The sequence below is a fragment of the Sphaeramia orbicularis genome, chromosome 21 (genome assembly GCF_902148855.1).
Source record: "Sphaeramia orbicularis chromosome 21, fSphaOr1.1, whole genome shotgun sequence".
Lineage (NCBI taxonomy): Eukaryota > Metazoa > Chordata > Actinopteri > Kurtiformes > Apogonidae > Sphaeramia > Sphaeramia orbicularis.
Window position 1 is genome coordinate 25,183,115 of NC_043977.1, and position 53,583 is coordinate 25,236,697.

At 37.8% G+C, this 53,583-nt stretch overlaps 3 protein-coding genes across 5 annotated transcripts; 1 reads left to right on the top strand and 2 right to left on the bottom strand.

The window, feature by feature from the left end:
- Positions 1 to 4,304: 4,304 nt before the first annotated feature.
- On the bottom strand, positions 4,305 to 18,679 carry LOC115411814 (uncharacterized). Of its 3 annotated transcripts, XM_030124016.1 has the most exons (10): positions 18,266 to 18,678; positions 11,294 to 11,587; positions 9,439 to 9,708; positions 8,985 to 9,089; positions 8,677 to 8,724; positions 8,110 to 8,241; positions 6,915 to 6,947; positions 6,754 to 6,828; positions 6,022 to 6,240; positions 4,305 to 5,841 (listed from the first exon to the last, which is right to left on the bottom strand). In XM_030124016.1, exons 1-10 carry the CDS (start codon positions 18,309 to 18,311, stop codon positions 5,249 to 5,251), a joined length of 1,815 nt encoding a protein of 604 aa, XP_029979876.1. In that variant the 5' UTR covers positions 18,312 to 18,678; the 3' UTR covers positions 4,305 to 5,248. The 3 variants fall into 3 exon arrangements, with proteins under 3 accessions (XP_029979876.1, XP_029979877.1, XP_029979878.1); XM_030124017.1 differs by lacking the exon at positions 6,915 to 6,947 and having other exon boundaries at positions 18,266 to 18,679; XM_030124018.1 differs by lacking the exons at positions 6,754 to 6,828; positions 6,915 to 6,947 and having other exon boundaries at positions 18,266 to 18,676.
- Positions 18,680 to 19,299: 620 nt separating this feature from the next.
- On the bottom strand, positions 19,300 to 25,882 carry klhl6 (kelch-like family member 6). The gene is made up of 7 exons (XM_030123999.1): positions 25,462 to 25,882; positions 25,210 to 25,375; positions 23,388 to 23,837; positions 23,009 to 23,246; positions 21,683 to 21,885; positions 21,396 to 21,609; positions 19,300 to 20,303 (listed from the first exon to the last, which is right to left on the bottom strand). Exons 1-7 carry the CDS (start codon positions 25,716 to 25,718, stop codon positions 20,005 to 20,007), a joined length of 1,827 nt encoding a protein of 608 aa, XP_029979859.1. The 5' UTR covers positions 25,719 to 25,882; the 3' UTR covers positions 19,300 to 20,004.
- A 2,280-nt stretch (positions 25,883 to 28,162) lies between these two features.
- LOC115412335 (immunoglobulin superfamily member 2-like) lies at positions 28,163 to 35,660 on the top strand. The gene is made up of 10 exons (XM_030124770.1): positions 28,163 to 28,484; positions 29,188 to 29,562; positions 29,663 to 30,079; positions 30,240 to 30,644; positions 30,833 to 31,207; positions 32,205 to 32,576; positions 32,695 to 33,087; positions 33,217 to 33,630; positions 34,255 to 34,647; positions 34,733 to 35,660. Exons 1-10 carry the CDS (start codon positions 28,415 to 28,417, stop codon positions 34,936 to 34,938), a joined length of 3,420 nt encoding a protein of 1,139 aa, XP_029980630.1. The 5' UTR covers positions 28,163 to 28,414; the 3' UTR covers positions 34,939 to 35,660.
- Positions 35,661 to 53,583: the final 17,923 nt, after the last annotated feature.

A 53,583-nucleotide genomic window follows, 5' to 3' on the forward strand; every position in this document is an offset into this window, starting at 1 on the left:
TTATCTTCCCTACCCCGACTGTCAACACTGCTGAAGTCAATTAAAGGTGGTTAAATTTAAAGTCTGAGACGAAAAGGTGTAAAATGCATCTCACTGCGTTGTCGTATGTAAATGCGGTGAAATCATCGTGATTTCTGATTGCAATGGAGCGATGAAAGGTCAGTGCGAGCCATGTGGAATCGCCTGAAAGCACAGGGCGGACTCAGGAATGCGAAGACAGACAGAAGACGAGAGCTGGAGACTGAGATCAATGATAATGCGATCTGATGACATAGCTGAGCAGGCCGTTCCCCTCGGTGGTCTCACAATAGACCAAGTCAAAATTGAAGACAGTGAATTTTGTTTGGATTGGCTTTAATCTTCCCATCAGACAATATGAGGCAGGCAGTGCGCTGCAAGTGTTTTCCATTTTGCCACAAGAGAGTTGTGTCAGGTTCGGCAAGTGCACATGCACAGATACGTCAGTGTGGCACATTGACAGGCAGCTTGTTCAAATAAAGACCTCACAAACCTCTGAGCGCGCAACTCGACCATTGTGAAAAGTATTTACAGAAACATATGCGCATGACAACACAAAACAAAAACAGTGATTCCCTGTGCTAGTTCCTAGAGTCTGTCTGTCCGTGGTGCTGGGGGGGTTTCAGTTGTCAAAAAAAGGGCATTGCAGACATTTTTGCTTCAAAGCTAATTAAAAATGGTTACGGAGAAGTTTTAAGATGACAGAAAATTGAAAACACCAGCTTTTGTGACAGCTCTGAGCACGCGTAGTTTTCCACGAGGCTTATCTTTGACAAATAGCATCATGTGGGGCTGGTTGTTTTAAAAGAAAAGAGTGTGAAGCCAGATGATGAGTGGTGCTTGTTGAAGGGAACAAATATGCAATATGTTTCTCAAGAGATGTTAATGCTACCCAGGACCACAATCAATTTTAAATGACTGATTTTCCAGATGAAAAACAATGCAATAATCGAGTCAAACAAGTGTTTTCTAATGCTTGACAAAAGACACTGGTCCTCCATTACACTAAGTAGTGCTTGGCTGCATTTCAGGCTTTAGCTGTTTGCCCATGCTGCTTAGATAAAAAACACAAATTAGGCCAGGTTGTGTGTCCCCACCACAAAGATGAAAGCTGTCTCCAAAGCAAAAACCCCAGAGAAACCATAATGAAAACATGCAAATACAGGACTTTGTTTTCTCGCTCTAAAGAAGAAAAACTGCTCTTATTGACTTGTCATTTGCCAACGTATTGTTTGTCAGAGAGTGTGTGTAGTACAGGCTCAAAGATGTGACTGCGCTCCAAACGCAAACCAGGCCACAAAGAGATGTCTGAGACGCTGTAATTACTTTTAAGCTGTTGTGATGTTAAGGAATCCACCACGAGACTCACGCAAACATGGCTGCCACCATACACACCTTCATTCAGCCCGGAGGTCTAATAAGCAGTGTTTATATTGTGGTCACAAAATATGAACATGGCAACAGTACTGAGTTTAATAGACCTTGTGTTGTTGAAACATTACTGAACAGTAGATAACATCCTGAAATGAAGTTCCCTATTAGCGGAGTAATAAAAACAATATAGTCGTATAAATCACAGGGGTTTTGATCTGGTTTTAAAGCCTCATTCATTAACATCACAAAGGAACAGGGAAATATTTGTAGCCACTTCAATTATTCCCAACTACTGAGATCATTTTTGGTTCATTGAAGGCAGTCAAATAATGTTCAATCATCTACCACCTATTTTATATGTCCCATTTGTAGTATTTATAGGTATATAAGTAGTATATTAATAAGTGTTTCCACAGAACTGGTTGCCTCCATGGGTATAATAATATTATGCCTCAGGCCCATTGAATTTTACATGATGACCGAATGTTAGCATGAAAAAAAAAAAAAAAATAGGAGCATTCAGGTTGAGTTGGAACTACACGCACAGTCATAAAAATCCACACACAAGAGGAAAATGTAGTATAATAAAGTATAATAATCACAATGACAAACAATGATCTACCATTACTCCTCATAAAAGCAGTGTCCAAAGACAAATCAGATCTTAATGGAGGTCTTTTATAGAGATAGGAAGGGGATATTATTCCATTATAGTGTCGAAAGCACACTTAACAATTTATCCACGTAATTACACTGGGCGCCCAGGTTGCACTGTCACAGTAAAGTATGTCCCAGAAAGAGCCAAGAACTTTTATTGAGCTGATATTAATTGATTTGTCCTGACCTACCCAGACCTGGCCTCCTGGGCTCAGCTTCCTCTGTGGAGCGGTGCCAAGGCTCTGTCCTAACTCTGCATAAAAATAAATGAGAAGCTATGGGGCTACTCTCTAAAGCCAAGGGATATTGTTCGATTTCACGTCAGCCCTCCAGGAGGCAATTTAAACAACCCAGCATGCTAATCAACTTGGTATAAAGGCAGCGCTTTTCCTTTCACTCCTATTGCAACAAGGCCAAAAGGACATACACAATTTGAGGGGGAAAAGTGTAATTGAGGCTGTTTTTGAAGGAACATTACACTCGGGTGTAATGTAACTGGGATGTGGAAAAGGAAACAACCTTACTTGCATTAAAAGGCATGTCCTGACCAGTTCATGCAGTATATGGGGGCTGGCGTGCCATTGTCACATTTTTCAAAATCCTGGAAAAACTCAAAAGTCATCTCGCTGTAACAATCACACAAGGGTAAGTATGTTTATGTAAAAATATGTTGGCATGGAAAACAAAGGGTTGCTCCAGTGGAAGAATCAGAGCCAGGATGTGAGCTCTCCTGCTGCCATCAACACATCAACAATATCTCAGTGGAACCACATTGTGACCCTTGTCTGAAGAGGCAGGGCCCTGATCCCCACAAATAATTCAATACTCTTAATATCCCTTTGGTATTTTTTTGCAACCACAGAAATATGATAGTGTTCATTCCCTGCTTGTGCCCTGAACCTACAGGTCAGATAGTAGCAGATCACAGACTCTGCAGTGACTCGGAGGTTAAACTAATCTTGTGTGACTTTTTCACATGGTCCGAGCACTACCTCTACAAACCTCCACTAGCCTGTCATCCATTTGGTGAACCTGCTGTACCTACATTCACATCACTGAGCGCTTTAATTTGACTGCTTTTGCTTTACAATGTCAGCTCTATAACTCACTATCTATTATAAAAGCCTTCACTAATGTGTGCCAGACCTGAGAGCAGAATTAAATGCATCTGTCTGTCTATTAAGCAAGCACATTACTTTCAACGTGCCAAGATTCAGACCTCCTCTGAATGACATCCTTGAACACAGCTCAGACTCCCACGTTTTTTACAAAACACATTTCCACAACACCCTGACCTGAACTTAAATTTAACAAATCTGGTTTCAGAAATATCTGCACTTTATTTGTGTAAAGCAATATTTCGCAAATTTTTCACTTTCATTTTTTTTTCTTTCAACACTGCATTTATTTGCATTTCCTTACAGCCAAGGGTGTCCTTCAACCGTTGCAGTGTTAATGAATAACAACCAATTTCTCACATCTAAGCTGAGACAAGTCCTTTCCAGTGGTAACGGCTGATAAACACTGCCCCCTACTGACGACAAAATGCTCTTACACTTACTTTACCCACTGCTGTGGGATTGAATTACAGTTTTGATGAAGAAATAACATGGAAAGCGCTACACCAGATTACAAAATATGTTTTAAAAAGCAAATAGAAAGGACAGAGATGGGTCAAATCCAAAAACAGTAACTGCCAAATTTCTGATTAATAAAAGCTGCGTTGAATAACAGTAAGTAGGAATCCAAGGCACTGACAGTTAAATTAAACATCCTCTATAAGTCAAGTTTTGAATGTACATCGGGGTATGATAAAGAAATTCCATTAATAATAAGCTGGACACTGTTCTGTGTTATTAATTAGGCACCATCTCATAAAAACTATAGTCTATTTTGTCTAACACTAAACTAACAATACACTATATTATTATATTTTATGCAAAAGCAAAAAAAAAAAAAAGCAAAAATCCTGCAACTAAAATGCATAAAGTACTGTATAGTGTTTAAAACATGTACTCCGTGAACTAACTCTACATCTGCTTGCAAAGAAAATGCATTGTTTATGAATTCAGTAAAAAAAAAAATAAAAAAAAAACAAAAAAAAAAAATTGGCTGTCAAATAGAATAGCTTCATTGTTATTTTCATGTTCTAATCAAACTATTCTGCAACTGCCCTCAAATCAACTACTTAAATACAGCCTTTACTGAATGTCAGAGACAAACAGCTGACTATAAAAAACAAAAGTACTCATGAATCATACACTCAGCATGTCTTTTACTGACAAAAAAGAGCACAAGTGTCAACCACAAAACACATTTACAAGATATAAAAACAAAACCCAAATAAAATAGCTGTAGTTTGAGGCATTTAAATCACAGACACTGAATGGATTAATGTGAAGAAACCCTGAGCTATACTGCTGTTTTTTTTTCCTGGCAAATACAATCAACCAAATATTTTCAAATATTCGGATTTGCATTTTACACCAGTACTTTACCTTAGATTGAGGTTAAACATAGTATATGGTACATATGGTATAATACATGATATGATGTTTAGAGGACTAGTAGTTATTTCTCATACTGTAGTGAGATGAAAGGTCAGTGATCATAGTACATTCATTAGGTTAGTGCTTCTGAAATCACATGCAGCTTTTGTTAACCCTTCTAAATATATTAAAACATAATATTTGCACTGGTAAAAAATAAAAATAAAAAATACCTATTCTATCAAGCTTATAAAAGCTAATAACAAAAGCAGAACTCTTCATTCCTCCTTCGCATTAAGAGCTACTTCTAATCAAACTCATTAAGTTTTTTTTTTATAACAAGTGATTTACTAATTTATTTACTTATTTTTGTTCAGATATGATGGTACCATTTGTAGTATAACTGCCTTTAAGTAGATTAATCAATTTTTTTGCTCAATATACAGTAAACAACACTCACTGTACTTCTACTCCAATTCGAAGTCTATTTTCTGCTCTCTATTAGTTTCCATGTTACTGTTTCTAAATTAGTTTTTGATAAAAGCTGGACATTTGAGGGAAATATCCCTCTGTAAAATCTGTTACTCTGTGCATTCTCTTTGCTGTCAAAGCTCTGTGACATTCCATCTTTACTTTAAACATTTTTATTACATGATCGATAACTACTGTCACAAATACTGTCCCTTTTCCCCGTCTTCTTGAGTGAAAGCCTAGGAAACAGCATCAGCCTTTTGCTCTTTTTCATCCTGACTCGGATGATCATTACCTGGCTCTTCGTCGGCTGAACCACATTCGACATCATTTTTCTCTTCCCCTTGATTGTTATTTTTATCATCCTTTGCTGCGCTGTTATCTGACTGCCCTTTAGACTCTTGACGCACCTTGTTGCTCTCTTGATCTAGATCTAGACCTGAGCGGGTGGTGTCTAAAGATGGATTCGTCACCTTGGCAATTTCACTTTCACTGCCGCATTCGTTTTCTGCGGGTGATTTTTCATCTTTTTGTGACAGTATTTCTGAACCTTTGTGCTCAGGAATGGTGGATTGTTTTTTCTCACCGGGCTCTCCTGATTCATTTATTTCCCCTGCGCCTGATGAGTCAGATTCTCTGATATTTTTCTCTTCAGTCTGTTCGCTGACCTCATCTGAGCTGCCGTCGTTTTTGTGTTCATCATCAGTGTCCTTGGTTTCTTTAATTTGAGCGCTTTGGCTCAGCGGGGAATGTGGTGAAGCTGTATGAGAAGAGACAGCACTGGACGGGTGGGACGCTATTTCCTCATTCTCATCTTCCTCTTTCTCTGACCCTGAAACAGACAGTATATACAAAAAGTAAATAGCAGAAAATCAGTTTATAAATGTGTCTGCTATGAAACTGCAGCTGCATTAAACCACTCAGTGGCACTTTGGGTTAAAATTCAATCAGTCTTAATCCATGACAGTTTCAAAACCTCTGAAGCCATTTTAGACTGCTATATTTTACAAACCTGGTTGTTCAGAAGCAGCAGGCGACAGTAGTTCAGACTGTTCATCCTCAGAAGACTGCACTGCATCATCAGCTGGTTCTGATTCTTTTACATTAGGGGCTAAATTCTCAACCTGTGGGTCTTTGTCTTCATCAGCATTCAGATCTTGATGACGAGGCAACTGATTGGTCAGCAGAGCAGGTGACGACATGGGTTCCTGACATTTTTTGGTGTCATTTTCTGAAAGCAAATCATCAGGTGAAGAGACCGACCTATAAATAAACTTTAGAAGTTTGAGTAATACTGTAAGAGGAAAAATGACAAACACCTACAGTTTTTTCCAAAATTTAACTTGATATATTTTCTCTTTTAAAAGGTTGTTTGCTGAACTTTAAGCTTTTCGGGGGTTTATCAAAAAAGAGGAGCCAACATTTTGTCAAATTTGACCTGGGAACAGCTTCATATTTGAGAATATTTTCGACAGAAGATGTGTCAATTCAAAACAAATAAACCATGGATATGAGCTCTATGAACTTCTAATTCTACTGAATGCAATAAATATTCCTGTTTTTAACACACAATAAATAAAACTAAGCTGTCCAATGGCCCAATCTGAGACACAGGGATTGACACTGAACTTTGTTTGACAGCAGTGATTCAGTACAGGGTGTGTCAGAATATTGGACTGATATTATGTCATATGAATATACTTTATTGATTTATTACTTTCTTACAACAAGAAACGAAAGCTACCTCTCCGTGGTGCTGGTCGTGAAGGTGTGGCCTGTCCATAGGATTCAAAAAACTCTCGTTTTTTTTTGACAGACCCTGTAAAGAATCACAAAGAGTTAAGTTAAAAAGCTGCACTCTTTATACCACATATCTGTAATGATGATGTTTGTGTGTATGTTTACGTTGTTCCCGAAGTTCATCTAGACTCTTAATTTCTGTGAAAAAATTAAAGATGTAGGAGGATTAATAAAGCGCTCAACATTTTCTACCTGTTTCAGTTCAAAATAGTTTGATTATTTTTCAGATTTTTGTCACTTGCAATTTTCTAATGTGATTTCAGTTTTACCAATCTTCTGTCTGATACATGACATGGCCAGTATGTGAGGTCACAGACTGGAAAAAGAACTAATTCCAAATAAAGTTGTATGGTAGTATTACATTTTATAAAGTTACGTCCATGGCTTTTTAAGAAGTTATAGTACAACATCCATGCTCACTCAAGTACTTGTACTTCTGTTAATTAGTGCATAAACTAAATATTAAAAGTTATATTTGTCTCATTGTCAGTTATTTTCATATTCACTTCAAGTACTTAGAAAAACTATTTTGATAATAAGCTATTTTCAATGGATTGTAATTATATTGATCCAGAATTATGCCAAAATGTGTTGTTTTTAGTCAAATACAGACACACACAGTCCCTATTTTTTTCCATTTCACTTCAGTGTCTTTTGTCTGAGATATGAACTAATCAGACATAGAAAAGTGACAGGGATGTAGCCCAAGTCTAGAGGCACACATTCAATGAAGAGAATGTTTTAAATCTCAGCTTTAAAATGTGGATTTATACTGAATTTATGCATGAGGATAATAAGAAAAAACATAGTTGATTCATTTGTTAATCCCAATGTAAAGTAATTCATTTCATTCAAATGTTTGACTTTAAACCCACCTTTATGATTTTGTGTGATTTTTTTGATCATGGCATTGTGTTGCCTTTATTCACACTTAATCTGAGTATTTGGAAAATAAATGGAAACTATTTCTAGCTCATCTTTAATTACACCGATCCAACATAACATTCTGAGCACTGACAGACAAAGTGGTGTTAATGTTGATTATCTCATTCCAATGGGACCTGTCAGTGGGCAGGATATATTAGGCAGCAAAAGAGCATTTAGACCTCAAACTTGATGTGTTATTAACAGCTGAATGGGCAAGAGTAGGAATCTGAGCAACTTTGACAACAGAGAAATTGTGATGGTCGAATCACTGGGTCAGACTATTTCCAAATCGATCTTCTATCTAGAAGCTGTTTGGAAAGAGTGAAAAAAGACAAACCTGCCTATGACCTAATGCAGGTTGAGCAGCTTTTACCTTTAGGAGGGTCTTGATCGGAGTCATTTTGAGGACTTTGGGGAAAATTACGCAGTGGTTGCTTGGAAGGCAGTGTGGACTTCCTGTGTACAAGAGGACTGCGTTCCTCATGGGTCGCTGTCTCATTTAATTCTGGAACAGATTGAAATATTAAATTTAAAGAGACTCATCAGTAAGAAGGAAGGAGATCAAAGAGATGAAATGGCATAACCTTTGAATAAAACAGTCCATTAAAGTGGAACATGTAATGTTATGCATGAAAATGAACAGAAGGCATCAGTATTAGTAATGTAACAGAGGATGCTTTGGGCTTTGGTCCGTCATCCGGACATTTAATACTTTGAACATTTTCTCACAAACTTCTGCTTCTACTCTCTTCATCTGCATCTCGTGACCTACTATCATTGGATCCTCAGGCAAGTCAAACATTTTTAAATTGTAAAAATGTTGTTTTATGAGCATGCATGCCTAGATCTGATGAAAAATTATATGAAAAACTCTTTCATAGCCAACAACTTTTGACATCCATTTAAAGGAGGACTGTTGAAAAGACCAAAAATGTCAAACCTCCTTTCTGCTTTTCAACATCATCACTCCGCCCTCTTCGTAGACATGCTGGAAAATAAAGTTTGAGGACGAAGCAGCATATTTTAGTTATCAGATAATACATTAAATGAGATAAAACCTTTAAAAACAGTCTCTTTAAAACTTTCGCACATGATGTTGTTACTCCTGAAATCCCTAAATTACTTCATTATTAAGAACAACTGTTAGAAATGTCACATAAATATAATACAGCACTGACATGGCTCAGTTATATTCTTCTCTTTAATTTCTCTTGTTAGGCCATGTGCTGTTTTTTTTTTTTTTTGTACCTTGAAGTAGTCGTTCACGGAAGTAGAAAAGAGCAGCGCAGATGGCAAACACCAACAGTAAAACCAATGCCACCACTAAACTGACAGTCAGTGCTGAAGATTCTTCTGCACAGGAACACAAAAATCACACACAAACATAAATACACGCAGCCTTTTGTTATTGTTGATAATGTCAAGTGAACCCACTGCGACAACCCCATGAGTGTGTTAATTTTGCTGCTGATTAAGGTTATCACTTGAAAAAACAGCAGCAAAATTAATGTCGGTGCAGACTGAAAGTTTTTCAATTCAACTTCTAAATTATAAGACTGTTTGGAATTGCATATATCGGTGTAAAATGGCAGAAACATAAACATGCAGTGCACCTGATACTAGGATGGTAAAACCTATACAGTAATTTTGTGACTGGTGATTATGGACAAAAACAAAGACAATCAATGAGGTAACATCCGACCTGGGTAGCACTCCTTTGTGGTGAATGTAGTTGTTTCAGTATGCACGACGTTGCTCACTGTACAGCTGTGTTCGTCATCATCATGTTTATCTCCCACACTTATTGTCAGTTCTTGGCCAGGTTGCTCTTTTCCATTCGAGTGCCATTTGAACTTCAGATCTTGAGGTTGTTCGGATCCTGAAGAGCACATCAATCTGGCCTGTGGTCCAGACGTGTTATGGAGGCTTTCATCCATCAACTTACAGGATACGACGGGTTTGGTAACTTTGTCTATATGATGATATATAGTAAATAGAAAAATATTAATGCAGGCATAAATGAATAAATAAATGGTTCTATTATATTGTATGGATAAGGGCTGGAAGGTGCTGATGAAAACACTCAATAATAAAAATCTTAATCAATAATTATCTGGATAAATGTCTTTTTTTTTTTTTTTTTTTTTAAAAGGTATTTGTGTTTTTAAATCATTTGTAAAAGACACAGCATGACTAAAATTATTTAAAGGATGGAACCAAAGGAAAATTATGTAAAATTTATTAATAACAAAATGCCACAAATTGCACCGGTCTACAGTTTCTTTTGGAAATTATCAGCTTCAGTAATAAGGGTTAAATCTTACATACTATGATGAGATGAAATGGAAAGTAAATGACATAAACGCTGGCTGGCTAATGTTTATAATGCATATGATGAATGTTTTGACATTTAAACATATTGTGAGTTTGTGCATATGTATAATAGATTTATCTAAGACTCAATGGATTTTAAGGAGAGTGTTGTAACTCAAGAGACAAATTCTCCCTCTGACTAAAACCCATTGTCTCTCTTAATTCATAGAGTTTCACATTTTGACCCAATACTGTATCTTGGAAACAAAAGCCAACTAACACTTTAGATGAAATTTTTCTTTATAAGTGACTGAAATTTGGCTACTTTTATTGAATTTGGTTATAGACCAGTGTTATTTATAACAGATGCAAATATGAGAAAATGACATAAAACACACTTATTTATGAGCATTCAAAACATTAAATCTTTTCCGACATCATAATAAGTATGAATAAAATTAAGTCCAATGACAAAACAACAGAACATTTTGTGTTGCAGGTGACAATGTAAATAAAAACATAACATTGCCTGAACTTGAAAACCCTCGGCCTTCAGTCCACGCCAAAGTTTTTACACATACGGACAGACATATAGGCAGTTGATGAACTGATGACAATACTCTGCGGCGAGGGCCGAGGTTAAAAAGCAAAAGATAAAAGAAAAATGCAGGTCATAATGACATTTAAGCCAATATAAAATGATATTATGATGCATATCTTTTTTCAAATTTTATTTTACCAGGTATGTTAGTTGAGAACTGCTTCTCATTTTCAATAACGACCTGGACAAATAGAGACGAACAACCCATTACTCACACATTCTCACCTCTGGGAAATTTAGATTAACTAATAAACCTACTAGTGCATGTCTTTGGATGGTGGGAGGAAGCCGGAATATCAGGAAAGAACCCCTGCAAACACATGGAGAACATGCAAACTCCACACAGAGAGCTTCCTGGTGTTGGAATTGAACTCAGGACCTTCTTGCTGTGAGGCAACAGTGAATTCCACTGCACCACCATGCCATCATCATTGATTCATGGCTCACCTCTATCATGGATGTATGACTGTAATTTGTTATTGGTATAAAATTAATTTAATAAAGCTTTTATAACATTACAACAGTAATACACCGACTTTCAGCAGTGAATTCAGTTATAAGCATAAATTAACGTTAAAGAAAACCATGTGTACTGCAACTGATAGAATAATGCATTAAATACATAATCATCAATCCAACTGACCTATGACCGTCAGCCTGAAGTCGAAATGATGCAGTTTTCCTTTGATGAATGCGTCCAGTTCATATAGCCCGCTGTCTTCATATCTGACGTCTGCGATAATGAGCTCGGCAGAATCCCACAACAGAGTGACCCTGTTTTCATACTGTCCAAACACCTTCTCCTCACTGCCGTCGAACTCAATCACTTTGTCTCCATCGTGTTTCCATAGAATTTCTTCCGGTTGACTGACGGTTTTACTTGGTAACAATTTGGCTTCTGTCCCCTTGAGTACATACTGTGAAGTCTGTCCAGCAACTAGACACAAATCATACAAAGGAAAAGTTGATTACACTTAATTACTACATTATCAACATTTACAGTCAACAACTCAAGGCTTTGGCAAACCACACCAGAAGTTCAGTAACAATAAAACAAATATTCACACACCCAAAAATACAACACAAATACACACATCAGCACATAAGTATATGTGTAATAATCAGTGCCACTTAGAGCAGGGGTGTCAAACTCATTTTAGTTCAGAGGCCAGATTCAGCTAAATTAGATCTGAGGTGGGCCGAACCAGAAAAATAATAACATAATAATATATAAATAATGTCAACTCCAAACTTTTCTCTATGTTTTAGAGTAAAAAACAGGAAATTTACATTATGAAAAGGTTTACATCTGCAAAGTGTCTTTTCAAAAGATGTGAATAACATGAACAAACTGAAAAAATAACTAATTTTAACAATATTCTGCCTCAGTTTATAATTTACACATGTACGTTATAACTTACATATCATAGTGGATCTACAACAGGGATTAAAGCAAAAATTTTTCATCTGATTGAAAATTTTCTTCTGGTCAAAATCATTGGCCACTATTAAAAATGATGCAATACAATACTACTATAGCATACAAGTTTATATAGTCAAATTTGGTAATACTGTAAAACACACTGAATGGGAGAGTGTACAGGTGTAGAAGATTAGTAACATGGATAGAAAAAATGTCATGAGTGGTATTGGTGGGGGGTCTGGGGGTCCTCTCCCAGAAAATTTTTAAAGCTTCAGGTCAATTTTGGTGCTCTCTGGTTAATTTTAAAGGGTATGAAAACCTTTGAAGCAAGTGAAAATTATAACTAGAGAAAACCTTACTGCAAAAAATGAGTGAAAAACTTTTTATTTAACAATTTAGGAACTCCTAAAACATAACTCCAACTCCAACAGCACATGAATTTTGGGGAAAATGTCTGTGTAAATGTAACCCTAACCAACTAATCTTTTATTTTTTCTGCTTTTTGGCACTGAAACCAAAAGTTTCAAGCTTGGTCATTCCGGATGTATGCTCCTGTTTTTTTCCAGAGACACATGACACATTAGTAGAACTTTCACTTTAGCAGTAGAGGTGGAGGTTGTTTCAGGGAGCTTGGAGCAGAGGAGGTGGAGGCTCTGCCTGGAGCACAGGCCATGCCCACCTCCATCTATTTTTCACACATCTCTCAATAGTTACCACTTCAGCACCTTCCTCTACAAACGTGTCCATGATGTCGTATATGCTAGCCAAAATAATATCATGTTCTCTTTTGATCGGAAGAAATTACGTCAACTGAAACAGAAATTATATTCCGTTACAGATACTCTCTGAGGGTATTTAAAATGCAGTGGCTTTGCAAATACTAAGGGTGTTGCTCATTCATTCATTTTTATCTTCGTACTGTACCACACAGATAGAAATAAGATGCTAAATGGGTCAAAATAAAGCACTTATGCAGTCAGGCGCGTAACCGCGTAAGGCCACAGCGCGCACAGCCGCACGCACGGGAAGGGCACAAACACACAAACACAAACACACATACCAGTCATATACTGGCAAGAGGAGATAAGATATGAACCCAAACATGAAGGTACATGTAGATCAGTTCTGTCTTCTTCCCTTTTCGCTGTGGTTCTTTCATAATGAAAGCTACTTTTAGCACTAAATTAAAGTTAGGCTGGAGGCTGAACTTCGGTAAAGCTGAACTTGTCCATGTGTTTCTGAGGCACATAATGAGCAGCGTTTCCTTCCAAAGATAAATTGTCATCAATCTCTCCTCCCGACATAAAAATAAAGAAGTCATCTTATTATCATCACTGTTAAACCTATCAGCCCCGTGCGTGGCGTGCCTGCAGATTCAGGACAGCAGACCCAGGACAGGATCGCGGTGCCGACTGGACTCCACGAAACACATGGGGAAGTTACTTCAATATGATCCCTCCACCCCCCCCCCCAATTTTTCCATTTGACGGAAATCTGTCGTGGTGACGGAGAACTTTAATCCCTGATCTACAAACACACAAAACATTTAATAACTGGCAGAATATTGTTAAAATTGTACTTACTTCTCTTAAGACATTTCAGGTTGTTCATATTTTTTGCAAAATTATACTTTGTTTTAGTGTAAATACCTGAAAATATTTACATTTACAAAGAGAAACATTTGGAGTTGTCATCATTTATATGTTACTACGGTAGTATTTTACTGAATCTTGCCCACTTGAGATTGAATTGTTCTGAATATGGAACCTGAACTAAAAGGATTCTTAATACTTTAGTGTAATTTTTGCATTTCACAAATTCATCCCAAGGGCCAGACTAGAGCCTTTGGCGGGCCGGATTTGGCCCGCGGGCCGCATGTTTGATACCTGGCTCTCAGAGGCTTTAATCTGACTGCAGTTGTCAATCAGACCATGTTTTTATGTAAAACATCTGCAAAACAACTGGTTGTCTCTGGTTTGGATTATTGTTAAGTGAATATCTTCAGAATTTAAACAGAATCAGAGCCCCCTTTATTGCCTTTGCATACTAAAAAAATTAAAAATAAAACACTTCAGTGGAATTTCAAGGAAAGTGCTGCTCCATTTAGAAACAACATCTGATCCTGGGTTTTAGAATGTTTTCAATGAGCATCTCCTTATATACAGCACAGTTCAGCAGTATAGGCACTGTGTCTATGTAGAAAATAAATTAACTACATGTGTATTAATATCTCATCAAAAAAGAGTCTTTTGCTTCAAAAGGAGCTTTAATCACACAACAGAAGCAGAAAATATGGTTGGCTTTTAGCGACATGCAGTCGAACATATGACTTTTTCATCAATGTCAAGGCTCTTACTCTCTTTTTTTACTGCTACTGAAAAGAAAACACCCCTAAAGTTGAATGAAGTTGCACTTTTTTTAAAATCTTGATTTCGTGTTGTGAAAATCAGCTATATACCAACCACAACCTTTTTAATAGAGCACTGTGTCTCACACGTTTAATCGGAAAAAACCCAGACTAAGATTAACTTTATTAATCAATAAGAGAAATCCATGACTCTAAATACAGTGCGATTATGAACTACACAGTTCTGGGCTGGGCAAATGTTCTCTGCTTACAGTAAACAAAACCAAAAGTAAACATTATGCATGCACTATCCTTATCTTACAGAAGGCCATCAGGGTGCATCACCAGGAAAACACATTGTTTCACCAAACGAGACTTAAACTCAAGGCAGTAATAAATTATTTTCCTTAACTTTTATTTGTTATTTTTGTTATTGTTTGATGAAAAACTGCATTTTTGCACAATTTTGGACCTCCATTCACAAGCTACTTTATCAGGTACACCTGTTCAACTACACATTGATACAGATATCTCATCAAGGTCAACAACATGGCAGCAACCCAGTGTATTTTGGCCTGTAGTCATGATCAAGACTATCTACTGAAATCCACGTCATAATACATCAAAATGAAGAAAAAAGATGAGTTTGAGCGACTTTGAACGTGGCATGGACGTTGCTTCGTAAACTGCTGATCTATGGGGATTTTTATGCACAACCATGTTTAGGGTTTACAGAGAATGGTACAAAAAAAAAAAAAGAAAATATTGAGAGTGCAGCTGTTGTCTTGCTGGTAGAAAAGCAAGGATAACTCAAGTAAGTGGTGACAAGTGCAGTATGGAAAAGAGCATCTCTGAATGCAAAACACGTCAAACCTTCAAACAGACGGACTACCGCAGCAGAACACCACACTGGGTTGGACCAAAACTGAACAATATCACATCAGAAAAACATTGCCTGGTCTGATGAGCCATGATTTCTACCGGAACATTCTGATAGTAGTGGATAAACAACATGTAAGCATGGATCCATTTAGCCTTGTATCTGCAGTTCAGGCTGACAGTGGTGGTATAATGATATGAGGGATTTTTTGGGCACACTTTGGCCCCCTTATAACCAACTGAGTTTCATTTAAATCCCACAGCCTACATGCGTACTATTGCTGATAGAGGTCAGCCAATGTGGGTTTTTCTAAGGCCAATGCCAATTTTTAAAAATTTTATCAGCTGAGGGCCAACCGATATCTACAGGTGATATTTGAGGCCGATATTTAAGGCTGATTTTTTTTTTTTTTTTTTAAAGGCACATTGACCATAAAATACAATTGAAACCCTCAGATAATTAAGAAATCAAATGCTGCCCACACAGGTGCCTGATCAAATATCTTATCAAATATCAGCATTCAAAAAAAAAAATTAAGGCCAGTGGCCAATATTAAAAAAAAACCCAATAAATAAATCAATATATTGGCCCAATATATATATACCTCTAGTTGCTGACCATGACCATCTCTTTATGGACCGTCCTCTGATCCCTACTTCCAGCAGAATAATGACTCAAACATCACATCATCACAAACTGATTTCTTGATGACAGTGAGCTCACTGCACTCAAATTACCCCCAGATCTCAATCCAATGGAGCACCTTTGGGATGTAGTGGAATGGGAGATTTGCGTCATTGTTGAGCACATTACAAACTGGCAGTAAGTGGTAATGGGGCCCCTTCTTTGTTTACATTAAAGAGAAAATCCAGTTTCCAGCAGCTCTCTTAATTATCTCTGAAAAAAATATGATTTTGATCAATTTATGATTATAACACTACAGCAATTCTGTGTGCATACATGAGAATATTTTTTCTGTTTTCCACTATTGTGTGATGATGTTACAAGACTTGGTAAAAAGAAAAGAGAGGAGAGGGAAGAGAAGGAAGGCTCACCCTCACTCTTTTTGGGCTTAATGAATTCGGTCTTCTCACTTCAATGATTTTGCCTTCATTTGACTACTTGTTAGCTCTGTCTACTATGAAATTATGCATTTACATTAAACAGTTCTATTATGCAATTTTTTTTTTCTTATATTGTTTTTTCTTTTCCTTTCTCTGTAACTCTATGTAAGTTTCCTATCGTTATGACAATTTAAATAAAAGTACAGAAAACCTAACATTTAGCAGTAACTGTGTGATGTTATGTAAGCATAGACCAGAACCTCTAAGCAATGTTTCCAGCACCTTGTTGAGTCAATAAGAATAAATAATGCAGTTCTGAAGACAAAAGGGGCCCAACCTGGTACTAGCATGGTGTACCTAATAAAGTGGCCGCTGAGTGTGTATTAACCCTTTCATGCATGAAGTATAAGAGCCTTAATCAAGATTTTTTTTCCTGAATGTTTTTATTCCTCTAGGCCTTAAAAAAACAATGCGATTGAAATTGTTTTTATGAACCCATTTTGCATGGAGTTGCAAAAATGTCCACTCAGCTGGACACCATGCATTAAATTTTTGAAGCAAAGAAATGTATTTACTGATAAACTGTGTGAAAACTATGAAATAAAAACATTTTTAATGCAGCTAATATGATATTTTCTCACATTTTAACATACACTAATACTAGTCATTACTCACTTCATGGAGATAATATACAAAAAAAAAACAAAAAAAAAACTGTTATTTACAGTTTAATAACAATAACAAGCAACTGATTTACACTCAAACATGTTAGTGCAGATCAAGTTTATCAAGAACAGTAAAGTTACAGTAACAGTATGAATTGCAATGTATGGGATGGTGCATGCACTGCAAAAATCTAAATCTTACCAACAGTATTTTTCTCATTTCTAGTCAAAATATCTCATCACACTTAAAATAAGACACAATCACCTAAAGAGTAAATTTTTTTTGCTTAATTCAAGCAAAAAAATCTGCCAATGGAATAAGTGAAAATTATCTTGGTAAGATTTCTGGAAATCAGATTTTCCAGATCTACTGCCTACAAATCAGTTCTTATATCTCACTGAAAAGTTACTTGTTAGGTGATTATGTCTTATTTTAAGTGTGATGAGATATCTGGACTAGAAATGAGAAAAATACACTTGGTAAAATTTAGATTTTTGCAGTGTGAGCATCCACTGTGTTCGCTGATATGGAACTAAAACAACAAAATCCATGAATATACAAAAGAATAGCTGTCCACTGTAGTGACCACTAAACATGAAAGAGTTAAAACAACAAAAAGCAACAAAACAAATGTGCCGCTTAAAGACATTTAAAGAAACTTATGCCTGTTTAGGGTCATGCACAATGTTTTTTTCTCCAGACACATCAGCAGAGTTTTTAAGTTTTGCTTTTGTTTTACCTAAACTGTGCTGCATTTGAGTTTTAGGGAAAATCCTGTTGTGTTCAGTAAATTATTAACTTGTTGCCAGTGACGGTGGGTCAGTAATGAAAGAAACTGTCTGCAATCTGAAAAACATATGTCCCACTTAAAACACATAAAAACAAGCTCACCTGGGTCTAGTGTGTTAACGTGTGTCTACTTTAAAATCACAGCAAAAAGTGGGAAAGTGGGGTTTTTTCCCCTTTAAGTCATTTCTTGTTTACTATCACTTTTCCTTTGCCACATGAAGTTACTCATTATAAAAAACAAAACCAAAAAAATGTCTTTGTCGTGATTAAAAGGGGATTTTTTTTTCAAAGCTGGATAGAAAACATTTAAATATTCTAATTTGAGGGAAAGTTTTCTCAGTCGCTCTACATGGACTTTTGACCGCATGTCTACTGTTTATTTCCCCGTGGTCATTTTCAACATGTGTGTGAAATGAAGTGAAATAAAAATTCGGACACAAACTCACCCAGACAGAAGTTGAGTATGAGAAGTATGAAGTTTCTGTGTGCCATGACAGGACGGCGAAAAAACGCGGAGGTTCCTCTGCTTTCACTTTGTCGCCATTACAGGTGTTTCACGGAAATATTTCAACTTTTTCTTCTCTCTCTCTCTCAACGAAGCAAAATCCCTTATGAGTCCACGAACAAGATGGAACAAGCCCAAGAAAACAACTCCCACAGGTAAACAGACAGGTGTGTTAAACAGAGCAGAAATTACTTGTCAAATCTGCGCGAGCGAAACATTACACCTGAGGCACCTGTCACTTCCGGTGTCTTTATTTCCGATCAAGGTCAAATCTACCTGCAATGTTTTTATTTATTTATTTATTAGTTTTTAGTTTTTCTGAGTTTTTTTTTTTTTTTTTTTGAGTGTTTACATTAGCGAGTGATTTCAGTAATTTTTGAAACCTTATGAAAAAAGTAATATTTAATAAATGTAAACAACTAAAATATTTTTTGGTTGTTTCATATATACTAGGTGTGTCAGTTAAGGAGCCACATAAAGCCCAGTGGGATCTCAGTAACATAATAATCTGCAAATAATTTCAAATCCAGACTTTTCTCTTTGTTTTAGGGTGAAAAAAGTATGAAATTATTTACATGTACAAACTATCCTTTAAAAAATGTGAATAACACGAGCATCCATGAACAACCTGAAATTTCTTGAGAAAAATAAATGCAGTCTTGACAATATTTTGCCTCAGCTTATCGTTTATACATGTGCATTCCAACTTACTCATTACTGTGGCTCTGGAAAGGCATAAAACATTTAGTAATAGGGATAACATTGTTAAGCCTATATTATTTTGAAAGTACAAGCCCAGCGTTTTCTGAGCAATTTATTTTTTTCATATTTCCAGAGTAGGTGTTGTACGGTAAAATATTTGTCATTTTCCAATCCAACAAGGAATGTAATGCAAGTGACACTTCATTATATTTCATATATACCTCTTGATGGTAGTATTTAAAAGAACATGAACACAAAACACTGCTCCTGCTATTTAACATATTTACATATTTATTCAGTTCACTCAAATATTGCACCATTTCCACAGAAAATGTCATTGTGCAAAATATTTTGAAACTATAACGGCCTAAAACAGTTGTGCTGCTTCCGCTATTATTATAAATTCCATGTTGTTAATTTATATGCTATAGGGACGGTTGCACTGATGAAAAAACAGGAGGCAGAGCTGAAGATGTTGAGATGTTTTTTGGGGGGATGGACAGGATGAGGAAGGACACAGCAGAGGGACAGTTCAGGTTGGACGTTTTGGGAACAAAGTGAGCCAGGTTAGATTGAAAGGAGGGATCATAAATATATTAGTAGAAGGATGATGAAGATGGAGCTCCCAGGCAGGAGGCAAAGAGGAAGACCAAAGAGGAGATTTATGGAAGAGGTGAAGGAGGACATGCAGGTAGAAGATGCAGGAGACAGGGTCAGATGGAAGCAGATGATTTCCTGTGGTGACCCGTAAAAGCAGCTGTTGCATAGTATTTGTTTTCTTTTACCAAATACATATTTTCAATAACTGCTGCTGTGTCATTGTGCTATATTTTACAACAATATTACCCATCCCGACTATTTCACCAGCCAAATTGCGATTGCGAATGAGCACTGCCACGCATTCAGATTTTTTGCTTCATTTTGTACATCATTTCAGTACCACAGTCAGGCTAAATAAGTCCTATTCACAGAAAACTGTCATTGTTCATCCGAAGCAGGTGCTATTTTGTGTATATGTGTGTAGGACTTCATGAGTGTCACACTACCGTGGTGCGACACTCCCATGGGTAAAACACATTCCTCAGTCAGCACCTCTCTGGCAACGTCCCAACACATCACTGTGGATATGACTTGGTTCTTGTTGTCCCGTCCTCCAGTGATGAAGAGTTTATTGTTGCATGCAGCAATGGCACAGCTTGCTCTCTCCCCCAGACGAGTCACCAGCGACCAGGAGTCTGACAGAGGAGAGTAACAGTACATAGCATGCATGGCACCACCTGAGAGGGAGCAGACAATGAGAAAATTAGATTTTTTATCCTGACTTGTGTACAAAATGATGAGGCTTAGAATTGGACGACGTCCAGGGAGAGATTCTCTTAAAAATATTCAAAACTTTCCTTTTCCCTGCTGTTACTCTGAGACTGTTTTTATCCAGTTCATCAAATTTGCTATAAATATAGCTGCTTTAGTTTCAGATCAGGTTAGTATATCAAAGCCTGGTGATTTCCAGAATGTGATCTATGAGCCTCAAAGTGACAGGAGTTTCATTCACTTGTTCTGTTAAACTTCATAATAAATCAGAGTAGACATTTGTGTTAAAACCAAAATCTACAAATACTTTATACCAACACATTCAGCCATGTCTCCCCTTTGAGTTTTAGTGATAAACGGCACTTCTTGCAAATGAGAAACCTCTATTTGCAGACATTTACAATCCAGATTTCAGTCACTGTTAGCGTAGATGAACTGAAATGAACAATCCAGTGCATCTGGAGTTTTGTTTCACTTTATGCGTTTACACTCTCAGGCAAAAATCATTCTTAACAGTTCTTCTGAGACAGGTACTGTTCAGTGTATGTGAGTGTAACACTTAATGAGTGTTTGCTGCACTACGAAACAAACTGGATAAGAGTTTGTTAAATTGAATGAATATATCAAAGACTTACTGCAGGATAGAAGCTGCTACAAGAAGTCGGTACATTCACAATTTCTGGTTTCTTTTACTAGTCAAGGTTCAAAGTTAACCTATTGCTCTTTATTGTGAAGAAAGGAAATGGAAAACAATTCTCAGATAAATCCTTGTTATGAATCTGCTCCAACATTTAAGGGCTACACCCTTGAACTATGCCCCTACCTTCCCTTAATATTGCATAATCCTACTGACAGACAGACAAGAACTAGTCATCATATAACCTCAATGACGGATGTAAAAACTCATAAATATTTCTGTGATTCTATATTTGTAGCAAGTAATCAACTTTTAGGAAGTTCTTTTTTTTTATCTGCAGAACATTGCCCTGCACTGAAATATATTATTTTATTTTAGAAATAAAGTCAGACACAGATAAGTTTAAAATCCATGCACTTACCAACTATATAGATGCAGTTCTTGAATGTGACTGCATTAGTGCATTTAGTTTCAACTGGAATGGGTGCCCGTAGTTCCCAGTTATCTGTCCCAGGTTCCCAACACTGAACCTTATCAGTGGCCAGTTTTCCATTAGGCCCTCCACCAATTACATATATCCATCTGTCAAAGCTTGCAGCAGCAAAGGAGCTCACACCTACTGCAAGAGGTGCCACCTGCACAAATAAAGCCAAGGTAAGAATGCATTTTTTACATGTAAAAATTAGCTTTTCATTCCTAAGGGCTCACCTGTGTCCAGCGATTGTGAAAGGGATCATAGGCCTCCACATTAGCCAGTCTCTGAACTCCATCAAATCCACCCAGAACATACACTTTTCCCCTCAGGACCGCCATCTTGTGCCTCCAACGCCCAGTTGTCAGCGGCTCTATCTGTATCCACTTGTCCAATGCACCGTTATATTTCCAGACTTCATGCTGTGTCTCTTTACCACCTACAGTTACAAGCACATTAGTGAAAAGTGTTACCTAAAACTGTACAACTTTTATGCCAAAACACAGAAGGGAACATTTAATAATACAAAGCAGTATAATGTATCAATGCTCTGTGCTGAGTTCTACACATATCATTCTGCTGTGACTCTCCCTGAACTCAACTGTATGTGTTGTTAAGCAGCTAAAGGAACCAACACTGAAGGCCTAGTTCCTGAGTTGGGAAACACTTTAACCACAGTAACTGTAGATGATGTCACATGCCCCTGAACTTGCAGTTTAGAAGAAGACGCCTATGCACAAGTGCAAGTAAAAAAAAGTACCTTAGATTTGATGAGAGGATGATATATATATATAAAGAAAAGAACCCTAATGCACAGATGTCAAACATGTGGCCCGGGGGCCAAATCCGGCCCTCCAAAAGGTCCAGTCCGGCCCTTGGGATGAATTTGTGAAATGCAAAAATTACACTGAAGATATTAACAATCCTTTTAGTTCAGGTTCCACATTGAGACCAGTTCAATCTCAAGTGGGCAGGACCGGTAAAATATTATCATAATGACATAAATAATGACAATTCCAAATTTTTCTCTTTGAAAATATAAATATTTTCATGTATTTACACTAAAACAAAGTATAATTTCACAAAAAAAATGTGAATAACCTGAACAAATAGGAACCTGAAATGTCTTACAAGAAGTAAGTACAATTTTAACAATATTCTGTCTGTTATTAAATGTTTTGTGTTTGTAGATCCACTGTGATCTGTAAGCTATAATGTACATGTGGAAATGATAAACTGAGGCAGAATAGTGTTAAAATTACACTTATTTTTTCAGTTTGTTCATGTTATTCTCATCTTTTGAAAGGATAGTTTGTAGATGTAAACCTTTTCATAATGTAAATTAACTTTTTTCGCTCTAAAACGGAGAAAAGTTTGGAGTTGGTATATTTATATATTATTATGTTATTATTTTACTAGTTCGGCCCACTTCAGATCAAATTTAGCTGAATGTGGCCCCTGAACTAAAATGAGTTTGACACCTGTGCCCTAATGCATAATCAGTACGTGTGCATGACATACAACCGTGCCTCTACGAAAGGTCAGGAAATGTCATCTCTTACCAGATATATACACTTCATTGCGGAAAGTGACACAGGCAAACTCCACCCATTTTCTGTTTTGAGATTCATCCTCCATTTCTGTGATGGGCAGGCGGGCTACCTCCAGTCTGCTGCGTCTGAGAGGGTCCAAACATGTGACTGTGGGAATGAAGCGTTCATCCTTGGTGCAGCCTCCAATAATTAGAAAAACCTCTGACAAAGTGTGACGCAAACGGGGTTTTGTTCGTTCAGACACCACCTATAGACATGTTGGACAGACGAGAGCACATGAAATTGTATAACATACATCATCATCAAGGTATATTCTGCATAAGGTGGAATAAAATATGATTAGATGTGTTTAAACGCAGAGATAGTGTTTCAGATTGTAAATACTGACCTCCCTTCCAGAGAGGTGATAGTTGCGGGTCTCTTGCAACAAAGGAAAAGCTGCCCTGCATTGGTTTACAAGTTCATCAGACTCCACGTTTTCTACAAAGTACGCTGGCTCCAACAGTGGCAGTCGAACATGTGAAAGCATCCTGGCCACTAAAGGACGGCGTTCATCTTGCCGGGCTCTTACCCAGCGCATTAGTGCCTCAAAGACAAACTCCTCACATGTCACATCCAGGTCATCCCTTTGCAGGACAGTTTCCAGAGAGTCTGCTGGCAGCTCCAAGAAGTCCTGCTGCTGGACTACCTGGGAGAACTGGAAGGTGATGTAGTCCTCAGCCTTGGCCTTCAGATCCGGCAGGGCATGACTTTCAGCCAGGTTCAAGATCCCGATACAACTCTCCAGATGCAAAGATTTGCTCAGAAACCCAGAACAGGCATCCACAACACGCAGAAACTGAAATAAGCAAGGTGAACGTGTGAACTTTCACTTTTAGGTTATATTTGGGTAAGTTCTCTGTTTTATACATTTAGTGCAAGTTTCTCAAAGGCCCCAGATCCCATGTGCTTTATGAGATGATAAAGGTACATGACAGTCTGTACAAAAAAAGGAAAAAAAGAAAGAGGAAAAAAACAAGTATTTGGCAAATGAGCATATGCATATCATTTTCATCTTCAACGTAAGCTGTTTTTGAAAAACTATAAGTGTAGGAGCACAAACACCTGCCTCATCCGTTCAGTTGCACAGCTGTGTAGTTAATTTAAGCCTTTATGGAAAACTAATCCTGACAGTAAACAAGTGGGCAACTTTCACTTCCCCTTCAGAGCGAATCGTCTCTTACCGAGTACTGTTGGGTACATGAGTGTTTCTCTGAATGCATAATCAGGATATATGTCGTATATGTTATATATATATAAGCTAATCGGTTTTTTTAAATTTTCTTTTCATATTTGTTTCCAACTGTATTAAAGTAATTTCTGTCATGCCTTTGTAACAGCCTGTGTTGTGCTTAAGTTAACCAGAATAATTCAACATGAATTTAAAAAGTAAATACAAAAATACAGTAAACTGTTGACCTTACAGTTCTTTATCACAGTTTCCATAGACTAGTTTCATTCTCTTGAATCAAGTGGTTATTCAAACTGTCACACTTGCTATATACTAAGAGTGTTGAATGATTTGTGATTATATCTTAATTTGTTGCACATATCTCTCATCATAGAGTTAGCTTTTGTACATTTAAGCGGTTCTAGTAGTACTTTAGTAGCATATGTATATTTGATATTTTATTCTGGAGCTTTAGTACATGGCTATATTTTTCTTTAGTATTTTGTGCAATATTTTTTGTATATATTCAGTGTTCTTGCTGCTAAACAGAACAGAGCTGCTAAACTGATTTTTATTGCTAATGTGATAGTGACCATGAAGATCTATTCTATTCTATTCTATTCTATTCTATTCTATTCTATTCTATTCTATTCTATTCATCATGTAGTGTAATTTCATTTCCAAATCATTTACTATTGTACGTTACCAGCAATTCCTTTTTAATGTGAACAGGTTGTGATTGCAGCTCATGATAGTCAAACCGAACAATGACCTGAATACATTCTTAACACAGATTGTTTGACGTAAACACATTTAGCGTCTTTTCCCTATATAACCTTTATTTTGTCTGTGTATATTGATGTGAGGGCCTCATTTTCAGAATAGGCAATGCACACATATGACAGTAACAAAATAAAGGAGAATTTAGAAAAAAAATAATGAGCAGCTGAGGCGTTACAGAGCCTTTAAGGATGACCTTTGAGTTTTAACAGCATTTTACCTGAAACTGGCTGGAAGCCTCCAGTATTCTCTGGACATTCGAGTGTGTAAGTTGAGCTCTGCTGGTGTAGGTATAGTCCAAGAGAGAGCGCATTGTCCCACTGTCCAACCCCTTTATTTCAATACGTTCTTCATGACTCTCTTTCAAACCACTGCAGAACATGGCCCTACAAAGAAACACATTTGTTGGGTAAAAAAAAAAAAACCAGCAGTCCCATTGCACTGATGTCAAAAAATGCTTGATTATTTTTACCTGAAGTATTGACTCGCTGCAGCGAGAATGGCTCTGTGACAAGGGAAGTCATGTCCTTGTACACACAGTGTCACATCTGTCAGCTCTTTGTTCACTCGTAGGGTCTCCATCCCTTTCTGCAGCTCCACAGGTAGACCTTCATCTTCCCAACATAACTCACTGGCACCAGCGACAGTCCCATTGTCCCCGTCTGGGTTCAACTCTTCTTTGAGAAGAGGGAGAGGACAGTCTGTAGTCCTCTCCAGTGAGTCACTCATCTTCACAATGACAACACTTCAGAAGCTCACTCAGAAGAACAGCGTGCAGCTACTTTAGGTGCACCTGCACTAGTAAAAAGACACAAAATAAGCCCCTGTGGTTTGCGCTCGGAACAGTTCTGATGCTGTGAGATGTGGATTTGTTTTTTCCTGTCCTCTTCATACTTCCTATTCCTGTTCTGTGAGGAACAGACACATGTGGCAATGCTTATCTTGACACTTCCTCTTCTATGAGTAAATTTCCCCTTACTTACCCAATTTCATGTTTTATTTTTTCACACTTATCAGGATAGATCTTTACAGGAGGTAACACTAATTTAAACGGCTTTTACTGAAGAGTTCAAAGTGCTGTATGTGTCTGTAATTCTATCACTTTAACCCAAATTATTAATTTATCTTAACATTGTATTGCCTCCTGAGAGTTAACAGAAGTTATTAAAGACTGACAAGTAGGCATGACACTGACGAGTTGAAATCAAATGTGTAATGAAATAGTTTTTCTCCTTTAAATCAGCTTTTGTTTTGTTCTGGCCTTGCTGCACAGCTTTCTACAACAGATAGCTCCATGTTAGCAACCCACAATTAAGACAGATGCTGAAATGCAGAGGAACATATGTTTCAGCTTTGACCACTAAGTGGCACTATTGCCTCAATGTTATTCAGCCAAATTAAAAGGAAACATACAGTAGATGAGCCAATTTCCTGATCAGTGCTCAAGTTGCAGCACACACATTGTTTTACAAACATGTTTCTAAATTGCTTCCCGGTAGTTGGATTAAGTCAGTCTTTGTCAAATGATTAAAGTTGTTGTTTTAGTGAATGAAAACCTGAATTTTCAATATTTTTCTAGTCATTTTTTTCCTAAATAAAATAAAACAAAATAAAAAGTACAGACTTTGTGCTTGTGTAAGCTATTTTTCTAAGCTAAAGTTTCGCCAGAGTGCATTTCCTTACCTTACACTCTAAGAAATGATTCATGTTGTTAGCAAGTTAAGATTAAAATAAGGTGCTTTTTCTGCTTAAAAAATTAAGTTTGTTACATGTACACATTAGTAATCAGTTGATAATTTATTTTATTAAGTTGGTCTAAATGAAAAATAAGGGAAACAGTCTTAACTTAGCAACATATCGATTTTAAACAGACATTTCTGCTTTAATTTAATATAGAAGTATATTAAGTTAGTACAGCTTAAAAATCTTGTAAACTTCCTTTAAAAGCTGACGTGCCTGGAAATGTTTTGCTAACAGACCACGCCTGCCACAAGTAACGGAGGGAAGCACAGACTGAAAAGGGAGAAACACGATTTTGCACAGAACTTTACTGAACTTTAAGGCTTGATAAGTAGAATTTTGCTTTGTTTTATTCACAACAGCTAATAACTATCAACACAAACGACAAGAAATCGTGTTTACACCACACTAAAGTTTGATCCTCAGCTAGAGGTGGTAACATTTAAGCTAGTAATGTAAGACTTTTAGCTAGATGATGTGGCAATTCGACCATAATATTAGTCTTGTTAGATTTTGTTTTATGGAAGTCGAATGGTGTTATGGTTATTAATTTGGCACTGAATTTCTGCAACAGTAGTTTTAATTATGCAAGGACTGGATAATACACGTTTTGCTCCTTTCTAATTTAAAATTGCAGTATATGTTGTGGTGTGTTTGCTGCATTGCATTGTGGGTATTGGGTATATTGATGAAAATATGTTATTTTATATGTACAGGGGGTTCAGCAGGGTTGTGGTGTTGGTGTTAATTTTGACTGTTTTTGTGTTGTTCAATGTAACTCCACATGGCCTGACATACAGCAAGCAATTTGCATGTTGATAAATTACATTGAGTCAACTGCTGTTTAATTAATATACATGTTACTATTTCTGGTATAATTATGGATGTTATAATGTTATGTGCTATTGAGAAGTTAACATGTAGTCATTTCTGGCAATTGGGATGTATGGTGTTATAATAAACAGATTGATCTTAAAACAGGAATTTCAATGTATAATTTGTTCTTACACACAGAAATAAGTTAGGCCTACTCAAAAAATTAAGGTAAAAATTTGCATGGACATTTTGAGTAGAATAAAAGTAAAACAATAAGTTAGTATAACTAGATGGAGTAGTTTTTATACAATTACGGTTAAGTTGGTTCAACTTAATTAAACTTGTAGAGTACAAAGCAAATCATGTTTGTAATTAAGTAATAGAGTTTGCCTAACTAGAGAAGTCTTGTGGCATTTACAGAATTATGGCAAAGTTGAAATAACTTAAAAAGATTAATGGAAAATGTTACATCCATTTTTTTTTTTTTTTTTGTACGTTGAGCCAGCATATCATAAGCAGAAACCACAGATGTTACAGCAGTGCTCATATTCATTTATCTGTAGAACTGAGTTTCTGTTTACTAAAAGTGTGATTTTGATATGCTTCCATTTAATTGGGTCAAGCCATGTGATGTAAGTACATGAGCTGTGGCAAGAACAGCTGACTCTTTTCCGACCACAGACAGAATATGCAACGATGTGTGCAAAGTGCAGGATATATTCGAGACTTCCTCTTGGTGTACCTATAGTCTGCATATGTTATACACCAACTCTCTCAACACAGTCAGATTTTCATAGAGGAAGCTGAATAAGAACTTGGCCATAGCTTTTATGGCGTGAACAGCGTGTTACTTCTGAAGCAGGTTCAAAATGAAGTGTTCTTTAAAATTTTTATGGATGGCCAGTTTGCTGTTCTGTGTGCTTCTGCTTCTGCACACTGGTAAGTATGAAGTTCATTGAGTTCCTGCAGTTTACTATAATATGAGTGAGTGCAAATATGAGAAATGTAACGGTAGACACAAAATACAACATGCAATTTTGTGAATTTTTTTTTTTTTTTTTTTGAAGAATTTCATTGTATTGTCTATGTGATTCAGAGCAAATTATATTTTTCTAAATCAATTTTCATGCTAACTTAATTTATGTAACTGTTTTAATTATGAGGTGGGACCTTTCTGTGTAGAGTTTGCATGTTCTCCCCATGTCTACATGGGTTCTCTCTGGGTACTTCAGCTTCCTCCCACCATCCAAAGACATGCACTGATAGGTTAATCGGTTAATCTAAGTTGCCCATAGGTGTGAATATGAGAGTAATTGTCTCTATATGTCAGCCCTGTGATGAACTGGTGACTTGTCCAGGGTGTACCCTGTCTTCGCCCCTATGTAGCTGGGATAGGCTCCAAGCAACCCCTGTAACCCTCGTGAGGATAAAGTGGGTTCAGAAAATGAATAAATGAATGTTTTAATTATGTTAAAATGAAGCAATACCTGGCAGCATTATACAGTTAACATAATACCACAAAGACCCAGTATGTGGCATGTTGTTCCTATTTCATACTATGTCAAAATGTGCTTCACATATCTATTTATCAGTCGAGTGACAGAGGTTAGACTTTAATAACTCAAGTCTGTGCTTCTTTCAGGAGAGGCCAGAGTGAATACGGAAGTTCAGGCAGGGCCTCTGTATCGGGTGGTGGGCTCCTTGCTCTCCATCTCCTGCAATGTGACAGACCTTCCCCCAGTTGGAGCTAGAAACGAATTTGAATTCCGTATGAAAAAGCCTGAAAATCCCAATTTTGAGATCAACATCATCAGTACTGGTGATGAAGATTTTTCATTTGCTCGCTATACAAGCCGTGTAAGAAATGCTGAAATTACCCTGACACATGTGGGTGAAAACTCAGTTGTCTTCGAGGTACAAAGACTACAGAAGGATGATGAAGGAGAATATGAATGTTCTGTAGTTAACCCATACACTGAATATGATGGAGCCTACAGTGCCAAGACCATAGTGAAAGGTAATCCATTATGATTTTAAATACATTCATTGCACTGGTATTGACCACTGTTATTAAAGTGCTACTATTGCTTTTGTTTGTTTCTGTTGTGGCAATACAGTGATCGACAACTCCCTCAGTGTTTCATCTTCAGTCTCAGCATCACTAAGCCATACCGAGGGTGATGCTCTTACTTTAACATGCCAAGCCTCCAGCAACACCATCCAGCACACTCACTTGTCTTTTGCCTGGTTTCTCCGTAAAAATACTGAGGACAGTGGTCATCCTATCATTCTGATGGACAGGGATTTCACACTGAAGCCTGGACAGGAGTTCCAAGAACGTTACCAAGCTGGACTCATAAGGTTGGATAAAATCGGTGAAGCCACATACCGACTAAAGATGTCCCAGCTGGAGCAATCAGATCAAGGTGAAATCTACTGTGAGGCTCAGGAGTGGATCCAAGACCCTGACCGCTCCTGGTATTCTATTGCACAGAGGGTTGCAGGGGAAACTAACCTTACTGTCATGGCCCAAGGTTAGAAGAATTTCATTAATTGATTCTGCATTGTGAATAGAATGCAATGATATGACCTGACATATACAGTTTTGTTTGTTAGCATTGCTGTTACTTCTATAACAGGATGTGTGTGTGACTAGTTTCCTCTCACAAATGTTAATGTTTTTTGCTTGAGCAGAAGTGGTGCCAGACATGTCGTCTTTGGTGGTGAGAATCTCGGTACAACAGACAACTCTGCAGGAGGGGCAGCAGCTGTCTGTAACATGCAGTGTAGACACACAGAACCTGAGGGAAAAGTTCTTCTCCGTTGCCTGGCTCCGTGAAGGTGTCGAGCTGGCTCAGATTGGTCCTACAGGGGTTTTGTCTGCGGGGCCAGATTACAGTGCGAGAGAGCAAGAAGGAGAGCTCAGGGCAGCCCGGATTGGGGACAGAGATTATCGTCTCATATTGCAGCCTGTCAGAACCAAGGATCAGGGAGAATATATCTGTAGAGCATGGTCTCAGGACAGGGGCCAAAATGGTGTCTTTACACAGGGAGCAGCCCAGGATTCAAGCCCCCAACTAGTCAGCATCTCAGCCACAGGTTAGTCAGCAAGTGAGCCTGAAAAACACATACAACAGTGTCTATTTTCCTCTTGTATGATCTTAGTTTTTGTTTCCTCTTATGCATTGTTTTCTGTAGAATTCTCCTCTTATTCAGATTAATGTATTAATTCAAGCAGTCTCTATGTTTGAGGTGAGTGATGATATACATGTTTTGTGTCATCACAGAAAATGGGCTCTCAGTTCAAATACAAAATGGTGTCACAGCATTTAAGGAAGGTGACAGGCTGGAGCTTACCTGTGAAGTGGATGGAGTCAACGATCAGCTCTCCGTCACCTGGCAGCATAGATCAACATCCACATTGAAGTCCGTGTTCACCAGTGTCATTAGTCTAAGTCAGGAGGGTGTTATGGAGAAATCGGAGGGGTTCATAAATCGGAAAGTAAAGGCTTTGCGTCCAGCACACGATACCTTCACCCTTGAGCTTGCTGATCTCACACCATCTGATTCAGGAGACTACCAGTGCACTGTGTCTGAATGGAAAACCAATAGCAAGACCAACAGTGCATCAGGAAGTACTTCTGTGATAGTAAAACCTGTAGGTACGTCTGTCTTTCACTGATTGATTGACTGATTGATTGATTGATTGATTGATCGTTTATTTCCATCATGTACAGACAATATATATATGCAACATATATTGACCTGAAAAGGAGTAGGAGGAAATATAACCTACTCATACCCGCCCCATTGCATAGTTATATATACCTTAGTATAAATATGTTCAGGTGCTTTCTGTTGGTAAATGTAACATATTATGATATATGTATCAATATTATTATATATTTTCAATTTAAAGAATGATCCAACATGCACTATCATTTGTATTGTATTATATCTGTTACTATTACTTTGATGATCCATTGTTTTATGTAAAGAACGAAATGTTAAAACGCCTCTTGCCCCTTTATTTTCGCAGTCTGGCAGCAAGATTAACATGAGATTATCACACAACTTTTTCTCTTATATTAAGTGTCAACACTTGTGTGTTGCAACTTTTTTCTTGTAATTAAGTAAAGAATTAGAGCCATTTTTGGATAAAATATAGGATTTTTTTTCATAAATTCTGTAATAACTTCTGAGTATATATATTTATGTTGAGAGGAAACCAGACTTGTGCACCTTCTCATGGTTCTGTTTTTTGGTCCAAACACAAGTTTCTTTGAGGCAAAACCGAACCAATGTGGTGGCTCCATTTTCCTATAGCTGCATTAAACAATGTCAAATTGCTCTTCTACTGCATATATTTTATGTTTAGGACAGAGAGGAGAGAACTACAAGATAATTAGCTAGTATTTTTTCAGACTTTTCTTACGGTAGCTTTGACGTATGAAGTCATGGTCAGAAATGATGTTCGGGAATAAAATACTATTATTATGTATGAGCCTGACTAAACAGACACTACAAAATATACTTTACTCACATGTTTTTTCACATGAAGTATACAAAACCACATGATGATTGTTTGAATTGTATGAGAGTATGAACTTCTCCTTTCTCACAATCCACTGTTGATGATTTTGTTTGTTTTTTCTGCAGATACATTTGCAAAAGTGATCCTGAAAAGTCGCACCACCATTGTGAAAGTAGGAGAAACAGTAGAGTTGATTTGCCTCATCAGACAGCTAAGCCTGCCAATAACACTGACATGGAGTTTGCAACGTGATGACTCAACAGTTAATAATATTCTTACAGTGTATTCTAACGGTACCATCAGCTGGTCTGGAGAACAGCACCGCTACCAGCTAAAAATACAGAAAAAGACAAATGATGATTCTTACTATTTGATTATAAATGGTGCAAGCCTCAAGGAGGCAGGACGCTACCAGTGTGAAGCCTCTGTCTTCCTTGAAAATATACACAAAAAGCTGCGTCCATCCAACCAGCTGGCTGTGAGGGTGAACAACCCAGGTATTACTGGTATTTTCAGGATTTTGTATCATTTTGCTCAAGCTGTTATGAATGAAATCTGAACTGTTTTCTCTTTCTCTTTGTTTCTCTCAACATATGACTCAACTGCCTCTCTTAGAGAGTAAGCTCAGCCTGACCTCCACCCCCGCCTTGACCAGAAATATCAACACTGACGTAAAAATGAAATGCTCAGTTAGTTCACCTACTTCTACATCCTCTCGCTATGCTGTCACCTGGTTGCTACAGCAACATGGAGAGAATAAGACCATTGTAAGTACTGACCGGGATGCCTTAGTAACATTTGGGCAACAGGTAGAGCTGAACCAGATGCAACGTATCAGCATGAGCCGTACCCAAGGCCCTGGTTTTGAGTTGACTATTCGGCAAGCACGGTCATCAGACAAAGGCTTGTACACATGTGAAGTGGTGGAGTGGTTACAAGATCCTCGTGGTGAATGGTTTGACCTCCCACCAACCTCCAAAAGCACTCAGCTAACAATTATTGAGCCTGGTGAGTTGGAGTCTCTTAAATGAGTTTACTGAGAGTGTCTGCAGTGCCATTTAAAGCAAATATAGTTGGACTAAAGTGAGGAGCAGGACTAAATTTCTTACTCATTTCTGCCTTTTTCTCCTCCTCCAGCCAATGACCTTCATCTGAACAAAACAACCCAACATTTGAATGTCATGGAAGGCACTGATGTGGAGCTTAAATGTAGCCTCATCTCAGCTGCACCCGGTGCCTCTTTTTTTTATAGAGTCATGTGGCGCTACACTAGGCTGAACTCATCCATTGTAAGTGCTCCCCTGGTGGAGCTCGACCACACGGGCCTACTGAGATACCCGCCAAATCCAAAAGTACGTCACCTGCAGGGGAGGCTTCGTCTCTCCAGACCCTCTCAGAGCAGCTTCCACCTAGGACTTCAAGGGGTCCATGAGGAGGATAGTGGGACTTATGAGTGCCAGGTGGAGCAGTACCAGCTGGATCAGGATGGCCAATGGCAACAAAAGGCCTCAGATAATACTGGCCCCATCACGCTGACTGTGAATGTGGCAGGTATGATCATATCATTAAGAGTACTCCCTAGGCAGGTTTATAGATATAGTTATATATCGTCCTGAGATCCTGGAGAACAAAAGATTTTGCTTTTTTATATTAAATAATTATGATTGGAAACTGCACAATGCAACAGTTTCTTTAGATACATTTTCTTTTTATGGAATGTCCTTTGCATTTTTTTTTTTTCCAAATAAAGCTGTGAAATTCCTGTCCCCTACAGAGGACAACAATGCTTTGCTGAGTCTCAAGAGGATATATAGGTGTTAAAACAGGCAGTACATTCACACTGTGTTACTCTATTACACACTTTGTCTGCCTTTGTTCTGTTTGCTCATGTTGCATAGCAATACATGCATCTCACAACCAAATGACCACTTCTCTAAAATGTTGCAACATTTTTCTCTTCTGGTGTTGTCGTTGTAGTCTCGCCTGTCACATACAGTATATCTGCAGCAAATTCATTGTTTAGTTTTACAGATTCTGTTTCTGTGCTTTCCTTTCTACCCCTGTCTCCATTTTGTCCCCATTTGTTCATCTTTTTCTTTAAAGCTGTTGGCTAGTTTGCTGGATTAAAATGAAGTTCTGAGAGATGTTATTTTTTCATATGTCTGGTTTTAACAGGAAATCAACTGTCTATTATGAATCAAGAAGTGGTGGTCAATGTCAGCACTTCGCAGAACTTCACTATACCCTGTAACATCACAGCACAGTCCAGTAATGAGTCGGAGTTCAAGGTTACGTGGTTTCGGCAGATGGAAACGGACAATGAACAACGGCCCATTTTTACGGTGTACCGAAACGCCACCCTACACTACTGGTTTGGGGACAGTGATCAGCTAAAGTTTGGCCACCCGCTACCCAATGAATTCAGCCTGACTGTCTCAAAGCCAATTCCTGAAAACAGTGGGCGATATTTCTGTGAGGTAGAGGAATGGATCCCATCTCTGTCATATGGGTGGAGGAGGGTTGCACTGGAAAGGTCAGGATATTTGACAACCAGTGTCTACAAGGAAGGTGAGTGCAACTGCCTACATAGCAAATATCAGTCATCAGTTGAATATTGTGAAATGTGTGTGAAATGTCATTGCTTTCTCTGTAGGGGTTATTGAAGCGGTTTCTGATCCCGGATGCAAGTCAACTAGCTGGATCGCAGTTCTCACTGGTGTAGTGATCATCGCACTGGTGATCATGTTCCTACTGGTTCTGAAGATATGTTGGAAAAAGGGCACAGGAGGGAAGAAGGCAACCCAGTCTTTATGGGCAGAGCAGCATGCACTGAATGCCAAACCCAGTGTGGAGGACTGAAATTAGGAGACCAACAAATAAAACAGGAGAAGAAATGTGCCCACCTTGTATGCTACGAGCTTCAGTTGTGTTTTCTGAATTATACGACTGCATTGTAAATATTTCTGAATCCATTTATCACTTTCTGAATACCACTTCTTGTTAATTATGTTTTATAAAAAAGCTTAAATGCTGTACTCTTCATGCAGCACTGAATAATTTTCCTTCTGTGAAATAATGAAAAGTATTAAACCCTTAAAATTAAACAGGCACATTTCAGTTTACAGCTAAAACTTATTTGCATAATCACCAGCTTCTTACTGCTTGCAATGGACAGTTGAGTTAGGGAGCAGATCAACTCTTTGGCTTTACTATTTCAAAGCAGCATACTGTGACTGACAGATTCCTTTTGATGCAGCCACATATCAGGCATGATAGTAGGGCTTTGATGGCAAAAGTCAAAGCATAGCATGCCTGTTGGAGAAGCCAAGCACAAAACATGGTGAGATTTGAAACTTATTTTTGGTTAAGTAACCAGGAAGTGTTGGTTCTGCTGTGAGCACAGGATGACAGTGTGGTCGGCAAATCTGCTGAGATGTCTGTGAATAATATTTGTGCAGACAGGTTGCAGGGTGCCATTTGAAGCACAAATCTGCTTATGCAAACATTATCTTGCTGTCATCACTTAGTGATGTTGTGAAAGGCTGCCCATTGCTTCTCTGTGATGACTAAATTTTTCATTTGTACATGACTTAAAAGACTGGTTTGTTCTTACTTTTTGGAAAATGTATTGAGTCATTGGTTTTAACCCATAAAGACCCAGTGCTTCTTCTGTGGCAGCACCCAAATAAATTTTCTCTGTATTTTTCTTAATTGATTTTTCACCAATTATTATAATATCATCCACTCTATTTTGTGTTTTTTAATATAAATCACATATTTTCCAATAGTTAATTTTCTGATCATGTAGATGTTCATAAAAGGTCAGATTAAAGTTGTGTTTTATTATATCAGAAACAGAGAAAACCGAAGAAAAAGTGACTTTTTTTAACAAAATATATTATTAACTGAACATAAAAACACGTGTCTCCATCCGCTGTCATTGATCCAACTACATGGGTTTTACTGGTGAATCAATGTTAGATGACAGTGTTTCCACGTTCACAATGGAGCCTCTGAACGTCCAAATTCGTCATATCTGATGAACATAAAAAGATGAAAAACTGCATTTTACACCAATTATTTACATGTATTGATGGGATTGGTGGTTCAACTGGTATTAAACAGTTTAGATCAGTAGATAGTTTTGGTCACCAGTGGCTGTTTGTGTCTTTATGGGTTAAGTATAGTGTAAAGCCTCGGGGTCTGTTCTTAATTTTCATTTCAAGACTAAAACACACCAGTGAAGTCCAGAATAATAGTATATGGTATCCCACATGCATGCTGATGCTTGTGAGTTATGCTCTCTAAACAACCGCAAATAAAAAACAATGGACATGATAACTTCAAGTGCTAATAAACTGTGAGAAGCCAAATCAACAAACATGTCCCCGTCCAAATTATTTATAGCCACACTCCATGTTTGTATGTACTTTATATCTCTTGAATCTCTGCCATAAAGCCATTGCTGTGTTTTAACAGATGCTCCCACTCAGCTAAAGTAGATAACTGAAATTAATTAAATCAAATGTAAAGAAGAGAAGTGAAGTCTGTTCTCCTCAGCTCTCTCCCTGCATCAGCTCTATCAATGTTTAACACCCCATCTGTGTAAGAGACTAGAATAGAATCCATTTCCTCCTCTCACTTTTGAGGAAACAGGCCTAGACATCAGATTACATCCACACAGAGAAAGCCTCTTGTCCAATGTGTGTACAACGCTTTTGTACAACGGGAGGTAAAACCAAGGTTTTCTAAAAGATATATAAAAAAAACTAGTACAACTGGAACTCTAAGACAGAGTGTAGCCTTTTTAGCCCCAGAGAGATGATGTAGCACTGTCTTTGGTCTTGAATTATACCAGCCCTTCACAGTCTGGTAGGCTGGCTCCTTCTTACAGCCTCTCTTAACTTTGCTGTAATTCCACTCCCTTGTGTTTCCATGGCAATGCCTGTCAGAGCAAACAAAGAAACATTGAAAATGGGAGGCAAATCGATGCTTGTGTCTATGCAGCAAAGACTAAATGAACGAACATGTCCAGTCACAACCACACTAGAACTCCTCTGTCCTTCTATTTGACCTTAGAGAAAGTAAGCATGGACATAAAAAAAGTTATATCCTCAGATCTTTTTTTTTACACTGGCACTGAATCATACAGCATATTAAGTGTAAAGAGGGATTTCTAAGTCTACAATAAAAATCTGTCCAAATATCCAAAACTCTTAGATACTGGACCACATTTTGGCTCCCAGTATCCCAGCATGAAGAGGGGATTATTGTTATCTCCATTGGTGTGATCCCATTCCAGATCTGATCTGACATCAGTTTGGTGTTCTGTTTTTTGTGTGCCATGTAAGCTAGATTTATGAAACTTATTATTCCATAACAGACCGAACCACAGCCACTATATATGCATATACGCAGAGGTAAGAGAACACAGAAAAGCTACTGTTGAAGGCATATAAAATAAGATGTCACATGAGTAATCAATTACACCTAATTATAACAGAAGGGATGTTACTCAGAAGACGTTTATGTGTGTATTTTTAATTTTTACTAACAATCTGGCACTAGTAGGAACTGTCAAGTACTAAAAATAAGTACTGTGTTTCAACAAAAAATGTGTTCTTCTCATACAGGAACAGTAAGTTTATTTCACTGCATAACACCAGGGTGTAACAAAGCATAAAACTGATTTAGTGCCGTAACAGGCAATGCAAAAACAAATTTATAAGCAAAGCAACACAGCTCTTGATTTGTTCAACATCTTGTACCTCCGTAAGTCTAACTTATGCCATACTCCAAAGTAAAAATTAATTTTCCTTTGTAGCTACCTTGAAAGAGAATGGGGGGAAGGAGGGGAGTTACTAAAAAAGTAATTTAAAAAATCATAAAATGTTAATCTATGATTTTTTTTCATAGAAGTTCTGTTCTAAAACACTTAGAATAATAATGAAGGTCATGAGTGGAAACAGCCTAAGCACACTCTTCTTCCTGTTTGTTTTGTGGTTGAGGTATACCACTGTGTGCATTTATGTAATTAAACCCTGTGTGTTGAGTCACAGGCACCTGAAATCATTACATGTTTTAAAGTACTGTCCATTGACTTATTGCAGTGCTATTATTAGCTGGAGGTACACACTCAATGCCCAAAGGTCCACACAAAGAGGTGTCCCAAATACTGCAAATATATAGGCAGAGGGCAGTGTTTCTGCAGACATACACCCCACTACACCCTGTTACTAATATTATATGTCTTTGATTAGATGCGTCCTCACACTTCTGTCAGGTTTGTCCCTCAGTCCATTGATTGCTTCGTCCTTATTACATTTTTAAAACACAATATCTCGGGAACAGCTTGATGGAATGTCTTAAAATTCAGCACAAATGTTCCGGAGGACTCGAGGGTGGACTGAGAAGGTTTTGATATGTGTCCTTTCTAATTAATGTGATATCTCAGGAAAGCCTTGAAGGGATTTATTCTAATTTTGCTCTAACCTTCACTTGACCTCAAGGATGAAATGAGTAGAGCTTGGTGGTTCAAGGTAAAAGGTCAAGGTTGTAAAACTAAGGTGTTACAAAGTATGAGTTGCCGACAATGGACAGAACTTTGTGAACACATTATAATGCTATAGAGATAACAGAAGCATCCTACGGAACTTACAGTTTTTTCTAATGTAATTTTTTTTTCTTACCTGGGTATTTTATAAAGATTGTAAAGGTCTGTTGTTACCTTGTCTACAATGCAGAGTTCATTCTACCTTTCATAAATGTTCCCCATGGCTCTGTACAATAGAGTGTTTCTTTTACCTTGATAGAGTAGTGTCAAAGCACACACACATACACACACACACACGCACAAACCCCAATACACAACTGAAGCAATCAAAGTTAGACCTCCTGAACTAGAGAATAACACATCCTGGCAAACGTAGGGACAGAAAGCAAGAAGGAAGACACTTTGCCATCTGCAAGGATTATGTAATACCTTTACTGAAATCTAAAACTCGTCTCTGAAGCACTTTTTGCCTTCTCTCACCTCAGCTCTCTGAAACTCTGCTTATATTCTCAACTCCTCTGAGCTCCCTTATGGCCTGTCTTGTCTTTGATATTCCCTTTTCTCACAAGGAGGGGACTCAGGCTTGCCAGAACAGCCTTCTGTTTCTGACTGAACCAAAGCTCTGGTATCTCTCTTTTCTCACGTCCTCTGTTTCCTCTAGACTACTCTTATCATCTCTCAGCACTAGAGGGAGCTATTGCTACTGGCATCTACATGGACAAACCACTGTATAGTCAACAGGTTAGCACATACAAGGATGAGTCAGTCACTAAGCTTGATTGAATATCCAAAAAGGGCAGATTTCCTTCTTTGTCTTTATCTCGGATGCAAATGGTGAAAAAATAGTGGTTTACAGTACAGGGGAAGAGCTGAGAAGCTTGTGTGATATCGCAGAGGATGCCAGAGTGTCATGGTCACACCTCCAACTGCACCCTGTCAACCCCAGTGAAGGTTTTTCAGAAATACAGAAATAAGTGACCGATAAATAGCTGTGGTGCTTGCATGCAAATGTATGAAGAGAACCTCACTTATGTAACTCACGCAAAGCCCCTGCACACAAAACTCTCTAAACTGATAAGAGCTGTCTGCCTTTTTTTTTTTTTTTGTTGAAGCCGATTGTTATCCCTAGAGACAGCGCTGGCTGGTAGAAGGAGCTGGAGAGTCCAAAATAAAAACAGCTTAAATGGTGCAATATGAAGTAATAGCCTGTTCTGCTCTCTGTCAAGGGAGCTCTCAACAAACTAAGAGCTGCCATTTTTTCAGTCGTATTCACACACTGGAGATGCACTGATGAACACCTGCTGTTTGTATGTATTTCCTTCTATAACAATGTAGCCTAGTTAGATACATGCACGTCTTCATGTTAGTGCACCTCACTGCATATGTATATACATATTCCTTGGTCGCTGCCTTTAATCATGTTTGCAGTTGGATTTCTGTCTCCACTGACAGAGGAGACACAACACTCTAGAGATGATGATAAGCTGAAGTGTGTTGCGCCTCATATTGTGAAGCATGTATTGATTTATGTGTCACAATAAAATCCACCTCACATTTTCATTTGTTGATATTTTATCTTGGAAGAGAACACACACAGCAGTGATTTCGGTTTTGCCTTTCCTTCACTCCCATTTACCCCAACTGCTATTTAACAAGACAGTGAAGACATTTCTATTCCAGCAACAAACAAATTGATTTTTCATTTGGAGAATAAATGCAACATCCATTCTAGGAATGCTAAAATAATACAAAACTTTTAAACTAACATGCACAACTGACAGTGAGGGAATTGTACATATTTGGCTTGAAGACAACAAGTTGGCATGGACAAATTGAATCTAGTATCACCAAGCAGACAGAAGTAGCATGAAGTCCATGATGTCAGCTGGAGTTTGCCTTTTTAATTTAGCACAACTGTGATTTCTGCCTGAAGTTGGTGGTGTGAACTTTTCCATGTGAGAATTGGAAAACAACTGTTAAGCTGGTTCAAGACTGGCTGTGTTTGGTCTTATCAGATTATGATACTGACAGGGCTGTGGTAGAGAAGAGGCCTCTTAGCTGAGGGATGACAGCAGAAAATGTCAGCTGCTTCCAAAACATTCGTTCATTGGTATCTCAGAGCCAGGGAACAAATATAGATCTGCTGTTATCAAGAAACTCTATCAGCAAAGGCCACGCAAGCTGCTGATCAGCCACTACATCAGCCTGTGGCACTTAAAGGCTTTTCTCACACCAAAAGCCCATTTGGATCTAACATCCAAAATGTTTTTCTAAAAAGCACAGAGGGGAGAAATGTTATGGTCAGTTAACTATTACCTACACCGCATTTTGTTATAGCAAACTGAGTAAGGGAAGAATAGTCCTAAAAAATAAATGCTGTCACATTTTTGCTGTTGTTTAAGGGTAGAAAATTTCAGCATCACCAAGTGAAACAGTGTGATGCACATTTAAGAGATGTATGGTCTGTTTTCCAATACTGTAGCCTTCAAATTGTCATGGTAACACATTAGTACAATAACAGCAGCCTGAAGTGAAAATGAATAAAATCTTTCATTTGACTTTGCGGCTCAGCCACTCGATTCCAGCCTTTATGGATCACTATATCAGCCTGCATACGCAAATTATGCAGGCAAACACAGACTAAGATAGAAAACAACTCGCATCAAATAGATCCATCAAACAAACAGAGCCTGTCTGATATTATTTGTTGTTTTCTTGAGCGTACTTTTGCACATTTGACTAGCTGTGTAGTGCCGACAGGGCACCACCATCCCAACTGGAATGAGATGATTGTGTATACAGGCACAAATGTTTTTGTTCTTTTCACAGGCATGTGCACGTCTGACAGTTTTTTTTGCACTGTCTGAGCATTTTATTCATGCCAGTTTTGACAGCTGCCTGTGATTTAGATAGCTATGCTAGTGAGCCGATGTCTTCATTAGCAGTGGTTTAGATGCTATCACCCCCCTCTTCTCCTGATCCTCCTCCTCTTCCTCAGTCACTAGTAGCAGCGCTCTGCTGCGCCCATCAGCTTCCATCAGCCTTTCTCTGCATGTGTGGCACTCCCCCAACTGCTGTCTCACTAACTCATGTTGCTAATTAGCTGACAAACACTGTACAGTTCAACCAAGAGTGTGGTGCTTTTAAAACATCATGTTTATATACATCTGAAACTGCGCATATGGACACATATGGACTTCCTCGGAATACACATGTGTATATTAGCATTCATATGGCCTTACATAGAATATAGCTACACATTATTTTGTCACTCACTCTGTGCCTATTTTTAATACAGCATATGTAGTTCTGTGATTCTCAAACTTGGGCTTGCAGCATAACTGTATTAGTTATCACAGTTAACTTGAAAATCCGAGCATATATCATGCAGCCTGTCACTTAAAGATAGAAGAAGAAAAAAGACAGTCGCTAAAGTGGAAAAAATATCACATGATGTCATTATATAAAGAAACAACACAACCCATCAGTTCCTTCAGTAATGGTTGCATAGCTGTTTTTAATGGGTCATAAGTTGGCAAAGAAAAATTCATAACATTAACATTATTTTGTGAATTCATTTTGCTAAATAGAATCAAAGAAAGCTGCAGATTAAATTTTCTAAGTTTCTTATTCATATAAAATCCAGAGGAAGCCTTGACTGTAAAAGATGTAACAATACAAAGGCAAGGTAAAAGTCATAATATCATAAAACTGTTGCAATGAGATCAAAACTACTTTAAAGAAAGAAATAATTACATTAAAGATGAAAACAACAGAAAACACAACAAAATCAAAGCAATAGTAAGATGCAAAAAGGCAAACATTTCCAGAAAAAAAACTCATCAGAGACCTTTCTTGACAGTGGTGGACTCAGTAAAAATGTAGTTTTAGGGAAATTCATGAAGTTTTTTTTTTTTTATGTTTGGGTCCTGAGGAGACTCCAAGTTTTTATCTTAGGTCTCTAGCTAAGAAAGTTTTAAACCATTCATTTTAATCCACATTCCTGAAATGAAACTTACACTGATCTCACATAACAGTTTTCAAATAAATATACACTGAAGCACATATCCAGATATAGTAGAATAATTTCAACCAAAAAGGTTATGATTTAAACTCCAATAACGGATAAGAATCACTACTATGTCTCAAATATAATCCACGTCAGTACATTTTATGTGATACTATTCTATCACAGCTCTCTGGTCAAATCAGGTAAGTTTGTGGAGAGATATAAAGGATTTAAAGGCTTCATTTCACAGTGCCTTTTTCCCCTCTCTTTCTCACTTCAGCAGATTTTCTCATCCTAAACAGCTGGTTGATGTGACACTGAGGAAGGCAGGGCTGTCAGACATCATCACGGTCTTCCAGTGTGACACAGTAAGCCTTGAGGGCAGAGAGAGATGGTCTGGTCTATGTCTATGAGTAGGTATCCTTTTTTTTCTAGTCCAGAGCGTAGCCAATCTCAAGCTCGAAATGGAGGTAATGAGAGGTCCCATGATACTTTCATGCGACGACTTCTTTTATTCATCATCTGCCAGTCTCTGACTAATTACATACTGAACTGACACAGCCATCACAGAGGCTGCTCTTTTTCTTTCTTTTTTTGGGTTTTCTAACCATGAATTAGGAAATGACCCACCAGTCACTGGGACAATTTTATTATTTGGAACTGTTTTGAAGCGTTTTAATTGCATGTCACTGATGTGTGCAGGCTGACTTTGTAATACTCAGTTACAGATTCTGTTATGAATTAAGCTTTTCTCTCTGCCTTTTGTTGTTTTGTTAAAGAGCAAATTCAAGACGAAAATTTCCTGGTGCAAGAACAATTTGCATCTCTGGCAATGTTGCAATCAGAGATGCCAAGGCAGGTAATTTTCCTTTAGAAAACATTACTGATTAGGGGTGTGACCAAAATTGCTGCATGCTGACAATTTTAACCCACACTATTACTGTTCTATATAATTTAGCACCATTGTGCCTTCTCAATTCTTTCTTTCTTTCTTTCCTCTTTTTGGTTACTTTTCTTTATGCTAATAATTGTTGATTTAAAAATATCCACCAGGCATTTAAGTTTTCAGAGGTTAAAATGCCTTAGTGATTATCAATTTCTTTTCGCTTTTGTAACACAAACATTTTGTTGCTTTTAAAAATCTGCATAGAGTGGAGATAGCAAAATCAGCTACGGACACAGCTAACATGAAAGTCTTACCCCTGGCAAACCTCAATCAGGAGACAAGCCTATTCCCTGTAGGTTGTTTGTCATGCTTTTGTGCGTGAAAGTGTGCAAGGAATAAAGCGTAAGTGAGTTCATGTTCTGTTAAATGGCCATTTAAAAGCGCAGGCTGTCCTTTTAATGGTCCACATGCAATATTTTACCAATGAATAAGCTGAACAAGTCAAGATATACCATAATAGGTCTTTATCATAACTTAGTGTCAGTATCAGGTCCTTCAAAACTGTACTCACACTAGTGGTTTTACAGTAAAAGAAACTGCAAAGGAGGGCTGAGATGCAGGTTCTACATTGAGAAAACTTACGAGTCTTTCATCCCGAGTGCCTCTTTGCCACAGCAGGCCCATTAGGCTCCAGGATGCAGTGTGCAGTAATTGGTATTTCTGTTGGTAAGCAGCTTCTTTATCCCAGAGCTGAGCGTCATGCTGTGCAGGAAACTGTCTGATATCAGAGCAGTAGAGAACCTGTTCAGTGAGCGACATATCACTCTGATAAACACCTCAGAGGATCCAATACTTTACCAACCAAATTCAATAACACATTTTTTGGAGTAGATTCAGCTTGGTTTTTCTTCACATTCTGCCACGGCTTGTCAATACTTATTTTTTTCTTTTTCTTTTTTTTTTTTTTAACATATCAGTGTGTTTGATGAGCATGAAGAAATAATACCTTCCCCCCAATGTAATGGCTGTTACTTATACTGAGCATCCTCAATAGGATGACCCTAACAGTGCTAAAGGGAAGTTCATAAATTAGCGTTTTTCAGAATGTTTTTAAATGCTGTGTGTCATCAAAATTGCCAATTCAGTCTACACAAATAGCAAGAGGGTGGTTGTCCCTTTGATGTGGTAATAAGCTGGTTTGATTTCTGTGTGTCAAGCATGTTTTAATGTTGAGAGGCAATCCCAACAGCTACTACTTCAAAATCAATTAAAAGCCCATTGCTAACAGCCCTGCCTAGTTCAGAAGGAGGAAAAAGCTAATTCTCTTAGCATCTTTTCTCAAATTTATACCAGCATTCATTTCAGGAATGTGGACTGAAGAGAGCATAGATAGTGAGTCCTGAGGGACAGAGTGTTACTCCTGGCTCCAGATAGCTTGGCTGCAAAATTATCTTTGCTTCATGTATGTTGTTCACAGTAAATTAGGGCATATAGGCAAAAAAAAAAAAAAAACTGGGTCATTATAGTGTCTTTGCAATCTTGGGAATTGATTGCATGTACAGTTAGACTATATCTATATATATCGCAATTTACAAATATTGCAGCTCAGGGATAGACTACATATTGCATTTTGAGTCACGTTCAGCTAATTCCTCATCAGCCATAAAATCCATGCCAAATCTGCCAACAACAACCTTGTTAATTAATTCCCTAAGCATCCTATGGCATTTGCAAGTCTTTATACTAATATCCACAGGAATGTTTCTCTGGAATGTGCATTAACGAATATCACAGGATTTGATACCGTTGACTCCAAATATATTATTGATTTTAAATGCCAACATCTTTTTTGCTAATGAAAGTTTACCCTCATTATCGTATCCAAACAGTGCAAAAGATTAAACCCAAAAAATCAATATGATCCAATGAGGATTATTTCTGGCTTCTTGCTGTAAAATGAAAATGTCAAGACTTGCAAAGGGTTGTATGTTATGATTCACAGCAGGGTCCTCTATTGCATAAGAGCAATTTTTCAAGTGTGTCAAAGTTTGTTTGGGAAAGATCAGATATTGTGCACTCCATACACATGCTTGTGTGAGCCTGTATTTATGACCATGTTGGTCTGCAGGTCTATGCATGTTGGTTATTTTCCTAAAGCAGTCTCTTCAAATTGCATGAGTTCTTTGGCATGTTGAAGTTTTGTTGTTTCTTTACCTCTAAAGTACAGTGGTATTCCTGTAAGACGTTTTCCAGGAACCAAGAAATAGTTCCCTAATACCTCTGTTTATAAGTGCTGAATGACATAAAATCATACATGACTGCAACCAATGAATGCCAGTGCAAAGAAGAACGAGAGCAGACTACAGAGAAGTTCAATTATTTTGCATGGGAGTACAGTGTTTGCATGAGAGGGAGTGCTTTTCATAGCAAGTGTGTGTGTGTGTGTGTGTGTGTGTGTGTATAAATCTGTGCCTATGTGTGTCTCTGACTGTGTCCACGCAGATGAATATGCAACTGTGTTTGTTTAAGAGAGTGAAGTGCATGACTCAGCCTGAGGTAGGCAGGCAGCTCATGTTTCTTGTGCTTGGCAGGCAAAAGAGATAAGATCGGACTGACCCAATCATTGTAAGAAGCCCTGGGCTTTACCTCTGCCAAACAACACACAACCTGCGTAGAATTCCTTATCTGCAAACTTTTAACTCCCCTCTGACTTGATGAAGTACCACTGAATGATTAGATAGATAGATAGATAGATAGATAGATAGATAGATAGATAGATAGATAGATAGATAGATAGATAGATAGATAGATAGATAGATAGATAGATAGATAGATAGATAGATAGATAGATAGATAGATAGATAGATAGATAGATAGATAGATAGATAGATAGATGGGCCTCCTTTCAGACCCACTGTCCTTTTGTTTGTCATCATTATGTTTTAACTACACTGGAGCCATTCAGGAGTTTTTACAAGCAGAAAGGGAGGGAAAGGGTTAAGTTCAATGGGCCTTTTGAATCCATTTGTAATACTACACATCCACACTAGCATCATTTTAGAGTTGAGTTCTTTGACCTTTACGGCACACTCTCTGCTTCATCACAGAAAAGACATGGTCGCTCACCTGCCTGTGATATTTTGACTTTACTTTTCCATAGCAATATAAAGCAACATTTTGTCATCCATCTTCATATACAGTCTATGTTTATGCTAAAGATCCAGGCGGAGGGTGCTTATTTTCACTTCTGGCATTTTCCTCTGATTTCTGCCTACAGTCTCTTTAACCCGTAAAGACCCAAACAGCCGCTGGTGACCAAAATCATCTACTGATCTAAACTGTTTAATACCTGTTAATCCACCAATCCTATTAGTACATGTAAATACTTGATGTAAAATACAGTTTGTCATCTCATCAGATATGACCCATTTGGACATTCAGGAGCTCCATAGTGAATATGGAAACACCGTTATCTTCTACATCATTGATTCACCAGTAAAACCCATGGAGTTGGATCAATGATAGAATTTGTAGGTGTTTTTTTTATATTCAGTCACTGATATCCTTGCTGAAAAAATTAACTTTTTCTTCAGTTTTCTCTATCGTAAAAAAAAAAAATCATCTTTGAATTTACTCTGAGTTTTCATGCACATCTACATGATCGGTAAATTAAATATCTGGAAAAATACCTGATTTGCACTGAAAAATGCAAAACACAGAGGATGATATTATAATAAATGGTGATAAATCACTTAAGAAAGGTTAAATAGAGTGAAAAATTCACTTGGGAACTTCCACAAAACCAGCACAGGGTCTTTATGGCTTAAACGAAATTCAGTTTGGTAGAGCTTGTTGATGATATAAACTTGTCATTATGTACTTTAACTACACTGCACCCACTTGTCAATTCTTACAGGTGAAAAGCAGAATGGGATGGTGCAGCTGTAACACTGCTATGGCAGCAGGTTTTACATTACATTTACAGGACCTTATCTGAGCCTCTTGCTGTGCACCAAGTTTATTTTGTGGCTTATTGTCTGGCAGTAGCGTCAGTACCTCAATGTCACCTTTAACAGGATTTAATACTTGTGTCCTGGAGACCGTGACACACTCAGTCGTCCCGTCTCAGATTTCACCGTCAGTGATGATGTTACACAGTTTCCTCTGTGCTATGACAGTGACACAAACAGACAAAAGTGTTTGTACACATTTATGCATATTTTAAGTTTGTGCAGTGGCTAAGTGATAAAGGGAATGGTTGCACATTGTGTGAAGTACCAACAGACTTTCTTACTAAGAGTCAAATGAAAGGATTGATAGCTCTTTCATATCCGTACAGTAAGAGTAGGTGGTTAACACAGCATAAAGAAGAAAATATCTACAGCTTTGTAAGGGTGCTATATTTAGTTTCGCGGTACATGTCTGTTTTGTAAGAACCAAAAGATTCAATGAAACATACTCATTTACACAAAAATGTACAATTTTAAGACCCCCTGCCTTGTCTATAGAGATAAAGATTAGTTTCTAGATGAGGGTTTCCGCGTGTTTATTATACATGGATCTTGTTTTGATGCTGCACTGAATTCAGGAAAAGACTCCAGTCTCCTGATGATGCTGAAAATGAAAGCCAAGAAAAAACACAACACAGTGACCTACAAGCGCGATAGACGGAAGTCAATTTCCTTTTTATACCCACCAATTATGTGCTAGATTTGATGCTAAATAATTGCTTTTTAATTTTCCTACAGGCAGTTGAAAAGCATCCTTTAATACAGTATCACTTTGATGCACACAACCCCATGTCAGCGCAGAGTAATATTTATGGCGTTTGACCCATTTTCCCATTAGACTGCTGTCATTAACCCGTAACAGTGTTTTGCAACATCACAGAATTAAACCAGACCTATTTACTCAACATAGTGTGGGCTCTAATTCCTGCTCTGTTTTGTGGTTAATCAACAACATACAGTGATTCAACTGAATTTCTAATCATGGCTTTTCCTGAGAATTATATGCTGTTAATTTTTTTTTTTTTTTTTCATTTAGAGCCTTCGATCTTGTTCCTGAGAAGCACAGATATAACAGTTTATAGGAATAGAGGCTGACACCACAATGCAACTTTCAAGATAGTGTTAAAGTAATCCCATAATATAAGCATACAGTAATCCCAGTGGTAGTAAGAACACATCATTATCGTCCTTTTGCAAAAAGTTGAGGAGTGTCACAGCTGTGTTTATAGCCGGTCAGGAGCAGGGTTGTTAATCTCAGTCTGATAATACATATTGTCCCTAAACCCATGTTTGTGGTTATTTGCGTGTTGCACTGACAGGGGAATAACAGAATAACAGATTTAAGATTAACCTGAGACTTTCCGGTGACAGAAATCCCTTCACGAATTCAACAGCTTGTAATTGCACCACATTCACTGCTGCCACAGTAAAATTGACAGTCAAGATGTCAAATTTCTTGGTTTACTGGTTATATTTCTGGTGTCACTGTGCAAGACATTCATAAACACCTTTCAGTGTGTTATTTTTAAAGTGATGTGAATGTAAACTAGACTTCTGCCACCCATCATTGCTCTGTTTTTCGGTTAGAAAATTGCACCTATGACAGGAGACTCAGGATATAAAAAAGATTATTGACATCTGTAATGACCAATTACTGTCAGGAATCAACAGTCAAAACAGTCAGACGCATCTCGACTTTGCACACCAGATTGTATTTGACAACTGTGTGGGTCCACAGTGGAGTTGGTATTTTGACTGTTGTCATGTTGGCTATTTGAAGCCAGAGGTGACCATCTGACAAACATGCAGATCTAGAGCAGCACAGGGGTTGAATGCTGGCTCATTGGTAAAATAAAACTGTAAATGTCAATGAACCTTTACTTAACAAAGTCATTTGACTAGACTTGTTAGTGCAAACCCTGCTTTCCACCAAGTCGTGACTAACATGTGGTTTAGCTCCATCCCCTGCCAAGCGTCACCACCCGGACACAATGCACCACTGCTCAGGAATGGTACACTGTTATTTTTACTTGATTTTTGTGTTTCAATAGATAAAATGGGCCATATATTAAAACGGTCTCTTTCTTTTTTGTCTGTTCTATTTGCTTTTACTCTCCTACTGCAGCTTACAAAGATAATACTGTTAAGTGGAGTACAACATGGATTACATATTTATAGCTCATAATAGTTCTCATATTGCTTCATGTCAGTATTTCACTGTAGTTTTTGTTGGTTTTGATCATCTGATTTTATGTGAGTCTGAACTATATTTTATTTTGAAATCTGACTGGATCCTCATACTGTTCGTGTACTTACTTACTGCCATCTCATCTGCTCTGTGCTGCTTGCCATGAATCGGGTCCATCAAAAACAGACTCCCAGGGTATTATGAGTGAAGTGGACTGCCAAGCCGGTTCTGGGATGAGTCTGACAAGTGTGAAGTGTCTGCAATTAACTCTGGAGGCTGTGGCAATTCCACAACATGATGTAGCCAGATCTGGTGGCAAGAAGGGGAAACCTTATTAACCACAATAGAGGGGCCACCAGAACACTTAGAGGGTCTGAGTAAAATGGATGAAACCAGGATGACCAGGATGCAGTATTTTTACAGATATGTTCAATGATATTTTGCAGAAGCCGAGACTTTTTGTAGTTAGCCCCTAGTGGCGACTAGTGATACTACACTTTTTGGTACTACAGGTTCATTTAGTCAACTTCTGGCTAAAAGGGGAATTGTAATCGTTGTGTTGTCTGTCTGTCTGTCTGTCCATTCAATGACATAATCGCATTATCTGAAGAATTCCTTAAGATATCTGCACCAAATTTATCCTGTGGATGCATCTGGGCATGGAACAGAAACCTATTGAAAATAGGTGACCTTGACCTACTTTTTCAAGGTCCAATGTCCTTGTGCGCCTTGTGCGGTTATAATGTCTGAGTACTACAAACACAATCTAATCTAAATTATAGGGCAGAATCAACAGATTCAACAGACTCTTACACTACATTTAGCTGAAGGATATTAAAAGTGTGCTGCACATTGTGTTTGGAGTTAAGTTCCTTGCTCCTTGTAGAAAATCTGCCTCATTACTAAAGTAACATGGCGTCTTACCTACCTCTAATATTTTGGCTTCACTTTTCCAGCACTGGACCATCTATCTTTTCTTTTTTTTTTTTTTTTTTCATTTCTTGACTTTATTGCCATCTTTTTCTATAACAGGCAGTTAACATCATTGATGAAAATAGACAGAAAAAAATATGTAAATAAAAATAAAGCATAGCAGACTGGGTCATCCATCTTTTTTCTTTTCTTTTCTTTTTTTTACTTTATTGCCATCTTTTTTCTATAACAGGCAATTAACATCATTAATGAAAAGAGACAGAGAGAAAATATGTAAATAAAAATAAAACATAGCAGACTGGGTCATCCATCTTTATATACAGTCCACTACATATGAAAGAAATCCAAGAGCTGAGGGTGCATGTTTTCATTACTGAATATTTCCCCGATTTCTCCCTACTGTACCTTAAACTAAATGAAATTCAGTTTGGTAGAACTTTTTTGTGATATGAGCTTGTCGTACATAACAGCTCCAAGTCCTGCAGGAAAAGAGTTTGCATTTTTAATTCTGGCTTTTTTCCATGATTATTGTATCTTGTACTGAGGGAAATGTCTGAGTAAACCTCACATTGTGTTTTAGCGGAACTTGTTGGTGGCATAAGTTAACATTATTACTTCCCTTTAGACACTAGATGGGAAAATTGTGTGATCCTGTAATCAGGTGGTGTGTGCACCGTGCCTCCATAAGCCTCTTTTGCCTACGTACTTCCTCTTCAAGTCATGAGTCATGTCAGTTTCACAGGGGTGTATTGTGGGAATGAGTTACCTTTTTATGCATACACAAAGTTGAAGCTCCAGTGAGTGTGACCAGGAGAAAAAAAAACAAGAGCAAATGATAACATCTGCTTTGTTGTTACCCAGCAGCAAAAAAAAAAGAAAGAAAAAAAAGTCACGCCTGTACCTGTGAGCGATGATGATGAAATGTGTGTGTGTTGTGTAATGTGTTCAGGGTTTTGGGGCATGAAGTCGAACACTTTTCACCGAGTGTGTAAGCTCACCTTGACACCCTTGCTATCACGAGTTGTTTCCTGAGAATAAAGTGTCTGTGTGTGTGTGCGTGTGTGTGTGCGTGTGTACTGTATGTGTGTGATTGCGTGAGTGTGTGTCACGTAGTCCGGTACACTATAGATGAATAATGTAAGGCACTCAGCTGTGTTTGCGCGCTGGGTAACACCCACATAATCAAGATGAGAAAGGAAGACAAAGACTGAGGAGAAGAATAGAAATGAATAAAACACAAATGCAAGAACCAATCTAAAATTACATTAACAAAAATTACTAGAAATTAGCTGCAGAAACTGACAAGCGGAAGTGTACAAAGCTGTCCCCTATGATAAAGGCGAATTTTTCATCACACTATTGCCAGAAATTGTCACAATTTTATGTGAGTTTTTGGGTATTCAGTCTGACCTGGTGGATCTACTGCTCACAATGTGCGCATATGAACACCTGGTGTAACACAGTGTAATAATACCTGCAGTAAACTTAATCCGGCTCGGTGAAAGGGTCCATTGTGTTCACATGCTTGACTATTTGTTCACTTCATTCAAGAGCCTTTAATTGATACTTTCAGCTGGAGTAGTCATTTGCAATAGAATAAATATAGGATATTTCTCGAACCACCTGCCTGTCTGTAATGATTATAAAAATTACATGTGGTACACTATGCTGTTACTGAAACACCTGCATTATCATTTTAAAACAAAGGGAATTTCAATAAACATACATTAATCTTGTAAAGATCACCTGTAGGGGTACAAGAACACTCACTGCACGATTGTACAAGCTAGTTTTAATGCATACTCTCATGTATACATGCGACTGAGATCAATTTTTAAAATGCTTTTTTGTTGATGCTTTGTGGACAGTACATGCAAATAATTTAACATAAATAGACGCATGAAAGTAGATACGGAGCATGAAAGAAGAGTGTCAGGCAAAAAAGACTGAACTCTAACTTGCATGTAACAGAAAGGGCAAGAGAAGAAAAGGCCGTCAGAGGTGAAGGATGGCAAAGGAGACACAAGCAGAAGGCGAAAGATGGTAGCCTGACAGTCATTTCATATTAATACTCTGCATTAAGAGCCTGTATGATGAATAATTAATACTCTGGAAAATGTAGCGATTTGTGCTGCTGGAAGGCTAATGCAATGTAAAATAAAGCCCTGTGACTGTAACCATACGGCTTAAGTTTGGTGTGTACTGTTTGCAGAACATAAGCTTTTTAAAAGAAACATCTTGCGCATGACATTTGGTTTATAACATAAAGTCAAAATTACATCTCTGACTGCACCACGCCGCAGTGTGTAATCACAGGTTATCTGGCAAGGCAGCGTGTAATCTACCAAGCAGATGTGAAGTGTGGCGTAAAGACAGAAATTGCTCTGTATTATGCTTTGACTGAGTTAGTGACTCAGCTCACTTTAAATCCTAGATAGAAGAATGGCACTCCTGAGTCTGGCTGGTCCCGGCTGGAGTGTTTCAGTTTGTATCCTGTGTGTCAGTCTACTGGATTGTCAAAAGCTACTTTGTGTGCATAATATTCACGTGTGTCACTTCGCTTAGAAAAGTGGCTGGGACATAATGGCTTGCAAGGAATAAACATTTTAAGTGGTCTAATACATATGCAATTTTACGCCATGTAACAAGGGGTCGGTATGAGGTATGAGTAGATAATTGCAGTGGGAAAAGCTGCATAATAGCACATCAAAAGGACCTACCCTTGACTACCACAAAATATTAACTATGAAACACACATGTTGATCCCTCCATGCATCACCTTGACAACTGCATCACCTTGTCGATCAAACAATGTCTGTATCACACCTACCGAAGAAAGCACCAGCATATACTGTATTTGACATCCACTATCATTGCACTAAAATATAAAGAAATAGAACAAGTTGTTCATGTTCACAGAGAGAA

Excerpts from the sequence above, each read along its gene's own strand:
- klhl6 (XM_030123999.1), bottom strand. The coding sequence starts at position 25,718 with ATGAGTGACTCACTGGAGAGGACTACAGACTGTCCTCTCCCTCTTCTC. Across the intron at positions 25,376-25,461 it reads GCAGCGAGTCAATACTTCAG|GGCCATGTTCTGCAGTGGTT; the intron begins GTAAAAATAATC and ends GTTTCTTTGTAG. Across the intron at positions 21,610-21,682 it reads TTCACAATCGCTGGACACAG|GTGGCACCTCTTGCAGTAGG; the intron begins GTGAGCCCTTAG and ends TTATTTGTGCAG.
- LOC115411814 (XM_030124016.1), bottom strand. The coding sequence starts at position 18,311 with ATGGCACACAGAAACTTCATACTTCTCATACTCAACTTCTGTCTGG. Across the intron at positions 8,725-8,984 it reads CCGTGAACGACTACTTCAAG|CATGTCTACGAAGAGGGCGG; the intron begins GTACAAAAAAAA and ends TTTATTTTCCAG. Across the intron at positions 6,829-6,914 it reads AGATGAACTTCGGGAACAAC|GGTCTGTCAAAAAAAAACGA; the intron begins GTAAACATACAC and ends GATTCTTTACAG.
- LOC115412335 (XM_030124770.1), top strand. The coding sequence starts at position 28,415 with ATGAAGTGTTCTTTAAAATTTTTATGGATGGCCAGTTTGCTGTTCTGT. Across the intron at positions 29,563-29,662 it reads TGCCAAGACCATAGTGAAAG|TGATCGACAACTCCCTCAGT; the intron begins GTAATCCATTAT and ends GTGGCAATACAG. Across the intron at positions 30,645-30,832 it reads AGTCAGCATCTCAGCCACAG|AAAATGGGCTCTCAGTTCAA; the intron begins GTTAGTCAGCAA and ends GTGTCATCACAG.